This window comes from Pteropus medius, unplaced genomic scaffold (assembly GCF_902729225.1).
Source record: "Pteropus medius unplaced genomic scaffold, Ma_sr-lr_union100, whole genome shotgun sequence".
Taxonomy (NCBI): Eukaryota; Metazoa; Chordata; class Mammalia; order Chiroptera; family Pteropodidae; genus Pteropus; species Pteropus medius.
This window is the reverse complement of record NW_024344370.1, coordinates 3,055,613-3,127,701: the sequence shown is the minus strand read 5'-3', so window position 1 is coordinate 3,127,701 and position 72,089 is coordinate 3,055,613. Positions and strand designations below refer to the sequence as shown.

General features: G+C 39.9%; 1 protein-coding gene, 1 non-coding gene and 1 pseudogene across 2 annotated transcripts; 1 reads left to right on the top strand and 2 right to left on the bottom strand.

Annotated features, from left to right (window-relative positions):
- Positions 1-22,776: 22,776 nt before the first annotated feature.
- On the bottom strand, positions 22,777-22,895 carry LOC120608413 (5S ribosomal RNA). Its single transcript, XR_005654383.1, has one exon. It is a non-coding gene; the product is annotated as a 5S ribosomal RNA (ribosomal RNA).
- An 814-nt stretch (positions 22,896-23,709) lies between these two features.
- LOC120608450 (uncharacterized) lies at positions 23,710-23,828 on the top strand (annotated as a pseudogene).
- A 13,950-nt stretch (positions 23,829-37,778) lies between these two features.
- Positions 37,779-63,406, bottom strand: SNX18 (sorting nexin 18). Its single transcript, XM_039869936.1, has 2 exons — positions 61,602-63,406; positions 37,779-41,115 (listed from the first exon to the last, which is right to left on the bottom strand). Exons 1-2 carry the CDS (start codon positions 63,223-63,225, stop codon positions 40,862-40,864), a joined length of 1,878 nt encoding a protein of 625 aa, XP_039725870.1. The 5' UTR covers positions 63,226-63,406; the 3' UTR covers positions 37,779-40,861.
- Positions 63,407-72,089: the final 8,683 nt, after the last annotated feature.

The following is a 72,089-nucleotide window of genomic DNA, read 5'->3' as shown; positions in this document are numbered from 1 at the left end:
TGCAAGACTACCCACCATAACCTGCCCAGATAGGAATTTATAATCAGATCACTCTATGAGGTTGCTCTCTATAGAATCCCTTTTTTTTTCCCCATCCACATTTTGTTTTCCAGTATTTATGACAGATGTAAACCCCAGTGCTATTGCCAGTGAAGTCCAAGTTTTAAATCTCAACTCTCAAGATTAAGAATTGGAAAAGAATCCTTTCATCATGACTCTTCTGCCAAGATCATAACCTAAATGGTCCTTATTATTAATGGTTCATTACTGATAATAATATTAATAATCACAATACTAAGTAATGACTAACAGAATAAGTACAAAGCTGTCTTCTTGTTTACAGTGCTCCTAGTGATAAAGATCTCTAATAATCAAAGCTTAGATTCTACATTTCCTCATGGGCTGGTCCCAAGACTTTGCCTCATACCCAGCATCGTAATACTCTACAATCAGGCTTCTTAAATTTGGCACTTTTGCAGGGTGGGAGCAGACAGAATGGATCTGAGGTTCTTTCTGTATTTTATGAAAATTAATACTATCATAAAGATTGTGTGAAATCACCACACGCCCATCAGAATGACTAAAATAAAAAATAGTGACAACACCAAATGCTGGTAAGGATGGAGAGAAACTGGATCACTCATATATTGGAGGTAGGAATATAAAATGACAACTCTGGAAAATAATTTGACAGTTTCTTTAAAAGAAAAACATGTAAATACTATATGATGCAGCAATTACACTCTTTGGTATTTATCCCAGAGAAATAAAAACGTATGTTCACACAAAAACCTACATATAAAGTTCATAGCAGCTTTATTTTATAATAGCTAAAAACTGTAAAAAACAAAAAATATCCTTTAATGATTAAATGGTTTAATAAACTGTGGTGTACCCGTACCATAGAATATTACTCAGTCATAAAAAGCAATGAACTATTGATACATGCAACAACTTGGATCACTATCCAGAAAATTATGCTGTGGTAGCAGTCCTGTCAAAATAGGATAAACTCTCATCCAAAGGTTGTTTCAGATGTTGATAATGATGACACCACAGACATAAAGAGGGTATGTTTATTACTCACATAATGTAGAATTCAGGGGACAGCTAGGCAGGCTCCCTAAGCAGGCCCAACAATGGCTTGAGAGCCTGGCCTGGGGTTTTTATTGTGGTTAGGGTGTTGGGCTAGGATGAGGGTTCCTGCACATGGCAAGGTCTCACATAGTCTGAGTCTCTCACCCCTGCCAAAGGAAAGAGTACTTGGGCTTCCTCATTAGCTTGCCCAGATGTGAGACAGAACAGAAAGAGGAAAAAGTGAGGCTGAAAAGCTGTCAGCACACGTCAAAATATGGAGTTTGACTCTTTATTACATGTGGTGAACAAAAAAAAAGAAAAACCAATCTCAAAAGGGTGTGTACGATATGATTCCATTTATATAACATTTTTGAAATCACACAATTTTAGAAATGGGGGACACGTTTGTTAGTGATTGCCCAAAGCAGGGATGGAAGTAGGGGTGAGAAAGGCAGGGTGGTTATTAATGGGCGACACGTGGGATCCTTGTAATCTTAGAACTGTCAGTATCCTATCTGGTGGCGAATACACGAACCTACACAGATGATAAAACTGTATAGAACTTAATACACTCACACACGGATACAAATACAACTGGGGGAATCTGAGGAATGTAGATAGATTGCATCAATGTCAATATTTTGGTTGTGATATACTTTAGTTTTGCAAAATGTTACTACTAAGCGAAAGTGAGTAGTGGGTATATAGGATCTCTCTATATTAATTCTTAAAACTGCATGTGAAATCAAAATATCTCAGTAAATACTTTAATTTAAAAGGATAAAATCAGAGGTGAGGATTATAGCACACTTCAGGGTGAGAGAAAGAGCAAGAACAAGTGAATGCATCTGAATCGAGCCGACAGAGCCATTGCCACCACTGGGTCCTCTCAAAGTCACCTTCGACAGTGTAATGGCAAAGTATGGGTCGGGCATCATAATTATCTTTAGGAAAGAAAATTCCATAAAAGCAGGGATCACATTTGTCTTTTCTACCCTTGCATCTTCAGCCCCTAGAATAATATCTGGCACATAATGGACACTCATAAGCTTTTGTTAAATTAATGAATAAAACAGGTCCTCAGTAATTGTTAGTGTTCTTTCTCCTTTTAGATCCTGGGCTCCTTGAACAGATTGCAAGCTCCATGAGGGCAGGGCTAGGTCTCATTCATCTGTGTAACCCCAGCACTAAGCACATAGTAGGCACTCAATAAATTCTCATTGAGTTGAAGTAATCCCCATTCTTTTCTTGTAGTTTGGTTTTCTTGGCAGAAGTCTATAGAGTTGACCTGATGGCTATGAGTTAGTAAAAATGGAGGATTTTTCTCAGGTTTTTCAATGAACAAAGAAAAATGCCCAATGAGGCCCACAGGACAGTTGCCTTCTAGGCATCTCTGACTCTCTTTTTTTTTTCTTATCCTTTTCCCTTTGGTTTCTAGATTCTAGCATTTGCCAGAACCAGGACTGAAGGAAGAACAAACAGCTGAAAAATCTTTTAAATTAGATCATCTTCCTCTGGGAATTGAGGCATGCTGGTTAGGTTTGACTAAAAAAAAAAAAAAAAGTAGGATTTGAATCTTAGGTTCAGATAAAATACAAATTCTGATATCCCAAGACTTCTTAAAATTTCAAGTAGTATTCTTTGGATAAAAAACATAAGTGATTTTCAAATAGCTCTGAATCTGGTAATTCTGATTTTTCATGCCATTTGCAAGTAAATCATATATTTTACCACTCTGTTGTATATAATAAATTATACATACAAGTACATATTGCATTTTATGTGTAATAATGGGTTGCTAAGTGGAAATGGCAAAACCCAAGAAAATCCATGGATTTTCTCCCCAAATCCTGCCAGCCTCCTTTACTATTAGAAACCTATTTATTTCAGCCAGCAGTGTTTGAGACAAAGAAAAAAATGAGAAAAATATCCTAGAATCTCAACATTAGCAGGGTCCAAAAGCCTGCCAGACTATGACCATTTTTCCAGAGATCTCACTCATCCTCCTGCCTATCTGTTGCCTTTTGTACTGGAGCCACCTGCCATTAACCAGGTCCTGCCTCCAGAATCTGCTGCCAGCATGATTCCCAGACAGGCAGCCTCAGGTCTTTGACTTTTAATGGTGGAGTCTCAATTGCCCCTCCAATTCTAAACTTCCCTACATTTAAAAATCTCCTAAGGCTTTATCACTGCCAGGACTCTGCCCTGGGTGATGGCCATTCTAGAGGGGCCACGATTCTTGGAGAGACTTTGCTTAATTGCAGAGCAGTATATGATTCTCGGGTGGGAAGAGGGTGTGTGAGGTTATTGTCTATCAAAAGAAAATAGTGGTTTCAGAAAACTGGCAAACAGTGCAACTGAGAAAATAAAGAGTTGTGTAAAACTCTAGACACGCCTGAAAAACAAACCCCAAATCTGTCTCCAAATCATTAGTTTCCAGTGTGCGCTTTTTTCTTTAAAAGATAATTTGCAATTTTTTTCCCAATCATGTCATTTTCATTACCTCATCGACTAGAGCAGACAGATGAGAAATGAGGGAAGAGGAAAGGACCATGTTGCAACTGACAGATCAGTGAGGAAGCACTGAGCAGAGTGAGGGCAAGGTCGAGAGGAGCAGAAGGCAGAGTTGGGAACCAGGTAGGAGGATGACTCAGGTGAAACTTCATCCATCATCTCTCCCCTCTGTCAAGCCTAAATGCCTCTCCCCTTTCTGGTGCTGCTGCAGGCTACTCACTTTCCTGCAGCAAAGGCTATCTAACATGAACAAGACAGAAGGGTGGTCAGAGCTCTGCTGTCAGGCCAGGCTGCTCCCTATCCCTAGGTGTCATGTAGGTTCTGGTCTATTGATCAGGGCAGAAATACCTTTCAGGATGTCCCAAAGAAAGGGGTAAAACAAATACTATCCTCATGTTCTCCCATTGCCAGAGTCCAGTGAACACTCAGGACCACAGAAGAGGTGCAAAGGGCCTCAGCCTGGCACATCCTTGGTACTCAATTCATATGTGTCAATGAATGGATCGACAGACAGACAGACAAGACAGACAGACAGACAGATAATGGATAGAGAACAAAAAGTTTCCATAGTTCATCATCTGAATCTAAACTAAGGCCTTTTCTGGTCACTGGTCCCAGCTACTCACTCATGCCCAAGTACACACTGCCCAAGGAGCCACTGTAGGAATGAGAGGAGAAGGGGCATAGCCATTTCCTACTGCAAGCTCCACACTATGATGGCTGCAGTCTCACAAAAATCTGTGAATGTTATTTAGCCCATTGACAGATAAGAAAACTGAGACATAGGAAGTAGACTGTGACTTGGTAAGGCCACAGACCAGGAAGTTGGTGGCTCTGGAAGATCTGAGAACCCAGGTTATCTGCCCCCTGAGCTGGAATACTCTCCCACAGCTGGCTTTCACTGCAATGGGATCAGAACTAGCAACGAATATAAACTTCACTTCTTATTAATCTTCCAGGCTCCGCTGTCTCTTATTGATGAGTTGGAAAAGAGCTCTTTCCTGCTTGTTGTCCTAAAGGGAGCAAACAACATCCAAATTAGACAAACAGGCCAGCCCTGAACAAAGTCCTCACATAAGTGAGGGTTTTTTTGTTTGTTTGTTTGTTTGTTTTTTGTTTTTTGCTTTCAGCCTGTCCCAGGTCTCTTTTCTTATATTAGAAATGCTCTCTTTTTCCTGAGGAGTTTTTTTGGTAGAGATAGTGGGGGAGAAAGGAACTAAAGCACTGAGAACCTCATTCATGTTACACAATTCCTTTTTAAAGTAGGACTGCATCACAATAGAAATCTTATACGATGTAAATGATTTCATCCTCTTTTTCACAGGCATTTGCATTTTTAAAGGGGAAGACCAAGATTCTGGAATGGCCCAGTAGAATTGCTGTTGGCATTACCAGGAGAGAGAAGGGACTTTAGAGGTCAGAGATCTTTCCAGCTGGTGGTTGTCACCGACTCTGACCATATGACCAGTCTAGTAGCCAAGAAAAGATTCAAGAGGGAGGAAAGGGAAGAAGGCCTCCACTGCAGAATCATCACACCAGGGATGGTCACCTTCTCAACTTAATCTCACTGACATGGATCCTAGATGGGGAAGGAGATATGTGGAGAGGAGCAAATACACTTCAAGAGAACTCACAGGATCTATCTTGCTTTCTGAAATCAATACCAAAATTGACAACATTCAGTTAAGAGAGAGAGAAAAAAAAAAGAAAGAACATGGCCATGAATAACTGATTCCTTCTGGATGGATGCTGAGTCATAGATTCTCCCTTAGTCCTCCTTTCCTCCAGCTTTCTGGAGACTGTATGCTTGCGTCTTTTCTCTTCTTGCCATGTCCAGAGACTGTGATTGCTTTTCACAATTCTTGGCTCCTGACCAAATTGGGTGGAATGTATACTGCTTAGAAAAGTCCTCTCCTGGAGCTGAGGACAATTCCTGCTAGACAGCTGCCTGCTCCAGGGGTGGGTTCTTCTTTTTCCAGCCACTATTCACCCTCAGCTTGAGCTGACAGTGCCAGCATCTCATACCAGTGGCTAGCCTGCCAATCCCTTGCTGCCTGCTCCAAGGGCCACTTTTCTTTGCTCTTTCTTCAAACCGCCTCACCAGATTTGTTGTTACATTTTCCATGATCTTAGTACCACTTGCTGCCAACAAATATGAGACAGAAATAAATATTTCACTGGCATAAAGTTGGCCGACAGCTCAGTCTATGTCACTGAATTAGTTAGTTTAAGCTCTAACTAAAGCCATTTAATTTGTCAAGTTGAAGAACTGACCCACTGACTTTCAGAAGTTAAGAATCCCAGTGGTCGTGCTCCAGCTACGCAAAGGCCTGATTGAAACTTTGAAATCACAGCTTTTTTACCTGGGATCAGATCAATTTTTTGGTACGACATCCTCCTCTCTTAGCTCCATAAGCACACTGGGGGTAATATATGGATTTATTATTCCCCTTGATCCAGAGAGCGTAAACCCCAACGGTTAGGGGGAGTTCGACTTAAAAGCTATAACACCAGGAATTCAGAAATAGCTTCTCTCTTGCTGAGGACCCAGTGTAGGTTTGACCGTGGCTGTGAAAGATTCCATCCTGGATGGCTCAGGCTATAGTGGATCAGTCTTTGGCAGCTGCATGGGCCACAGCTGATGTCATGTGGGAAGCCAGAACACCAGCAAGCTGAGAATATCCAGGACTGACTTGAGACAAAGTAGACACTTTTGGGTTGCCAGGCTGGACAGTGGAAGTAGGTCCATAGGGAGGGAATAAAATTGCGAACTTTATTATGAACATGTCCTAATCTGGCCATGTTAAGTCCTCAAGTGGCCTATTCTGAGGCAGTGGGTAGAATTACATAACTTATATATACAACAGGCAAAATAGGACATACGGTTCTACATAACTTATTTTATTCCTCAAAAAAAAAAAAATGCTAGGAAGTGGTACTATTTTTATTCCCAATTTATACACTTTAGTAATCTGTCCAATGCCACACAGCTAACAAGCGGGAAAAATCAGATCTGAGCCCAGGTTTGCTGACTGTTATTAACCAGTATGTCCCACTGCCACTGTGGGTGTCAACAGTGAGTGACTGACTGACTTCATCATAACACGTCTCTGCATTTCTAGCCCTGGACCATACTGAGCTTGAGCTCGTCCTACAATAAAGGGAAGACCTAGAGCTAGATCTGACTCCTAAAATGAGCCCCCTGAGATGCTCAACGTTTTCATTCAATAAGTACTGATCAAACACCTACATTGTTCTCAGGAGTACGCTCGGCATTTAAGAGATAACAAGAAGCCTGACGGGATCTGTGCTTTCTAAAATATCTTGCCATCTGGTTGGGGAAACAAGAACAGCACATATAACATGAGTGATACAAGGCAGTTTACAATGAAGAACCAAATTGTATGGCACTGACTTTAATTTTTATAGCAATTCAGAGAAGAGTTGAATATGGGCTGTTTTGACTCAGGGAAGTCTTTATAAAGAAGAGACTTGAACCAAACTTTCAAAGATGAGTGGAATTAAGATAGAGAGAGACTTAGACACCCTTATCAACCCTCTCCCCAAGGCCAAGTACCACGGTTGGTTTATTTCTTTTAAAGTCAGGGATAGTAAGTTATATATTTAGCTTTTCTTGTTTTCAAACTCCAAACAGATTCTACATTTAGAACAAAATAATATAAACACAAAATTGAAAAAACATGTTACCACTGAAAGTATCTAACTTTGTGTCAAACTTTTCTAGTCAATGCTCATGGGATGTCTTGAGATTTCCTAAGAGTGACTGTTCTGACCCAGTGACAAATAATTTCAGTTTAAGATACAGGCATCTGCTGACATTTGAGAGATTTTTAGAAATATAAAAAGAACATGGGGCCAAGATGTATAGCTCCAGAGGCCTGTTTTCTTCCCCAATTTTTACCAAGATAACCAGAAGCCTTTAAAAGAAAGCAGAAGCCTTTAAAAGAAACCCATGAACAGAGTTTTACTCCAAAGCTTTCTACTTTCCATTTCTAGGGAGGCCCTGTTCCCAGGCCGTGGCAGGCACAGGGATGAATTCACACATGCAACCTGAACATGTTGTCTTCTTTGGCTCTCAGATCCCTGAACGTGATGCTCTGCAAAGGGCTGGAAGTGCCTCCACCTTGGCTATAGCTCTGAGCTCAGTCTGGTGAGTAAAGGCCAGCTGGGGAGAGTGCAGTGATTGCAGTGGTGTCTCTGGGTTTGTCCCCTAACACAGTGTGCTTTGTATCTTTAGATTTGAACAATGATAATTGGATGTTTTGCTACATGGCAACAGTAATTGAACAGAAATTGAGTTCAGTAAAACATCATGCCCATGTAGTGGCCTTTGATAAAAAGAATGATTCCATGAGGCTCCATCTGGACAAGAGATCCTCAAAATGGTCAACTACCAACGTCTTGCTAGCCTTTACCAGATTTGAGATTTCTATTGTTGTTGTTGTTGTTGATCGTTGATTGATGGTAAGCAGGAAGCTCCTGGGAGCAGGAGAGCGGGGAAACCCACAGGGCAGAGGAGAGCCCAGGAAGAAGCCAGATGAGACATTTGCTCTCATTCACGCTCTAATGAACCTGGTTTGGTCATATTCTTTAAATCTCCCTTTCAGCACCGTGCTGTTCTGGAGTCTGTAACCCCAGTGCGAAACAGTAAGCCCACCTAATTCTTCCAACACTCACCCCTTTCCCAGACAACTGCTCCGAACCGGTCCCCGTCTCCCACTTCTAATGTATTCCTCTTCTGATCTTTCCCACACAGTGGAACCAGATTAGTCTTTCCAAATATAACTTGGCACACGACTTTATGCAGGGTTTATTCATGTTATTCCCGACACAGAGAGGATATAAAAGTGAGGTGGATTCTAGGCCATGGAATTCAAAAGTTCACCGTAACCTAGCGGAACGGACCGCTCTAATCTCATCTCCCTCTTTAAAGGAAGTTCTGCTTCCTTGGGGCTAGAGGTCAGCTTTTTGATAGGCCTTACTTTACCCCTTCTCTCCTGTTCTAACTCCAACACTTCCTCAGCATCCTTTTCGAGTCCTATATCCTCCATCAAGTCCCTCCCCCCATATGGCCCTTTCCTGGGGCTCTAGCTTCACACCACCTAGAACAGTTAGTGCTCACTTTTGAGCAGATTCCTCCAAAGCAGAGGTCAAAAGTCCTAAGCTATCTCCAACTGTGTCATAGGAAACTTGTTTTTGAATTTCCCCAAGAAACATACCATGCTTCTACCCTCTAAATGCCTTTGCTTGTAAGTTCCTTGTAATCAGAGATTGTGCCTCATTCTTCCCAACCACTGTCTTAGACAGATTGGTACTTAGGATGTGATCAATTAATATTTTTGGAAAAAATTGAAAAGTGGTCATTTTTTTTTCTCTTTCTGCACTTGTAATCTGTAGACAAATCTATACTTGTAAGGAGCCTTGGAGATAATACATAAACTTGCTGGCAATCTCAGCACACTTTAAAAAATCTATTCCCAGTCTTTAGCCCAATTACAAGGTTTGTGTATTACCTAGCTATTGAATGGATAAAATAATTAATGGCTAGAACTGCTTGGCTCTTAAATCAAGAATATGAATCTTAAATCATAAAAATAAGCTCCTAATACAAAGTAAGAGAATAAAAGAGAGAGTGTAGTCTAATCAAAAAGCCAAATTAGCCCATCTCTTTCTTAATCCATAAATTCCAGATTTTTTTAAGTACCATCAAAATGAACCTTTCAAGACCTGCTGTGTGGCAATTCTTCAAAAGCATATATAAAATACAGATCTAAATTCAAGCTCAACAAGAGGAAATGACAGAGGCTAATATTTACTAAGGCTGGACTTTGAAGAGCTATTCTATAAATGTCTTTTATTTTATTGACCAGTTTTATAATTCCCCATCAGACAAATGCCTACCTGCAAATTGTGTGTGTGTGTGTGCGTGTTCCAGCCAATGTAACCTGAGCCAGATTGTATGAACTCGTTAAATGATTAAATAAGTCAACACATGGGCAAACAACTATATTACTTACAGATGACTTTAAGGTCCATATGGAAAATGCAAAAACATACCTTGTTCTTAAGGAAAATATATTTCTTTTGTTCAACTCCTATATTTAAAAACTACTGTTTTTTTTTTAAGTTCCCTGAAAGGGAGGAAGATTCACTTTTCAGTATTCCTAAGGCCAGCCACACTCTCTCCAGGACCTTGGCATGCAAGCCCTCTTGGGAAAATACTCAGATTCTTCTTCATCTTTAATTTCCCTTTCCAACTGACAGTCCTTCTACTCACTAAGTGTTGCTGATTTTACTCCTAAGAGTCTTGTAGTATACTTTCCTCTGCATTCCTACTTTTTAGACTCTTATATCACCTTACACATGAGTGGTTTCAAGAAGCTTGAACTGTTCTAGTTTCTCCCAATCTCTCCAACTTTAAGCCACTAGCCAGATGGATTTAAGTGAACCAGTGATTGATGAATGAATGAAAGAGGATGAATGAAATTTGCACTTATTAAAGTGAATAACTAGATGGGCTCCTGATTCTGTATTCACTTTCTTTGCTGTTGAATTAAAAAAAAAAAATTGTTTATTACCTAAAATATGTCTGATGCTGTCCCTGGCACTGCTGAGGAATGCAAAACATAGATACGACATGATTTTTGATATCAGGATATTTCCTGATAGAGGAGAAAGATTAACAAACTTTGAATAGTTAGCAAATAATTAACTGCTTAAATGACATGGTTAGTGAAATAGAACAGCAGATAAGTATGAATTTAAGTATGAAAAAACAAAAGACATGGGAGGATATTTTGAAAAGATCAAGTAGCCACCTTATGTTAATCATTCTTGACTCTCCTCATATCACCTGGCATTGCACACAGTAGGTATCTTAATAAAGAAGAGTGTAAGAGATAGAAACTCCTCAAGCTCAGAAATGAAGAGGAATTTATTCTCAGCGTCCAGGGACATCTTGCAGGACCACAGGAAGAAGTAAGCAGGCCTCATGCAGACAACAGGAAAGTATCTGAAACCAGGTCACCCATCCTCTCCATTACCATCTCTCTCCCTTAGGCAGTGAGGACTCTCTCTGCTACTATACATCTGACTCATTCTGGGCTCTCCAGAGATCAGGTCCAAAATGGCACTCCACAAGAGCAGCTTTGGTTCCTCGGTCTACATGGCAACTGATTGTGGCTTCTTCTTTCCAAGTACACAGCTGGAAAATTGGATAGGCTCAGCAAGGGCTGACCAGCTGCTGCATTTAGAGGTGAGGTGGCTAGGACTCTGGGGCCTCTGCTCTGGGATCTGGGGGTAGGGAGGAAATGTTTCGCATCTCCAGCACAGAAGCCAGTGAACACACACTCAGATCCTATCTCCGGTCTCTGGTCATACAAAGAGAGAGTGCCTTTGTTTAGAGAAAGGCTAAATTCTCCTTTCTTCTCTGGGTAACTCCCCTGGTATTTGGGAAGTAGATGTTTGTGATGTATCACATTGCAATTGACATATTTGTTTCAACAGTAATTAAGTCATCAGACTTGATTAATGGGCTTGAGTTGAACTGGAATAGTCATGGGGCTCACCTGACAGCCAGAAGTAGCCCATTGATTCACCCAGAATCCTCTACGGCTAGGAGCCCCTCCTGAAGAGTTATAATTACAGATAGGAAGGAGGTGGGACCTTGACAGCCTGGGAGCAAACAGGGCACTTTTGTGTAATAATGAGCAACCTAACTTGGATATCTGTGGCATTCTTCTTGCTTTGTGTCAGGTTTGGATCTGACCTAGTTTACTTCACACAGTGGGCTCTGGCAATTCTTGGGAGTTCCAACAACTACATGTGGTGTCGTAGCCACTTCCTTGGTTCCTGAACACACAACCAGAACTGGATGGAAGGAAACGAGTGTGTGCGACTCCTCCACCCTTACTCCTGGCCTTCCCAGAGCTTCGGCCACCCTTTCTCCATTTTTCATATGTCTTCGGGAAGGCCACGCTCCCAGCTCTTATTAGATCCCACTCCATCTCTACATCTCCTTTATTCTCCTGCATCCTCCTTTGTTCAGCTTGATGTAGCTGAAAGAACCACAGAGACTTAAATACTAATCCTAGCTCTGCCATCAACTAGCTATGTGACTGTGGGTAAGTTGCTTAATCTCTCTGGGCTCCAACTTTTTCTCAGTAAAAATGTTGCCCACCAAGAGCAAAAGCCCTCACCCTAGAATTCTGTGCTATCTCCTCGAACTGGCTTCAATAGGCACATTCCAGAATTCATCCCCCCTGGTATTTTCTCCTGCCAGTTGCTTAGAACATTTGGGGGTGGGGGAGGGGTGAAGGTGACATTTTCATATGCATTCATGTGTATTAATCCTACAACAAAGGTTTTCTCATTCCCTTTTTGATAGATGGGAAATGCTTTCTGAGAGGATAAATGACCTCCTGAGGCGTCATGGCTGGGAACTGATGGAGTCAAAGGACTGAGGTTTAAGCTCAAGCTCAGAATCTAAGCCTCATCTAAATCACAGCTACTTACTCCATACCAAACAAACACCAGGTCCCCAGGCTGCTGGGACCCCATTAGGAAAATGGGGAATGATCCTTGCCTCCTTCAGCTGTGATCTGAAATTCACATTACTATTTGAATGAATTGGATGGGGAGGGAAGGATCTGGAAGGAAGAAGGAGCTAAACTTCAACCTGAAGATTCAGAAGCAAACCGTTCTGTCCTTGGTCCCCACCAGTACCATTAGGACAGTCTATTAATTCCAATGGGCTGAGGTCTATTGTGATTAAAACCAACCATATGGTTCATATTGGAATTCAGAGGCTGTGAAACTCCCAAGGATTTCATTTCCACTGACCACTCCACTGAGAGGGCGTCCAAACCACTGCATCTGAAGGACTCCAAGCCTCAGTGATACCTGTAACCCAGAGTCACCTCATGTTCCTTGCCGTTCTAATCACTATGACCCCAAAACCTAGTGACACAGATTATTATGCTCATGAATTCCATGGGTCAGGCATGGGGAGATAGGTAGATTGTCTCTAATGCACCTTGTTCAGAGACTTAACTGGCACTCAAAGGTTGGGAGCTGGAATCATCTAATGATTCATCCATTCAGATTTTGGAGCACCAGGACTGGGAAAATTCAAATAGCTGGGCTCCTTGGGTATCGCTCCTTTCCCCTCCAACATGGTGGCTTAAGTGTGGCTGGACTTCTCACAGGATAGCTCTGGACTCTACAGGCACATGTCCCATTAGAGCTAGACTCAGGTGGCAGCCAGAGCATCTCTTATGACCCAGCTCCAGAAGTGACACAGTCACTTATACCACATTCTGTTCATCAAGCCATCACAAGGTTGGAAAGGGAGTAACAAGGTCCTGGAGGAACAGATAGAACTGAAAGTAATGTTTGACCAGTTTTTTTTTTTGTGGTATAATTTTTTATTTTTTAATTACAGTTGACATAAAATATTATATTAGTTTCAGGTGTACAATAGTGATTATATATTTACATAACTTATGAAGTGATCACCTTGATAAATCCAGTACCCATCTGACACCATAGTTATTACAATATTATTGACTGTATTCCCTATGTCATGCTTTACATCCCCACGACTATTTTGTAACTACTAATTTGTACTTCTTAATCTTTTCCACTCTTTCATCCATCCTCCCAAATCCCCTCCCATCTGGCAACCATCAAAGTGTTCTCTGTATCTATGAGTTTGTTTTGTTTTGTTTGTTTGTTAATTTTGTTTTATAGATTCCACATGTAAGTGAAATCATATGGTATTTGTCTTTCTCTGTCTAACTTATTTTACTCAGCATAATACCCTCTAGGTCTCTCCACATTGTTGCAGATGGCAAGATTTCGTTCTTTTTTATGGTTGAGTAATATTCCATTGCATATATACCACCTCTTCTTTATCCATTCATCTATTGATGGAAACAGGTTGCGTCCATATCTTGGCTATTGTAAATAATGCTGCAAGGAACATATGGATGTATATGTCTTTTCAAATTAGTGTTTTGGGTTTCTTTGGATAAATACCCAGAAGTAGAATTACTGGATCTATTGTGATCAGATTTTAAAACTATAATCTGTTATATTTAAGGTCAAGATTCTTTTGAGCCTGTCCCTGATCTCTGTAATAATAAGCCCTGGTCATATGGGTTTTTACCAAAGTCTAAGAAATTCAGTTGGTACGAGATTGGGCTTGGAAATGGTGTAAATACAACTTTGGAACTAGCTGGAAGTCTCTAGACAGTCTCTGTGATTCTAGTCTTCTGTGCTTGTGCGCGCACATGCGCGTGCGCACACACATACACACACACACACACACACACACACACACCACTGAGTTCAAATCATCTCAAATCTTGATTTTCATTCCCTAATATCTCTCACACCTGCCTTTCCTTTCCATTCATATACCTACCACCCTAATCCCAGTCCTCAAGTCACTTGTGATTTTCTGACAGTGGCAAAAACTGCTGAGTGTCCCAAATATACATTTTCTGTTTTTTCCTTAGCAATAAATCTCTCATTTTTAGCTGGACATAGAACCCCAAACAAAGATTACATTTCCCAGCCTCCCTTGCCAGTAGAGTGGTTCTGAGATGAGGCTGACTAATAAATGACATCTATGATGGTTTTATTTTTATTTTTATTTTTTTATTATTTATTATTATTTATGCCTACAGCACCTGGTATTCCTAGGTGGTCTCCCATCCACATACTAACCAGGCCTGATCCTGCTTAGCTTCTGAGATCAGACATTGAGCTTGTTCAGGGAGGCATGGCCATGGGCTGTAGACCATGGACCGTAGCTCTACAGGGGCGCAAACCCAGAATCTTCTGTGTGTAAAGCAGACGTGCTAACTGCTACACTATGGAACCACATCCTATGGTGGTTTTAAATCATGACCCCAGAATTCTTTGATGGTCCTCTCTTTCAGAGGTGGGGGTCTACCACCTGAAAAATTACTTGGCTAAAAAGGACACTGTGCCTGTTTCTGGATCGAAGTCTTGAGAAATGGGCAGCTTCTGTTTCCTCTCTTGAGACATTGCCCTCAGAACCCAGCCACCATGCTGTGAGGAAGCGAGGAGTCCTCATGAAGCAGTCACAGGTCGATGTTTCCAACCACAGCCTTGCGAAGTCCCAAACGACAGCCAGCATTCACCGTCAGGTGTGTTAGTGACCAAGACTGTCGACGATTCCAGACCCCAACTGTAGAGTTCCCCACAGCCTTTGGGCCTTCCAAGCTGATGCTATGGGGAGCAGAGATGACCTGTCTCATGGCATCCTGCCTACACTACAGATTCATCAGGAAAATAAATAATTGCTATTGCATTAAGCCACTCAGTTTGGTGGTTTGCTATGCAGTCGTTGATAATTGGAATAGCGTTAAGTGCATATGTGCTATTCTTTATAAAATTTGAGAAGCATGCATTTATCACTTAGAAATGCATTCAGCTATGTGGTGAGTAACAGAGTTAGGAGCAACTTACACAACAAGAAGTGAGGAGTTAGTTAACTGCCATTGATTCCAGGGGTCAACCACATTGGAGCCGATCACTGTGCGATACCTTCAGCCCCTCCTTCATGCTCGTCCACAGATCATTCCCTCAGCCTTTCTTTCCTGCTGTCACAAAATAGATGCTTTAGCTCTATACATCAAGTCATGTTCAAAGCAGTTAAAAACAGAACAAGATAATGTGTTGCTAGCTTCATACTCCATTTTTATTAGGCAAAGCAAAGGGCTTCTATACGCTTCTAGGAGATCTCTACTTAATTCTCATTGGCCAGAACAGTTACATGGTCACCTCTAGCTAAAAAGGAAGCTATACATGAGTAATCTGTCACTTAGGGCTGCAAAGTTTGTTTTCTATTCACAAAGAGGAAGAGGGACTAGATCTCAGGAAGGCACTTAGTGACTGCAACAGTCCTTTTCCCTCCAGCCAGGTTGGTTTTCTGGTTGATCTTAGAGCCTGACACATAATAGAGACCCAACAAACAACCCACTATCATCTGTGGGGAGCAGAAATAGCAAGTGTGCAGAGTCTCCTCTTCTTCAAACACACACAGTCTCACATGGAGGGACAGCCAGCCTGCTGGGACTCTGCACAATCCTGAGGCAAAGAGAAGCCCATCTAGACATGGAGCTCAGCCACTGAGGCAACAAAAATAACTCTCCATCCAAGTAGCAGACACATTTTCATTTGCCCCAAGAGAAATGGGTCTGTATGAGGGCACTTATCGAGGACATCACCTCCCAAATATTCAGAGAATGTAAAGATTTCAACCCAATCCATTTAGTCCTCAATAAGCACCTACTCATGCAGCAGTTTTCTTTGTATTTCTGTACTGAAATGAGAACTAAGGCCTCAGAGCAGTTTTCGCTGTGCTCTAAACAGTTGTCTAGACCGTTGTTCAGAGTAGCCAAAAAAACCTTTGAAAATGGCAAAAGCCCTGCCAAGCATCTTAGAATTGAAACAGCCTTTGTTGTTTTTTCTTTTTTTCCTATGAGCTTTTTGAGAAGACTCATGGTCTATAAAAGAAAAGAAATGATGAGCTGGAAGAGCCTGTAGACTCATAACTCAAAGCTAACCATGTCTCCTGTTGCTCTAACTTGGCACCAGGAGAGAAAGGGAGGGCCACGTGGTTCCTTTCCAGGTTGCTCCATGCCTACCCTTCTGTGTAGAGGAAGTCACAAATGGGGCCCAAGTAATAAAAAGAGAATTGAACTTGAGAAGGAAAGCACAGGGGACTTCATCCAACCCGGAAGTCATAAAGGAACAGCATAAAATGTCTGTTATGCATGGGGTATGTTTCCATAGTCGTCGGCCAGGATTTCATTTCTAAATCATTTCTTAACACTTGGCAAAGAAGATTGGGTGTTTAAAACTCCTTTTGTGGCTGGGGTACTGGAAATATCACATCTGTAAAGAACAATGAGTTTTAACCTTTTTATACTATACACTTTCACTTTAAAATTTGGTGTTTTACAGGAATGCTGTTAGGTTGAAGTTTTTACTTGTTCCTCAAGTCACCTAACCAAGCAGGTTTTGGGAAGTGACAGGATTTTCTTTAAATCCTTAATATCCTTGATATTTGAAATTCCTTAATACAATGCTTACAGGTGATCAGACTTTATATTTTCTGATACCCTCTTATTGGTAATGACACGTTAATCTATGTTTACCAAATGCTAACTCTGTGCTGTGTTAAGGCCCGTGGAGGAAACAAAAGAAGTCCACGAGAGAGATCATGAGTCATCCACTTAGTTGCATAGAATATACTCTCATGCTAATTATTGGCTTACATTTCTTAGACTTATTTAAGACTGATTAAATAAACATTGATTAAGCACCTGACAGTTACTGTACAACTATGAAATGATGCTGCAGATCTATATAGATATATGCACGATGTTTGTTTCCTAGGACTGCTATAATAAAGACCTGTCATAAACTTTGGTGACTTAAAACAACATTTATTCTCTTATAGTTATAGAGGCCAGAAGTCTAAAATCAAGGTGTCAGCAGGGTCATGTTCTCTCTGAAGGCTCTTTGGAACATCCTTACTTGGCTCTTCCCAGCTTCTGGTGGGTGCTAACGACCGTTGATATTTCTTGGCTTACAAGGACATCACTCCAGTTTTTCCCTCCCTCATCACATGGCATTTCTTCCTGAGTGTCTGTGAGCCTGTGTCCAAATTTTCCTCTTCTTATAAGGACACCAGTCATTAATTCAGGCCCGCTCTAATCGAATATGACTTCATCTTACTTAACTTGATTACATCTACAAAGACCCTATTTTCAAATAAGGTCACCTTCACAGGTATTGAGAGTTAGGACTAGAACATACCTTTTTGAGGGACATCATTCAAATTAGCACACTGTCCATGTTATTTAAAAAATTATAAAAGATTGTCAGAGTGTTAAAACACAACTGCAAGTTCTTCATAGAGAGTGGGGTCTTTGTCTCCTCCCCTTGAATCAGGGTGGGCTGGCTTGTGACTGCTTTGACCAATACAGCATGGCAGAAGTGACATTATACGAGTTCCAAGGCTAGATAATAAAAGGCCACACAATTCCTACCTTGTTCACTCTTAGAGCCTTGAGTCTCCTGAGGCCACCACGTTATAAAGAAGCCCAAGCCACATGGAAAAGCCACATACAGGCACTCTAGTCAACAATCCCAACTGAGCTCAGAATTCCAATGAACCCAAACCAGGTGCTACCTCTGTGAGTGAAGAAAGAAGCCTCCAGATATTTCCAGACATTCTAGTTATTCCTAACCATTTAAGTTTTCCCAGCCATGGCCCCAGACTTCATGGAGCACAGGCAAGCCATCCCTGCTGTGTCCTGCCCAAACTCTTCAATCAGAGAATACATGAGCTTTAATAAAACGGTTGCTATCTTATACTTCTAAGTTTTCAGTTGGTTTTGTGTGGCAATAAATCATATGGTTTACAAAACATCCTGTATAGTCAAGTCACATTATTTTACAAAGTATGAATATATGTGCATGTACAGGAAAAGCCTAGAAGGTTAACAGAGATTATTTGGGATAGAGTGGGGTTTACCCTCTTTTTTACACCTTTCTATGTTTCTGAATTATTTACAATGAGTTCATATTACTTAAATAATCAGGAAAAAAAAAAGAAATCAAACAATTTTCATGTACAAAAAAGGTGCTACTGAAATATGGCGGCTACATTTCCAGCCACAATTACTGAAAGACTCCTAATGATAGCTGAGGCCTCTCCTTCCTGTAACCATAATCAAGACACAAATCATTCTGCAACCAAAGTTCATTTTAACTAATTCCCCCAGGACTCTCCAGGCTGAGTCTAGTCTCTGCAAGGCTAGGTCACATGGAAGTAGCAGTGACTGAAAAGGAGGTTCAGGCACTGTCCTCCCTCAGGTGGCCAGGTCCAGAGCTCAGACAACCAACCCGTCCTTTGAGAACAGGAGAGGGCAGTGGTTGTGCATCAGCCCGGGGATTGGAGAAGGTGGGGAGGACAATGAGAGAAGTGGGAGTGCCCATTGCGGGCCTAGAAGGTGGAGGCCAGGTGCCTCGGTTTCCTTCCCCGGCTGTGCTTCTCCCCGGCTAAGCATCTCCTCAGCTTAGCACGGGGCACCCACACACACCACGGAGCTGGGCCTCTGTACTGCTGATGTTATTTCTACCATTACTAACTAAGTTCCTGACATAAAGTGTATCAGTGGAGCACATCCATTTCCTTCAGAGCCAGAGTTTTCAAAGGTTAACAACACGTCCTGCCAAGAACACAAAGAACGAATCTCGGCACAACAAAGGAGGCCTTCGCCCCCCTGAATGGTCACACGTTAGAAATCCAGGGAAAGCGAGGAGAATCAAAAGGCCACAACTGAAAAGAATAGTCCTTGTGACTTCCACAAAAAATATGTGTTAGAATGGAGCCAAGGGTGGGTTGAGTATTATATGCATAGTTTCTAAGGAAATTGTAAAAGCAAGTAGTACATTAGGGAGGAAAGTATTCTTTAATCAAAGAAGTTCTCAAACCCATGGACCAACGTTCCCTTCCAGCAGCAACTTCCCACTTCCACAGAATATTCCACACTACAATCTCAGGCACAATCGGCAAGCAGCAGCCTCCACAGAGGTGGAGGGGGTCCCAAGAGACCAGGCAAGAGGTAGATGATAAGGTGCTCTCAGCTCTGCTGGGGCACCGTGAGACACTTTCTGAGTGTCCCCAGGGTGCCATCGCTATTTACAGCCAATCACCACTTTTGCTAAATTTGTGACCTTGTCTGTTCCCATTTGCCCATCAGCAGATACTCTGGTGGTTTACAGTTAACTGCTTGTGTGGTTCTGGTCTCCATAAGGAGAGTAGAAATCAAGGCAAATCCTCTCAGCTCCTTCATTTTGTTTCTCTCATCGCATAACCCAATGTTTTTGTAAGGACAAAATACAACATTTTCAGTTTCCAGGCAAGGCAGTTTGGGTCTGGGGAAGCCCCCAAACCTAACTACTTTAAAAGTTATATGACACCCTCTGCCTGTTCTAGGTCCCCCTCTGATTGGCCCTTGCTGCATAGACAGCTCCAACTGGATCTCTCATACTCTGCCCCTCACCAACATTTCTGGGGTCAGAAAAATCTCACTTCAACTCACTTCCCAGTGACCTTTGTCCTCACACACAATTCCTGAAGACCACAACACACCATCCCTCCACTCACCCACCCCCTGGCAAACTCAAATCCATGCCTCTGCTTAAAGAATACCATTGTTCTCCAGCCAGCAAAATTTGATTGTAATAATACAAGTTTGACAAATCTAAAGAAAGAGTATGGGGTAGGGCAGACTGTGTTGTCAAATCCTAGGAAAAAAGAGAATTAGAGAAGCGAATTTTGGCCAAGCCCATGCAAGTCCTGACAGAGAAGATGAGACTTAGCCAAAGAACTTCAATGGTTTCTTGCCCTAAGGCTCAGTGGCAAGACCTTCCCTGAAGTGGAGACAAGGAGTAGCTAATGAACTTAAAATGCTTCTAGCCCTGTTGGCAATGCAGTTGTTGGGGAGATGGCCAGTCTGCCCACCAACACAGGTTCTTCTTCTCTTCCTCTACTGTAATGAATCCCTAGCCAGGGGGTGGGGGGTGGGGGCGGTCTGGAATGACACCACTGTTTCTAGGCCCCCCTGCAGCGAGGTGTGGCTATATGCCAAGTCTTCAATGGAAGAGAAGAAGTAACCCACTTCCAGCCTAGCCTTTAAAACACTGCAAAATACTCCTCCACAATTTCCCCTTCCAATGGACCTGGGCCCCTCTTCAACCTCCAAATAAAGTCAATGCCCCATGACAGAAGGAGTCTTGGATTGCCGAGTGACCACATGGAGTAGAGAAACTACCAACCTGCCCTGGACCACTACATGAAGAAGGAATAAATTTCCATATTCTTTGTGTCCCTGTATTATGAGCACTCTTTGTTAGGGTGAAAAACCAAACTTCTAGAATAAGGCTCCAAAATTTACTGCATCCAGCCTGCTGCATCCACTCAGTCCACGTAAGTCGAAGCCAAAACAAAAAGAATCAAGATGATCTCTATTAGCTATCTTAGGTTCATCACCTCATTTACTCCACACAGCATCTTACGAGATAATTTCAGTATCCTACCTTTACTGGTGAGAAAATGGAGACTCAGAAAGGTTCAACAACTTGTCCAGTCTATATCATACTGACAGAGTCGGGATTTGAACTCAGGCAGGTATTTGAATTCTTAAAGTCTGTGCTCTTATCCTCCACTTTTTGAAGATTTGCCTCCTGACAAAAAATTTGAGAATGGAGCAACCCATTCTAGCCCATGTGACCGTCATTTCTCCTTTTTCTGATCGAATCCGTTAATAAGGCTTGAGTTTGGTTAATAAGACTGTGTTTGGGCTCTCCAAGGGCTGACCAATACCAGAGTTCTGACTCACAAGGCTAGAAGTCAGGCCATGGATGTAGTGAATTCACCTGAGTGAAGAAGGCCACATGATTGAGAGACAATCTGCCAGACTTTTCCGAGGCAGCATGTATGCTTCCCTATCTCTGGGTGTGGCTGAGAGATAATCAGTGGGCTTTTTCTGTGAAATGAGAACATGTTCATTGTTTAGTTTTTATAATAAAAATATGGCTCATCTGATGAATATAATCTGAAAGAGAATTGAATTGTATAAAGATAAAAGTAGAAATCCACTCCTTACCCTACCTGACCCGCAACTTTCCCATTCCATTGCTGGCAAGCTCATGTCTCTACTGTTATCACTTTGGAACATGACCTTCCAGCCCCCTTATAAAAAGATATATAAAGTGTTACATGCACAGCATGATACAGTTTTCAAAAAGTAGGTTGTAAAATAATATTATAGACATATATGTTTATAAACATAAAAATAGTTACTTTGCCTTTTTTTAAATAATTGTTTTCTAGTATTCCAATCTTTGTATATACAATCATTTTGCTCATTAAATGCTTTAAAATGAAAAACAATGTTAAAATAAACATTACTTATAAATCTTTTTCTAGGAATTACATTTTTGTAAGTTAACCTACAGAAATACATGAGCAAATTTGTAAGTGGGTATGTAAATTTAAATATATATTAATATTTAGAAATTATCCCCCCAAAATATGCTATCAATTTATATTCCCATGAACAAGGTATTATTTTGTTTATATCTTTACACCATCACCAACACTGATTACTATCTTTTTTAATATTGACAAATCTGATGGGTAAAAAATTTATTATTTTAGTAGATATTTCTTTAATTTTCATTGAAAATAAGCAGCTTTTATCATATTTACTTATCTTTCATATTTCTTCTTCTGTAGGGTTGTCATATATATTTACCCAATTTTCCTTCTGAGTTGTCATTTTCTTATTAAAGTGTAGGAGTTATTTATTAATAAAAAAGAAATGGTTATTTTCAATACTATATTGCAAAAACCTTTTCTTCCAAATATGCCATATGTTTATGAAATTTATACTGGTCTTGCCATACATACAATTTTAATTTTTAGACATTCCAAATATTCAAATTTTTCCTTTGTGAGATCTTTTATCATTTTGTGCTTAGAAAGGCCTGTATTTCTTTCTGTAATATTAAAAAATGTTTCAGCAAATTTTCTTCTCAAATGTTTGTGGTTTTATGTTTTTCAAATAAAGCTGATATATAAGAATTTATAGTTTCGTTGTGCATAGTATATCACCATTTATTTAAAAAGGAGCAAATTGGCCCCAATTTATGTATGGATAATCATGTCTTTTCTGCAATGATCTGAAGCCCTTCTTTTGCTATGTTCCTATATAAATTAAAATCCATTTTTAGACTTAATATTCTATTTCATTGATCTCCCTCAGTATCATACTATTTTAATTATTCTAACTTTATAATATGGCTTAATATCTGGAAGACAAAAGTTAAATTCCTTTTGTACTCTAGAATAGCCCACAAATTACTAGATAGAGTTTAGCATCATTTTAATAATTTCCTTCAAAAATTTACTGGAGTTTTAAATGTGTTTGTATTAAATGTAGAGATAAGAGGAAAGTTGTATCTTTTTTTTTTTAGGCGAAGCAACCCTTGGTTGACCTCACAGATCTCAAGGACCTTGTCAGCTTACAATCCCTTGTTTATTATTTTTTACACCTACAGCACCTGGTCTTCCTAGGTGGTCTCCCATCCAAGTACTAACCAGGCCCGACCCTGCTTAGTTTCTAAGATCAGATGGGATCAGGCTTGTTCAGGGTGGCATGGCCGTAGACAAATTTGTATCATTTTTAATAGTCTACTTTTTAAGAAAATTATATCTCTTCCTTTATTCACTTTCTTTAATATTCTCAATGAAGTTTCATAGCTTATTTTATGTGTTTAATGTTAATTCCTATGTGTTCAATTTCTGCTACTATTGTGAATGATATATTTTTTTCTCTCTGTATTTTATAACTGATTATTATTTGAATATAAGGAGGCCGGGTTGAATTTCTTTGATAACAGATTTATTTATTTATTTTTTTTTGCCATCACAACTATTATTTTCCAGAACACATTTGGGGAATACAACAGAGTTTCAGAAAGTGGTTTTTAGATGTGGTGACAGTCTAATTCTTTATGAAAATATGAATTTACAGTAGTGTAATTGGCTTTAGCATAGTTTGCATTTTGATATATTACACTATAAGTTTCTCTCAGCTAGAAACAGCTACACTTTCCTTATTACAAACATAGCATCCATTTTCATAGTGTAAATACAATGTTAAGATCTAGTGATAGAGTTGCATATGTCTCTTGTGAGATTGAACTTGTTTCAATATGCCTTTGCACACTGAAACTTTGCATCTATAAAAAGTAGAATCCTAATGTACTCATGCCTTTAAGTAAAAGATGAAAAGGTCTCTATGTGACCCATTACTTACTAAGATAAAATAAACATAATTCATTGTGGATATTTTATAACATATAGAACTTCTAGATCAGAGATAGAATATCTATTTCCCCATACCCACCCATTTTTAAAAATCTATGAGATCAGAAGAATGTACATAGTATACCACCATTTTTGTTTAAAAAGGAGGGACAGTCTATGGCCATGCCATCCTGAACAAGCTTGATCCCATCTGATCTCGGAAGCTAAGCAGGGGCGGGCCTGGTTAATACTTGGATGGGAGACCATCTAGGAAGACCAGGTGCTGTAGACGTAAAAAAATTTTAAAAATTAAAAAAATAAGGGATTATAAACTGACAAGGTCCTTGCGATCTGTGAGGTCAACCAAGGATTGCCTAGCCTAAAAAATCATAATAATAATAAATGAAATAAAATAAAAAGGAGGGACATATCCATATGTGTGCTTACATATGTGCAATGATATATTAAAAAATGGCATCACTGGTAGCTTCTGGGGAGGCTGGAGGATACAGGTGATCAGATTTACTTTCCAGTGTGTATACTTTTTATACTCTGAATTTTCCATCACATGCAGATATTGTTTTTATTAATATGCTTCTATGTCAGAAAGATATTGAAAAACAGTAATACTCCATATTAGCAATGATGTGGTGAGAATAAGATGGGAATTTTTTAAATTTACAAATGGGGTGTAAATCGGTACGATTATGTTTGACATGTCAGAAGCATTTAAAATTCCTTTACCTGCATCTCTGATTCTTCACATAGGATTTACTTTTAGAATCAGAATTATTGTGTGTGGTAAGCAGAATAACGGTTCCCCAAATGGTCCCCCACGTCCTAATCCCTGCATCTGTGAATATGTTATATGGCAGGAGGGAATTAGATTGTAGATGGAACTGAGGTTGCTAACTGGGTGACTTTAAGATGGACAAATTATCTTGGATTATCTGGGTGGACCCGATGCAATCATTAGGATCCTTATAAATTAAAGAAGGGGCAAGAGAGTCAATGTCAGAGTAATGCAGTGACAGAAGGATTCAACCAGCCATTGCTGGCTTTGAAAATGGAAGGGGCCATGAGCCAAGGAATGTGGGCAGCCTCATGAAGCTGGAAGTCAAGGAAATCTTGGATCTTCCTCTATAGCCTCCAGAATGAATGCAGGCCTGCCAACAACTTAGCCCAGTGAGACTTATATTGGACTTCTGGCTTCCAAAACTGCAAGATAATAAGTTAGTGTTCTTTTAAGCCACTAAGCCTGTAGTAATCTGTTACGGCAGCAATAGAAAACCAATACACTGTGTCAAAGATGCACCCAATATAAGAGTAAAAATCTGGGCAGAATATAAATGTCCATTAATAAAGGAATAGAAAACGAATGATGGTACCTTTATAGGAAAGTATATTATACAACTAGTATACACTTAATTTTGAAATTTGTTAAATGTTTATGAGACAATAAAGGAAATTTATAAACCTGTATTTGATTCTAATTATAAAAATTATATATATATATATAATATGTATGTCACATCAGTAAGGGTCAAGCTGCAGGAAAAAGGAATTTCTCAAGCTATTTCAAACAGAAAGGGATATAAAGAATCAGATCCATACAATATCATGGGGAAACTGTAGGAGTAAGTTCTCAAAGGGTTTCATGAAAAGTCAAACTAGCTTCCAGGGTTATAGCTACCTCGACTTCGATCACAAAGGGGGATGTCAGTTGGAGTCTGCGGTCACACATCCAAAAGGCAGTGAAGAGATGGCCCCTTTTCTTACAGGTCCCTTTATTATCCCCACTACATTATATTCATGTAAAGAATATTTCAGTCTAACATCACATTTTTCTGCCTCCACATTTATAATATTTTAGAAGACAAACCAGAAACAAATATCAAGGAATCTAGTGGTAAGAACCCAGGCACTGGAGTTAGATGACCTGGATTTAGCTCCATCTATTCCTTTTGTGGCTCTCTGGCCAGATACTACACTCTTGTGCCTGAGCACCTTTGTCAGTAAAGGGAATAATATTAGTGCCTGCCCCATAGGGCTGTCTGAAGATCGAGTGGGATTGTGGGGGCCAAGCATTTAGCAGGGAGTTCTATAAAATAAAATTGCTCAGTAAATGGTAGCAATCATTCTCTCCTATACTTATCAGGTATTACTTATCATGTCTTACTTTTATCATCAGAAAAACAAAAATCTCATTTTAGAAAACTCTAAGCTGGACGTTAATCTTCCCAAAACAATCATGGTCTGATGGAAAAATATGAATTTTAAAAGTTGTTGCCCTGCCTCAGTTCTGTCTGTCGTATATCTGCTTCCTGTTGATAAAGGGAATAATAAAGACATACAAGCTCTATTTAAAAGTTGAGAATCAAAAGACCTTGAGTATTTTCATTCTCAAGGCCATTAATTCTATACGACAAAAGTTGCCCTCAATCTATTGTGTAAAAAGCACCCTATTTCAGCATTTGACAGTGAATGAATACATTTTGGGAGAGAAATGGAAAAGTTTATGATAATAAAAAGGGGTAAAGGAGACAATCGGTTTTCAGTAAAGCCTGATTTACTAGTTGGACTATTGACCATAGGGTCATCTAAATATGGACATTTATAACTGTCTAAATGTAAACTTCTCAGAGGTCACTCTTTTGGTAGTGGTTACTCAATTACCCGCCTGATCCTCTCATGAGGAACACAGATTTGGGCACCATATTTCTCCTTATGGGACAGGACCCTGAAGGAATATGCCTGATGGTTTACACTTTTACATACGTGACTTGTCACTTGGTGCCACAGCCTTCTTTCAGGATGGGCAGTTCCAGATTCTCTTGCCAAAATGAGAATATAAGTCCAATGTTCTTTTCTTTGCCCCATGCTGCACAGGAGATCCTCAAAGAACCACAGGGAGTGATTTAGTTTATAATAGCCATCCTTTTAAATTAATTTTAAAACCTCCAAGCTAGTATGAGTTAGGTTTTACTTCTTCGAAACCTTCAGCAAATCTGTGGGTTGGAAATACATTCACCAGAACATGAGCAGTAGGTAAACCATGATTCTCACTGAATTTCAGTAGGGCATATTTTATGGCTTGTTCTTTTTGTATATCAAAGAACTTCATGGTCCCCAGAGATTAAAAAAAGCATCCAAGTACATGAACTTTAAAGGACCTAAGTATAAACCCCAACAGGAAGTGATTTTACTTTTATTCCCAAATTCCATTACATACAACTAAAGGAAGTAAGGCTATCAATTTAGTCAGCCTTAGAGATAAGGACCAAGCAGGAAATGACTTTTCATGTGATGTCATCAAGAGCCTATGTCAGAGGAGGAAGGGGCAGGGCATGTCCTTTGTCCTTTACAGATTTTTCCCAGCCATCTCTGAATGAAAGGGGCAGGGGCAAATTTAATTATAAGTTACCCCAGTATGGGTTGCATGGCTCTGTGGGACCACGATGCGGACATTATTGAAAGAAAGCACGAGAAAGGAGGGAGGGAGGAAATGAATGAGTTAAACCCTAATCATTTAGCTAAATAAACCTTAGCTGTTAGAAGCCAGTGAATGCTACCGGTTTATAGTCTGGTTAACTAACTGTGACCTTGTGTCATTTTTAATATGGACATTTCTACGTTAGAGAACATTTGGGATGGTGTTCACAGTATAAATCATTTTCATTTCACTCATGCACCTTTAATCAGGCATGGGGACATGGGAGAAAGATAAACGGGGCTCAAATACCACTTTGTGTGACTCTAGGCTTAGTCTTTCACCTGCAAAACAGGTCGATTAAGACCTATCACATGGGGTTGTTGGGAAGATTAAACAAGATGGTGCATGGAAGTGCCCAATGTAGCTGGCACTCAATAAATGTTTGCAGTAACTTTATCCATGACCTCTTAGTAGGTAATCAATTATTTTTTAGATTTTTTTTTTAAATTGTGGTAAAATATACATAACAAAATTTTCCACGTCATTCATTTTTAAGTGTAGTATTAAGTACATTCTCATTGTTTTGCGATAGCCCTCCAGAACTTTTCTTCTTGCCAAACTGAAACTCTACGCCCATTAAACAACTCTCATTCTCCGCCTCCCAGCCTCTGGCAACCACCGTTCTATTTTCTGTCTCTATGAATTTGACTATTCTAAATGCCTCGTATAAGAATTTGTCATTCTGTGACTATCTTATTTCAGATAATCAATTTTTTAGGTTACTTTTTGAGACTTGACAAATTTTGACACTCGGACAAAAGTTTTGGCAACTGCATGTTATATTGCTATATTGCATGATTATCCAACTATTTAGGTAAAAACATGAAGTTTTCCAATAAAAGGTGATCAATAAAAGGTGAGTTAGATCATCTAAGTTGCAATGGATGGATTTTACACAGTAGTCAATTCTCAGATTGCCTGCCATGTATTGGCACCTATGTCTTATCTCATTTACAGCTTTGTAAATTCCTGGATGTCAAGTAGTACCTGGCATGCATTAAGAGTGTACAATAAATACTAATGGACTAATATATAAACAAATCAATGAATTCTGATTCTATTTTATGAATCGTTGGCAAGAAAATGTTCATCATAGGGTATTTCCCATTAAAATATTCAGAACTGGGCAGAATGAGAGAAATAGGGCTCACATACAGTGTCGATGGAAATCTAAACATTTAAGAGGGCAATGAAAATTTTCATGCATTCTTTCCCCTCCCCCCACCAATGCTGCAAATTCATGTCTAGTTAATTTATTCTACAAAAATAATTATACAAATATTCAAAGATATATGACTGTGGTAAGCTGATAATAGTCCCTTAAAGATATCTACATCTTATTCCCAGAAGCTGAGAACCTGTGAATATGTCATGTTCATGGCAGGGGGTAATAAAGGTGCCAGATAGAATTAAGGTTGTTAATCAGCTGACCTGAATAGAAAGTGCTTCTGGATTATACCAGGTAGAACTAGTATAATCCCAAGGGTCACTTAAATGTGGATGAGGAAGGCAGAAGAGTCAGTGTAGGAGTGACTCAGTGTTGGTATGGGAAACACTCAACCAACATCGACTGGCTATAATGATGAAAGAGAGCTAGGAGCCAAGGAATGCAGCAGTCTTTAGAAGCTGGAAAGCAAGAAAAGGATTCTTCTGCCTTAGAGTCTCTAAAGAATGCAGCCCTGCCAACACCTTGATGAAATCTATTTCGAACTTCTAACTCCCAGAACTATAAGGTAATAAACCTGTGTTGTTTTAAGCCAAGTTCATGATTATTTGTTACAGCAACAATAGAAAACAAATACAATGGCTAAAGATGCTCACTGCGGCATCATTTGTGACGAAAAAAATAAAAAGTAAGCAACATAAACATTCATCAATAAAAGCCTGTGTCATTATCATGAATGTCGAAGATTGTAGGTTTTCATCGAAGGGAGAATGCTGGAGGTAACCTTTCTTTCTGCTTTTGGCAAGAGCTCACCAATTAATTTAAAATGTAAGAGAGGGGAAATATAGCCAAGAAATCCCAGTTAATAAATTGCCCTGACTGTACACACACAGTCAATATAACGCAGCAGTGAGACGGTAGTACTTTAGAGTCACCCAGTCTTACTTCATTCTTACAATAAAGCTGTAAAGACGCCAAGCACTATGGTACACACTGGAAAATATAGAGAATAGAAGCTGACTAGAGAAGGAAGAGAAGCAGGCAAGAGAATTATACTAAGCACAAGAAATGCCGAGGCCGGGAAAGTATGGGTACCTCAGGAGCACAGAGAGGGACACCTAACCAAGTCAGGGTGGGAGGGTGGGACAGGGACAGCTGCCAGGCGAGGAAATGCCTAAACCAAGTCCCAAAGGAGGAGAGGGATTCAGCCAGACAAAGAAGACGTGGAAGGACGTACCAGGGGGGAAGAAAGAGCTTACACAAGGTTAGCTGACATGATGTCCAGTAAGGGTATGTGGGTAGGGTGGCATGAGAAGACCGGTAAGCTCTAAAACACTGCTCAAGGACTTTTACATAATTAGTTTCTTTACGTTCTCTGAACCTCAGTTTCCCCACTTTCCTAATAGAATCATAAAATCTTCCTCGCAAAAGAAGATTAAGTGATATATGCCCAGAGTTTCGGGGCCAGAAAAGGAAAAGGAAGATCCAGCTCCTGGGAGTCCCTGCCCTGCACTCCCTCTGCCGGCCGTGGCTGCTCCCCAGAGAAGCCCCTCTGCCCCAGGCAGGCTGGAGCCATTCTAGTTCTTTAAAGCCCCAATGCATTAAAGAATGAAAAACATTTCATGGCATATTTTAATCATTTATATTTAATAGATCACTGCTTTTAACGCATACAAAATACAATAAAATAAAATTGTGCTATTCAAAATGATTACAAACTAAAACTATATTAATTCATAGTTCATTCCAGGCCATGTGTTCTGGTAATGAAATAGAGATTTAAATTTATATAATGAACATTTTTTTTTTCTTTCAATTGCTTCACTGATTCTGACTCTCTATAAGACCTCATTTAGAGAAAGAGAATCTTTGAGCGCCTTGGTGAGTGAGAAGCCCATACAGCCTGCCAGTACCAGGCCCTCTTTATATTGACCTGAAGAAAGAAAGCAAACTTGTACATCAGAATCATCTGGGGAGTTTTCAAAATATTCTGAAGGCTGAGCTCCACTCTCTAGACTCTGATTCAATTGGTCTGGAGTGGGGTCCAGGCATCTTAATAGTTTTTAATATTTCCCAGGTGATGCCTATATAAAGCCAGGATTGAAAAATACCATAACTATAAGCAGGAGAGACTAAGAAAGGAATCTTTTAAAGTTTTATCAACTTATTTGCAAATATTTGTTAAAAGACAAACAATGGTAAAAAAAAAAAAAAATAGATCAAATGGGAGCAAAAGGAAGGCTTCAATAAAAAGGCTTACCTAGGAAAGACAGAAGTACAGCAGAGGGCATCCTAGCCAGCAGGCAGAGCACAGAGCACAATGGAGGCCCAACCATGAAGAGCAATGGATCAAATGTTTGCACATTAGGGAGTGGAAAGGAGCCTGAAAAGAATTGAGAACAGTCTGTTAAAGTTTGCCAATTCAGTTTGCCAATGTCACGTGGCTGCATTCTGACCAGGCAGTTATGAGGTTCACAGGGTGGATGGAGGGCCAACTGCTGGCCCCTATGTTGAAGATACCAGCACTGGTCAGAGGCAGTCAATATGGTGACCAGGCAGACATAACTGCACTGAGAGAAAGACAAGATTCTCAGGCCATAACCAGGTTGGCCAATCTACTGCTGAAAAGCGGGTGTGTGCACCCAGAACCCTGAAAATCAATTTCCTGTGTCTGATCTTTAGTCAGGCTATTATACTGGAGAAAGAGATGAGGTAGTCCCTAAAACCTGAAAGTAAGGGCATTCTCTGAAAGCTGAGTTACAAAACCAATACTTAATAGAGCAGAAGAGTTATGCTAAGAATGAACGGCTCTTGAAGCAGAGCAAGACAGATTGATAAACAAGACAGAAGTTAGCAATCAAAAAGGGTGGTCATCAGCTATGGAGGCATAGAAAAAGGACAGCGCCATTGCTGTGCTTGCTAAGCTCCACACTGGGGGCACGGTACCCTGGACAAAGGACTCAACCCTGCTGTCCTCAGCCTCCACTGCTTCCCTCTCAGTGTGGGCCCCCATCATGTCTGGATTATCACAAAGCCTCCTAACAGATCTCCCTGCTTCTGTCTTTTCTGCCCCCATACAGCAGCCAAAGTGACCCTGTTACATGACACAGATCACATACTTTTCTGCTCAAATCCTCCAGGAGCTCCCCATCTCACTCAGAATAAAAGCCCAAGTCACCACGACAGCCCACTTATGGCCTTCTATGACCTGGATCCCCCTCCACCAGGCTTTCTCTCCTCCTCCTCAGCCTTGCACCACCACTACCCTATCACACAAGCCCCACCTCCATCCTACACTACCTCCCTGCTGAGTGTCAAACATGCCAGGTGTGCTACTGCCTCAGGGCCTTTGCACTTGCTATTGATGCTCTGGAATGTTTTTCCCCTGTGTATCCACAGGGCTCACTCAAGTCCTTCAGGGCTTTACTTCAGGTTGATGGACCTGTCCAGACCACTTTATTGAAAGTCTCTCACCTCTCACTGCTCATATTCCGTCCCCTGTACCCACTTTATTTTTCTCCATATCACCATTGCCATCTAAATATCAAAATTTTCACTAACATTTGATTATTACATCTCCCTCCAACTACACTGTAAATTCATGAGGGCAGGGATTTGGGTTGGTTTTGTTCACTGCTGTATTTCTTATGCCTAGAACAATGAAATGCCTGGAAAACAGGCATTCAATAAATATTTGTTGGATGAATGAATGACTCAATTAATCCAAGTGTCCAGGATATCTCACTGTGCCAATGGCTCCATGAAGCTTTTGAAACTAAATGGCTCAAGTGTGTGTTGATATTGGGGTAACTACATTTTTCACAACAACCTTATGATGATGGTTTGGTTTCCCACAGGGTAAAGTAGGAAAGAATATGCTGGTCAGAAGATATGTAGCCTGCTCCCTTTCAAAGTTTTTGTATAAAAGGAGTAAAAAAATTAACACGGCAATTTATAACTTTTTCATCATATTTAGGGCTTCAGTCTCCAACCAGCTTTCACAATATTGAGTTCCCAGTACTGACCTATGAGACCCCTTGGCCACTCACTCGAGGGCCAGTCTTATGATTCCTGGAGCTCAGCTTTCACCTCTTTCAAACTCTGCCAGTGGTGTTTAGGGTAAACAAACAGCAGCAACCTGGCATGTGTGGGTTTATGTTCACGAGTGGCTGGGTAGGGTGTGATGTGCGGTCATGTGTCACGTTGCTCAGGCACAGATTTGAATCCAGCAGGCTGGGGCACAGAAGCAGGCCTGCAGCTCAACAAAGCCAGCACTGTGGCCCGACGCGGCCTGTTCTCTCCCCGGCGGCCGACTCCTCCGTTCTCCTGGAACTGTAACAGAGGTCTGTCTTTGTGGACAGCCACCCTCCTGAGAAGGTCGACTGCCTGTGCTGGTGGTGCGAATACAGACAGCTAGGTTTTCAACATTTCATTGCTTTCATAAAATGCAATTTAGTGTTATTCGTAAACCTGGTGAGTCACAAAGGTCTACTGTCCTCCAAACCACAGTTCTCCTATATGTGCTGCCCGGGCCTCACACGCCGCCGGGATCCCAGGAGGTACGAGACAGGGACAGGTTTGGTTCTCAAGGAAACCACTGCACCAGCTCCCTGCTGGCTAAAGCGTTTGTGCCATGTATTCTCAAGTAGGTTATAAAGTGATTACAACACAAGCTGTAGAGTCAGGTGACCCTGGAGTCAGATGACCTTGGTTCAAATCTCAGTTCTACCTCTTTCTGGCTGTGGGACCATTACTGAATGTCCCAATTTCCTTGTTTGTAAAATGGTTTTATAAGGGAGCTCAGTAGATAAAATAATGCATGTAATGGCAGGGAATAGTACCATTCCTCAAGCATAATAAACACTTGATACATAAGTGGAAGGAAAAAAGAAATAGATCTCAGTCCAGGATCTATGAGGTATTTAGCTGCTAAAAAGTCATCACAAAAAATGATAGAATTGCAGAGAAGGGACAAGACATTTTGGAAAGCTCTCCAGGACACAGAGGAAGACCAGGGTTTTGGATTTAGAAACAAAGAATAACTTGTACCACAGGAAACCACAGACTATGGTTTCATTGTATCTCTCTTTACAATACACTTTACCTAGTCTCTCAACAGTACACTTCCTGATGCTGCTGAATTTCAACAAGGAATAACACAATGAGGATTGATTTGGTCATTATTGTGAGTCCACTGCCCACATATGATTGTTCCTTCTATGCTTGCACAATTTGCTTCCAGGTCTCAGAGGGGTTGGCACAGAGCTGGAACTCTACTCTTCTTTTTAAATGCTAGGTTGGTTTTTCTTTTTGCTGGTCTCCCTGTGAATTTTAAAATTTATCTTTATTTTTATTTTTAAAATAGAAAATACATTCAATCGCCAAATTACAAAGATAAAAAGGTGCACAATGTAAACAGTCTAAGTGTCTTTTGATGGATGATTGGATAAAAAAGACGTGGTACATACATACATACAATGGAATACTACTCAGCTATAAGAAAGGATGAAGCACTGCCATTTGCAACAACATGGATGGATCTTGAGAGTATCATAAAGCGAAATAAGTCAGACAGAAAAAGACAAGAACCATATGATTTCACTCATATGTGAGATATAAAACAGAAAGCAACAAATGAACAAACAAAACAAATGAACTCATAGACACAGGCAACAGAATGGTGGTTATCAGAAGGGAAGTGGGGGGTGGGGATAGGACAAAGAAGAGAAAGTAGGTCAAATATATGATAATGGAGGGAGACTAAACTTTGGGTGGTGAGCACACAATGCAATATACAGATGGTGTATTATAGAACTGTACATTTGAAACATATGTTATTGACCAAAGTCACACCAATAAATTTAAGATTTTAAAAAAGTTACACAATAAAAATCTCCCACCCCTCAGCCATCCAGTTGCCAGCCCCCAAAGCAGTGTTACCTTGTTACCAAGTGTTTGCATATACTTCTGGAAATACTCTATGCATATATAAATAAACATATTTACTTCCTTATCTTTTACTACATACAAAATATTATTGTTCTGCCTTTTTCTTTTTCTCATGTAACTTTTCTTGGGAAAATTTATTTTGGTATATAAAGGTCTTCCTTAATTTGTTCTTTTTAAAAAATGACTGACACCTGTAGTTTTTAGCCCTTCAGATAACTGTGTACCTAAAAGGTCAAAATTTCTTTCCATGGATTCTAGAATAGGAGCCATTAAAAGGCACCATTTGTCAAAAAAGCCCCTTTTTCTCCAGGACTTCACTTTCTCTGTAAGTATTCTGGTTCAGATAAAGAACACAGGCTCATGGACCTGGTCCCACAGGGTTGCAGCCTTGTACTGAATATGCAGCTGGCACCTAGACACCCCAGTTGGCTCACAGAGGAGTTCACAGAAGCCAGGCAATAAAAAAACTGATCAAAACTACAGGCCCCAAACAGATTTGCTAAAACACTGTCAGTTTTAAGCTGAACTTAATTTGCTAAACCCTATACTGTACTCCAATTTATTTTGAAAGATTTTTCTCCCCAAGGGAACCATTTTGAATTTAAAACGTGGTATTTTCTAAAACTCTTAGGATGAAGAAAAGCAGAACCATCAAGTTATGTAACCAAATTTGCTCTATACCAGTATTTTGATTCAGGGCATGGTTGTTCCAAAAGCCAACCAGAGGCATTCAAGTTCAATTTTGCAGAGAGAACGTACTGACAGCCATTTAGAAATGCCTGTGTGGCACGATGTCAAGGCTGTGATACCAACACTGAGTGTGCTGTCCCTCCTCGTCCTAGGCCTCAAGTACACATTTTGAAGGTGTAAAAGCAGCAGACATCAATAAAATCATTAACTTGGCGAATAAAAACAGAATTCTGAGCTATCTTCCTCAGGTATTTCTGGTAAGAGCTGTAAGACAACTTCCTAAACATACTGGTATTAGTTTTTCAAGACCATGTGAGGAGCCCTTACTGAAAAGGGGTCATCTCTGGAGAGCGGAGCCCCTTCCCACCCTGGCAGGAGGGATGAATGAGAAGTGTGGAGAAATAGGCTCTAGGCAAAATATGCTCGGGTTCTAGGAGCAGGATCCTGCACAGGGGTTTGGACCTGAAGCCAAGCTGGGTCAGGGAGAGCTGACCAAGGCAGGTGGAAGGTGAAAGAGCTGCGGCTGAAAGCAGAAACTGCGGCCTGACTGGGACCCAAGTGTGGATTCCTTAATTTTCCATAGCACACTTACTTAATATAAAGTTCTTACTATGTAAATCCTTCATCTCGTCTCTTCTCACATAAGGATCACAGAGGATCTTTCTTATTCTAACTCTTGTCGTGCACTGGGCTCTGGGCTTTGTCATTCAATTCTCACAATATTTCTGTGAAGGGGATATCCATTACAGATAGAAATCTGGCTCAGAGATTGACTAAGTCAAGGCCACACAAATTTTGGAAACATTGCTATCATTTATTAAGTACCTATTTCTGGAATTTTTCTCACTTCCACTTTTGTTATTTGGGAAGGGAGTACTATAAAATGGTTAAGGACTTTACATATTGGTTAATCTAATGCTATCAATAATTCAGTAAAATCTAAGTAGGCCCATCATACAATTGAGGGAACAGGATCAGAGACAGATTGGTGAGTTGCCTGAGGTCACTAAGGGAGTGTAGAAGCTGAGATAGGACCCCTGGCCCCAATGTATTGCCTTCTTCACTAATCTGCTAGGTCAGCTTCCCAGCTTGCAGAGAAGTCCAACAACTCAGCAGTTATTAAATCCTGCAATTTCCTGGAGTGACTGAAAATTTAAACCGCTAGAAAAATATGGTCTGATGCATCTGACCACCTCAAATTTAGAAGTCATTTCCAGATAAGCTGATGAGCCCCACAGGGATGAATAACACATATCTTACGTGTTTCTAAGTCCCTTTAAAGGTAGCTTCACAGGGACAATTGGCAGACTTCTGATATAAGCTCACCCAAAGAAGTTGAACTGTCCTTCAAAACAGGCAGTCCACTATGGCAGTTTTGGAAGTTCCATCTCTGCCACAAGAATGACGGGACTGGGACATCCTGGGATCAGGGCCCAGTCAGAGGAACTCGTGATCCCTAGGAAGGCTATAGCCATGACCCAAACTCAGATGAACTGCCCCCCCAGCTCAGTGGCCTGGGATAGTTGCAGATACTCAGCTGTGTCTCTCCAGGTCCCTGCCCCCAGAGCCAGAGGCCAAGCGTCCCTTTAGACTCTGCCTACAAGTCTCCACCACCTCTCAGACTCACCAGAGCTTACCACACAGGGAATTCTCTGCTGCTTCGACCTATGACCAAGTAGAACGTGTCATGGCTATCTCTGACCATGACCGACTGGAATTAAACGCTTGACTTGACATTAGTCCTTGTGGTTCTACCAAGGTTGTTCTTATGGCAACTGAAACCTCTTTATATTTGCATGAATGTGAGGATTAGAGAAAAGGAGAAAGCGCTAGGTTTGGGTTCTTTTCCTTCTCTCCCTTCATTATCACTATTGAAACATCATACCTTACCTGCTTCTCCATTGAGACAGAGCAATACAAGTCATAAACGGCCAGGAATGTGATGACACAGATTCCCCTTTCCAAAGAGAAATAAATGCAAAGAGCACATTTTCAGAGATTCTCTTTGTACTTCCATGCCCAGTGCCCAAAGAATGACTGAATCCCTATCAATCCAGCAGTGGGATCTGGGGAAGGTGTTAGGGGTTTCTGCAAAGCAGGGAAGTGGAACCCAACGTAATCTAGTTAAAAAAAAGCACAAGCTTGAGCCAGATCTCAGTTTGAACCTTGGCTCCATCATTTAGCTCAAGTAATCTTGGGCAAAAGATACCAGACCTCTCTGATCCTTTTAACTCATCTATAAACAAGAGATGGAATCTCCAGGTTTGCTGTGAGGACTACCAGATAAAGTCCATATTATGAGGTACCAACCATTTTCTTTCTTTTCTCACATACTCTAAAGAGAAACTTTCCTTTCCATACCCTCCCCCTAACCCCATCCCATAGCTGATTTGTCCAGCTTGGGTCAGGTGTCCACCACTGGGCCAAGAACACCAGTGAACCAAAAAAGGGTCTGGCCATTTTAGACATATTGGAAGATGCTAAGAAAGCCAAGCCACTAATAAATAATTAGACCCATGAAGAAAAGAAGTTGACAAATCACAAAGGCCCACATAGAGGGCAAGGCTGGTTCCAGATGGGACCTTGGCCCCATATGGGATTCACTAGGTCCCTGTACCCATCTGTGACCCTTTATAGTTTGAATTAGGCTGGTTTGAGCTCGCCTGTCAGGTGCCGGACACACAGTAACTATTATTTCAAAACATCTTACTAACAATTTACTGCTATATGCTTAACAGTCACTGAAGTTACTAATGTAAGATATTCAGTGGGACTACCTGAATGGCTTATGATTTTAAATTAATCAAACTAGCTATAGAATTTCATGAACAATTCATATGGCAACTACAGATAGAAGCTTAAGACATGGAACACACTCAATTTTTCTGTATAAGTCTTTCACATTAAATAAATGGAGAAAAATAATTATAATATTCCACTGAAGCTGAGAAATAAAGCAACCTTTGTTTATTAAAAAAAATAAACATGGCTGATCTGCACTAATCATAACATTTTGAAGGAAATAAAACAATATTCAACATTTTTAGTCTATAAATAAATAATACCCTGTTTTACTTATTCTGTTAGCCAAAGATAAGGTTGGAAATGAGAAAATTGAATAATGCTTATGGATTTAAAGGTATCAGACACAGACGGTATTAGATTCGGAAGAAATGCAGACATAAATGGAAAAAATGGCCATAGCAATGAACTGGGTTAAAAATGACATTTAAAGGTTTATACATACACTTTACATGCTTGACTTGACAGACTAAAATATTATTCAAGTCCTCAATTATGAGAACAGCAGCAAAATTTAAGACAATTAAAAACCTGCATTTCAGAATCTAATGTATTGTTATGAATAAATGTAAGACAACTATCAATGAAGCCCAAGAAAATCCCAACTACTATACTACTCTGTTCAAGCCAATGTGCACTGACTTTATCTTTCACTTTCAAATGTGTTCCCTTATTCTGGCTTTAAACTGCACCTTCAGATACAACAGCCTAGAAGAGATGAGCTGTCTCTTCTAATGGGGTTACAACGCGGGGCTGTAGAACCAGTCTCACTGCATTATAGTTACAGCACATAAACAACTCCATCTGTAATTAAAATAGCAAAATCAGGCTCAAGTGGATGCCCTCATGTTATAAATACATCATCAGAATTATAAATTATAGAAATAAAGACAAATAATGGCATGAAGGGCATGATAGTTTATTTAAAAAAATTGTACCACACTGATCATAACGACCAGCACACAGATTATGATGGCTTTTCTCTTGGGTGCTAACATTGCAGTATTTCTGTATACTGAAATGTTTCAATAGGACCAAGAACGTTAGAGAAATAAAAATCTTAGTTGAAAATGAACACTGATAATGCTGGTGTCTTATCCCACAGAATTTAAACCCCTTATGAATCAGTGGCATTATGATGTTATATAGTTAAGAAGAACAAGAGTTCTCTTTTTAAATAGGCAGCATGAACTTATACTTCTTTGTACTTCATCTTTAGTTTTTATAATTTAAGCTATGTCCACCCTGGCTAAAGCACAATCATACAAGACACCTCAGATAATTTCCATGCTACCATTGTACAAGTTTAGTGATTTTACTTAGGAAAAAAAAAAATCAAACCACCATCAAAATAAAGAGGCAAATAAAACTGATTTTCAAATCATTTGAAAAGCATAGTGCTTATGTGTCCAATACACTCAAACTTAAATTAAATGCTATAATTATAATCTCCAAACTTCTGCAATGAAATTAACATTTATATATGTTTTGTTTATCAAATTGTATTTTGCAATCAATAAGAGAAAGTTACTTTTTAGAGAACAATATATTTGGTTACAGTTCCACATATCTGCAGTAGAGACAAAGCCACATGATGTTAAATCTGGCTCTAAGTTACCTAAGGTATAAAATTATGAACAAAATTATAATATTCTGATCTTAAAAATTCAACCCATATGAGATTACGTTTTAGAGTAAATGTGCTGTTGAGTAATTATGGCAATAATTACTCTTTCCTTTAATCAGTGTGACTCACCTGTATTTCAAACTGACCTCTTTACTTCCGTGTTACCGTTTCAATACCCAGGGATTTCTGAGGCAGCTTAAGTTTGACTTATAAAAACAGTAGATACTTTAACCTTTCAGTGACAATTTTTACATCTGTAAACGCAAGAATCACATTATTTAGCTCAGCAACTAGAAAAAAAACATGGAGATTTTGGCATTTCAAGCCAGAATCTCTTTGTGCTTTTTAAATGAAGCTGCTTTTGAATCTTTTTGGTATTTACCAGCCATTTGTACTTCCCTTATAATAATACAAGAATATATTTAAGATAATTTTTAAGGTTAAATGTCCTAGGGGCTTATCAATACTTAAAAAAAAATTACTCTTTATTTTCAGCATTTGGAATAGTAGAAATTATTTCTGGTCCCTCCTTAGATCAACACTACTTTTCATCACGTATAACACTGAATTTTATAGACATCCCTGAAAAGTATCTGATTAAGTAAACGAGTGAATCACAGTGGAGTGTCAATCAGTTAACAGTGTAGATCCATTAAAAAAATCGCACTGAATAATAAATCTTCAAGCTAAAAAAACAAAAGAAAACCTTCCTAAGAAGTAAAACTGAGTCTGTGTCCTCACTGATTCTGTGCTTGTGTCCCCGACTGATTAAACTCCTTTTCCTCCATGTTATAAGACATGTTCCTTTAAATCTCCACACCAAGTTTCCAGGACACTTGCGTGAAGAGGCTATGCTACTGTATCATCTAAAGGGAATAGAGTGGCACCATTTTCTTCCCTAATAAACTTCATATTTCAAGATGACAATTGAATCTCCCTCTGCTGCACTCACCAGCATGTGTAAGGAGACAAAATTTGCTGTGCAAACCGATGACAGCGGATCCTTCCACCCGCCCCCAGTGCCAATGTGAAGTTACCAGCAGTTTGTCATTGTATGCACTGGCCTTTCACTCTTTCAATCAGAAAAGTTGTGGTTACTTAAAAAAGGGGGAGAGGGTGGAGAAATGAAAAACCAAGAGTCTAAAGGCACAAAGTCGCATAGCTGCTCTAGTTGGAGTTTGTAAACAGAGAACAGGTTGAATTTAGGTAATCCCAATCTATGAGAGTAAAAAGGCATCCACAGCAGGCTTTTATCCAGCCAGCTTCTTTGAGACCCTTCATGGGTTTTGAGGTCTACACTAAAATACCCATACTTCAAAAAGCAATAAGGCAAATAGTATAATCATTATTCCAAAAGTTACAATGGTAGTGTAGGCATACATAGTATAATTTAGTTACAATGTGTGGTACTGTTTCTATTATGTAACCATATTAACTGTTTCTTTCCTACATAATTATATATTCAGCCGAGTTTCAGTTAACACAAAACCATCCTTGTACCACCACTGATAGTTGGCAATAGCTCTTTGATAGCAGTTTTTATTCTGCTGTAGAAATTATCCTTGAACTGAAAAAAGTCCACAATCCAATGTCCAGTCATTAAACACTATCATATTTGTGAAGAGCTTCTTCCAACTTCTGCGTCACTTTTTGGAAAAATAGTATTTGTTGTTGTAAGAAATGCTGCATCTGTGATTTAAAGTCTCTTACTCGAATTTGATGGAAGTGGTGAATTTCAGCCAAGGTGGCAAAAGAAATAGTGTTACAGCGATCCTGGATGCCGTCAGCCTTTTGGACCTCCATCTTCCCTTCTTCCACGTGTCTCCTACTCTCCTTTACTTTGGTAAGAGCTCCTGTAGTTAAAAAAAAAAAAAAAAATTAATTAAAAAAAAGATATACATATATCCTAATGGCAGAGCTACACAGTAAACAGAATCATGGGCACTATAAATACTTGCCTAATCTATTTTAAAGTCCTTTGGAATTTAAAGGGATGACTGCAATTACTTATTTAAAAAAGAAAGAATCTGGTAAAGTTACTGGAAACACCTCCATTGCTGCAATTTCACTTATTAAAACTAGCATTTGCCACTGACCAAGTATAGTATGTTTTATCTCTTTCAGTAGAGATAATATACTAACAATAAATTGCAAGGAACTATCCCTAAAAAGACAAACTGAGAAACTCTGCAGTTTTCACATTCTTAAGAAAAAATGTGTGACACTGTTACATATGCATATATTAAGAGTTATCTAGAAAAACAAAACAATGCCCCACAGAGGATGCAAATTCACTTCCTTGGAAAGTCTTACTATAGAATTATTCTATAAGACTACAGAACTAGACTTTGAAACATGTTAGCACCAACTCAGGTTGTGTTTTAGAAATCATGACATGCCGTGAAGGGAGCCTGGCAATGTTGGCAGCCTATGACTAGAGGCTGACTTCGCTGGGGCTGCCAAGCCTGAGTCCAGCTGGCAATGAAGGAATAAATAATGCATGTATGTCTGGTTCTGACTCCATATTCTATCAGGAGACCCATATCTGGAGCATAAGGGCCCCATGAAATAAGAATTTGCCATCTTTTCTTTAGGGGCTGTAAGGATTTGAGTCTGTCCTAATGAAGACCTGGGAATGAAGTCTAAGGTGCCATAGCCTCTTGTCAAGAAGGTCACCAAAGGGTATATACAAGGGAGAGGAAGGGGATGGTCACCCTGGCAGGGGCCACATGAGGGTAGACCTTCCACTAGAAGCACAGTTATGTGAAGACACAAAAGGCTGAGGATGTTTAGAGGTAGGAAATAAAGGATATCCATGGGTTCCTGGAAATGAGTGATGATAAAGTTCAAATTACTTGAACACAGCCAGCTCAAGAATTCAGATTTCCTGACTCCACCTAGCACTCATTCTGCTAAACCACAGCGAAAGAGAGAAACATTTAGGAGTCCTGGCCTGGCAGTCTGAGAACATGATACTAAGGCGGGGAAAAAGGCGGCTGTTTAGGAGGAAGTGAGGAAGCTGAGGAACTTTAAAAGGCTGTAATTTCAGAAATGTTTAGTTTTAGCCAGTGGTAAAATATGCAGGAGAAAAAGCCCCATTTCTGAATTTCTTCATATCTCCTACAAAATAATATAGAGTAAATGTAGTATTAAATAAAGCCCTTAGAAATTAGACAGTATGTGTTTCGGTTTGTTTTTGTTTTTGGTTTTTTTTTTTGGCATAGCTAGAAGACCTGAAAAATTAAAATCTACCTACAACAAACGTGATACATTCATATGTATGTATATATGTATATTTTCATTTATTTTTTCTACATGAGACCTTTAAGTGAAAAGCAGCACAGCCCTGGAACAGAGAACGCCTCACTTCCACTTCAACCCACAGCAGAGAAGTGGGTTCTGCTCCAGAGAGGTCAGCGTTACATTGACACACTTCAAGAAGACCCCTGATTCCACTCAGAAGCATGTTACTCTGCAAGTTTGGCACTTTTAACATTTCTACTATAGCTGACAGAACCAGTGAAGCAACAAAATCTCCCTGCTTGTAGTTTATAGTAAAAACAAAAAAAACTTTTCCCTTAAAAAGAGAAAAAAAAATTCTTGTAGCACTTTATCTCTGTTATATTTGTACAAGTTTCACAATTTATATACAAGAATTGAAGTTGAAAAGACCAGGGAAGCATATGAGACAGAACTAAATGAAAAATTTTTCAAAAAGATGACTAAGAATAGGAAATTTCATAATTTCTGATTCTTTGTTTACAATGGTAAGAAAAATAGAAGGGGGGAGGGAAAGAGAGGGGCAGGCAGGGAACAGGAAGAGAGAAAAGTCTCAAGTGATTTAACTATTTTTTCATCTGATTCGATCATAGGTGCCCTAGCCCACCGTATAAACACTGAAGACAAGCACACGGTGTCCTTCCCTGCTCAGATTCTGATGTATCTGTGTAGCGGCTGTTGCCTGTGTTGGTAATATTCTGCCAGTATTACCTATTCTAGTTATCAGCGCCTGGCTTTTCGAGATGGAGAGTTGGGGTCCCAAAGAGGAGCTCTGATACCTGGCCCAGAGCTGTGTGAATGCCAACTAAGTTACAGCTGTCAAACTCCAATGAGATCACTGTATTCTTGGAAACAACCTTCTATTATATAAAACTGCAGATGTGCATCTATAAAAACTAATTTTAAAATGAACAAGTATGATGTTTCCACAACTTACCACATCAGCATACATTTTCAAAACTCTTGGGCACTAGCAGCAAGTATTAAATCTCTCTGAGGTCTAAGGACCTTTAGGCATTTAACATCTTTAAGCTTTTTAAGTGGACATACCAAAGAAGTCAAGGAGAATTTAAAACTTGTTTTTCTCCTAAGAATGAATTTTTTTAGTAAATAATACAAATATTGCTCTCTTCAAAGCCCCCACGAGGTTGGGCTCTGGGGCAAGAACTTTAATTTGTTTAATATACATTTATGGAGGGCCTAACATGTACAGATCACATTGCTAGAACAGGAGAATTCAAACATTTAAACAGCCAAGTCCCCACCCCTGTAAGTTCTTGAGGAAGCCACCTCAAAAAGCACACTGAAGACAGGCATACCACCATAACATTAAGTGAAATAAGACCACAAAGTACATAATTCTGCACAACAGTTGAATATGGCTTTCTCCAAGATAATATGTGAAATGTGTCACAAGGGAAAATGCTCAGAGAACATGCTACCTGCCAGGCAGTATGCTGAGAACAAGGAAGGAGGCAGTTAGAGGTGGGGGGATGTTAGAAGTGGCAGGGAAGGGGGCAGGGACAGGCATATCTAAACAGTGAATGGTAGCTCTCAAAACTAGTAATAATGTATGCTAGACATTTACCATACACTATCTCTAACCCTACTGAGACTTTACAACAGACATTACTCCTATTTTTGCAACAAGGAAACTAAGAAAGCTACTCAACCTCTTTGAGCTCAAAGTCACCACGTAATCAAGTAAGAGGTGGAGATAGGATCTGAATGCATAACTAACTTCAAAGCACACACTACAAATATTTAGAACAGAAACTGGAGCATGATTCAGCATGAAAAAGCAAGGTAGGCCTAGGTGAGCAGATGAGAATCAGCTATTCCCTCTCCTCCTCTTGGCCTCTCCACCCCCACCCCCACCCTCACCCCCACACCTGTGCTGGGGTTCCTGTACCACCTTTCTGATGTCTCGCCTTCCTTACAAGGTCCCTGGCTTTTATTCTGGCATGCAATGCAGAAGATCTTGTGAGTATGTAAAAGAAACTACAGTTTTGAAATTTTCCCTCTAGAATCTTAGTAACCTCATTCAGTTCATTAACTGTGCCTATAAAGTCCTTTAATATTTATAAGATATCTGATTTTATTATCTTTGTAGTAACATAATTAGGGTACCACAAAGCAGTGAAAAAAGCAGCACATGTTTCACTATTTTCAGAATCTAAGCCCAAACTTACATGGAAAGAGAAGGTGTATCTGCCCCCCACCACCACTAGAAGATGATATAAATTAAGAACTACCACCAAAAATAGTAATATACAATCCCTTTAGGAATACATGGGCTTTGCTTTGGTGCAATTGGACATCTAGGCAAAAAAATTATTGTGCAAACTATAAAGGACAGAACAAACCACTGAGGAGTGTAAGTGCCCAAAAGCCAATTCCACTTGGAATTTCAGTTTTACTCACTTAATGCAATTCAAATCCATGGCAACATAATGTATTAGGAGTGTAGGAGGAGGGCAGATAGGAAGGAGATAACATGTAAGAGACATGGTTCTTGTTTTAGAGGCGCAAGTTATTTTTTGAGGTGGCAAGACTTACATGCCTGAAACAATGAAGTACCTACACAGTTGATTTGATGATTCTTAAATTGGGAAATATCTGTACGTTTATACACTTCATATATTTTCATATTTAAAATTTTAAATGTCGCAAGAAAGGCAGAGATAGCCAAATTTTCAATCAGGTCTAGCCTTTAAGGAGTGAAAGGTTGGACAAAGAAAATTATTGGGGCAAAGACAGATCACTACAGACTTCTAGGATACCTTTAAAAATTAGTCTGTAGCTGCTTAAGCAGCGACTGCAGAGGTACAAAGTAACAAAGCATTACAGTATCTTTTAAGCATTCTCTCAGCCATACTGCATTTTTTGTTTAATAAACCCAAGAGGAATGTAAATAAAAGCTAAAAACATTGCCTAGAATCCAAAGAACAAAGGGAACACATTTTCATCATGGAATCAATACAAAAATAGGCTAAGGTTTTCAAAACCTCTACTTTTTAAGCAGCTAATTTAAGGGGAATCTGCCCCCTGCCAGCCCCCTCCTCTCAAAAACAAGGCTACATTGTTTTTAAAACAGAAAAGGGAAATGAAAGAATAAGGGAGAGAAATTACACAATAAAGTCTAAGGTGAAAATTGGTCACTGTTGGATTAAACGAAAGACCCCATAATACTCATGGATAGAGCAAGTTTTAAAAGAAAACTCAAAACAGGACTGATCACAGGGAAAAACATTTTAGAATGGGAATGTAAGCACATTACCATGAAACTGTTTTATTTCTTGGGCTAACAGAAAGATATTAGGTGGTTGCATCTAGAATAATATAAGGGTATAGTAAGATTTTATTATGAAAACAAAATGTAGGCAAGTATTAAATTCTAAGATTAAATAAGAGGCTAACAATACACAGCAGTGTGAGTATATTCTCCATTAAAAAAAAAAAAGTAACATTTCTAGTTCAGAAGAAAATACAACTTAACAAGAAGGTAAATGAAACAGTACAGCCTCCCCAAATTTCACAGCTGAAAATAAATCCTTAAAATTTGTTTAAAGTACAGGAAAAAGTTGTATTGAAAGTGAGGCGATATATTTCAACCACACCCCATTTCACTGCTCCCAAAGAAGCAAAAGTAGCTCAGCTGCCCTCCAGGACACCAGGCTAACAGACTTCATTCAGTCCTTCCTTCCACACAGATCTCTGTGGAAGGAGGCAGGAAGAACAGAGAGGCCCTTCCTAAAAAGGCTTACAGGTTGACAAGGAGCTTACAGTTGAGGACTCAATTTAATTACTAAATTACTTGAGAGAATTATTAGAATTTTCCCACAGGATAGAAAGTTCACTCAGAAACTAATAACGCTAAGACTTTATTCCAAGAGGCAGAGCAGAAACCCTGAGGACTTCCTTCTCGTGGGTGCCGAGATACCCACTGGAAAAGTGAGTAGGGCTGATTTGGAGCAGCTGGTTTCCAGATATTTTTAAAAGGAGCTGAAAGGGCCTTAGAAGAGAGGCTAAGTGACTTGTCCAAAGTCTCATAGCTAATTCACGGCAAAGAACTCACCAGCATTCCATGTGGGGCTTCTGCTACACTCTGTTGAAAAGGGTCTTCCCTTTCCACATCTGGAGCCATAAGATGAAATCAGTAATTTGATTTTGCTTTAGGAATGTTATTAACAAAATATCCTGGACTCTCTGTGTATTTTTAGCTGAGTCTATCCATGTAAAATTCCTAATAGGGTTCATTTTTATACTTATTCCAATTGCCCAGGCTCAAAGAAAAAGCTCTTTGCCACTCTTTATCAGACCCAGCTACACAGAACTCCCATCCCTCTCCTAATATTTTCTTTACATCTTACCAATGGAAGCCATCTTGCCTGGTTTCAGAGCATGAAATAACGACGACCTGGTTCATAATCCTTACGTACTCCGTTTTATAGGGATTACATTACATAAGTGTAATAAACACAAAATAATTAGAGCTAAAGAATTTAATCCTATGACAAGTTTCATTAATATTATCACCTTAAATGGCTCAAACTCAAACTCACTTTATAGATTAATTATGGTCTAGGAAATCAGCAACATTTTCAAAAGCATTACATTATTTACAGAGCAAGCCACTAAATTATTTCCATCAGTAAAAACTGTTTAGGGAGCATATCAATGTCATTTTTGGTTTTTCGAAAATGAAGAGTAGTAAAGCTCTGGTGTCATCTAGTCAATTAGCACCTGAGAACCCACTACAAGCCAAACTAAGCATGCTAGCAAATGCCGTTCGCACTACACTAAATTGAAATATATCATTTCCAATTTGTTGAGAGAAATCACTTTCCTGGGAACTTCTGACCCAGCAAAATGAAACGGTGGGAATAAAAAAAACTCTCCAACACTGTACTGCCTCAGGCATTTTAAACTCAGTTGAAGAAGCTGTCTGGCCTCCTTTCAATTTTCCCTCTTTATGGGCCTGTCTTCCACCTCCCCAGGCCGCCCCCCGCCTCCCACTCCCCCAGGCTCGCTGGATGCTCCAGACACTCCCAGTGCAACTGGGTCATTTCTGTACCTGAACTTTGCCTTCCTTTCCTCAACCAAATCTCTTATTCTCAGTATGTTTTGTCCCTCCCTAGATCAATTATACAAAAGGCCCAGTCACCAAGCAACAGGGATCCAAAGGCTACATTTTTTTTCTTTTTTTTTTAAAAAGGCAAGCACTTTAATTTTGAAATCGTAAATGTGCCAAAAACATGAACTAGATTTTGTCTTCCCAGGGCCTTGCCCCAGAAAACCAAAGCCACAGCGTGATTGAGGGGGACATGAGAAAGGCTGAAGGGTATCAGAGACAACTGAGATGATGCCCAAGACTGGGCTAGGCCCGTTTGTTTTTCTTCATTCGCTGGGACATGCAAAATGTTGAAAGAAAATGCTAATCTGGTCAAGTGGCCTATTTTGCTCTTATTCTCACATCACTGGTACCCACACCCTCCTGGTCCCTGCTAACTTCCCATTAACTTCTTCCCCTCCCCTTTCCTTCCTCCCTTTCGGTCTCCACCCACACTCTTGTTATTACTCTTTCCCCATTCTGCTCCAATATTTACTTTTCTTTTTTTTTATTTATTTATTTATTTATTTATTTATTTATTTATTTATTTATTTATTTATTTATTTTTGAGAAAAAGTCTCAAAAAACACAAAGGCCAACATCCACCTAACAGAGAGGCAAAATGGCCATCCATCCTGGCAAAACAGTCACATGTGAGCACCTGCTCCACACACGCCTGTGCTCTGCACTTGCATGTCTCATTTTATTCTCTTTAACCCCCAAAGAAAAGGAATTATTGCTCCCATTTTCAGAGGTGGAAAGTAAAGCTTAGAGGAACATAAATAACTTTACTAAAAGTGTCCAGCTGCATGTGAACCTGCATCTGCCCAGCTTTGCAATTCGGGTAGTTCCCTGTACCTGGTCCAACTGGAACCGCCACATCCATGGAGATCTCAAAGCTTCATGGATCAGCCCCAGTGCATAGCTCAAGCACAGTGCCAGGGCTCTTCAGAAACCTCAGCTCAGGGATAAGCTTCCCACAAACAGCCTCTAGGCCGTCAAAATTATATTCCCGGATGTCATACTGAGGGGACTCCAGGTGTGGAGCATTTAATAAACTCTGGAGGGTGCAAATAGTAATTGTGAACTGAAATCAGTGAGCAAATTTTTGAAGGGACTAATGATCTCTACGACCAAGAACTACCAAAATTCAAGGATAAAATTAATTTAAAATTCACTTTCAATTCACAAATATAATAAATGAGAAAGAGAACTTCTGAGAAGGGGAAAGGTTGGAATAAAGAAGATAAATTAAAAAACAAAACAAAAAACTGGTTGATGAAAAAAAAATTAATCATTTAAAGAATCCAGGCCTCTAAATTTGGTTTGGTCTTGAAGATACAATAAGAAGTAGTTTGTTCTAGGTAAAAGCCTTATTATATCCTAATTAAGCAGCCCTTACAGCTTCATTCAGTAATCACCAAATATGTACAGGCATAATGAAATTTAGTATGGATGTCAGCATTCACTTGAGAGTATCACATCTTAAAACATCTGATTACTTTTACTATACACACAGATTCACACAGCTCACTTTATTCTACAAATGAAGAGTAAAGTCTCATGGTTATTATATTTCTGGTGACTTATTTGGTAAATAGGCTGTTCATTGCCAGGACATTATATATAGAGAGCAAGCTTCTTGTGTTTCAGCTTATATTGAATATTAAATATGTGACACAGTTACTAGGATGATAAATTAAGACAATTCTGTAAACACATTTTTATTTCAGAAGAGTCTGGATACGATGGTGAAAATGTTGATATGACTTTGGCCAAGCAAATATTAATAAAGACTTTAAAATTTGAAAGTAGGAAAAACACATATCGATAATTTTCTTAAAAGATTTTATACCCATAATCTTAATACAAAGAGTAGAAAGAATATTCTTGACAATCATGAACATACAATAAAACAAAAAAAAACCAACTAATTTTATAAAATAAAATCTACATAATGCTATAAATCCAGAAAATACAATTGATGCCTGAGGTCTGTAGTTCATAATTTCCTACTTCTTTTGTTACCTGATATATATGTACAGATACCTGTACAAATAAAGCAGCTATGTCTGTTAAAGTAGATATGTTTGCAAGCTGCCAGTATTTGGAGTTTAGATGATTTTTTGATATACAACAAACATTTGTACCAAAGAAAAGAATGAACTTTGGAAACTACTCTTAATCAAAGGTAAAACCTTAGTTTCTTTTTTTCTAGGAAGATAAAGGGAGATCCAAGCTAAAATAAATCTAACAGAAGCTACTAAACAGACAGGCACCTCCATAAGAGGCAGAAGAGAGTGAAGTGACACCAGCTCCTTAGAAGCCAGGGAGATGTGAATGATACACCCACCCAAAGCCAAGATCCTGGACCATATGAGTACTTCTGAGAGTGCTATTATAGTTAGAATATTTGCAAAGAACATTATTTCTTGCTTTCAAGTATTTTTCCTAAATGATGTCTAGTTTTTAACTTCTGAATTGTGATTGTAAGCTGTGGTACTAACTAGCGAGCAGCACAGCTGTAATCATTTCCTTAGTGCCGCCCACTGTGGCCATTATGACTGGCATATTACTTCACATTATGATCACTAAGCTTTGGGGACAATTCCTAAATCAGCTGTTTTAAACTTAAGAATACCCTTGACCCTGGAGTTTTCCTGCTTCTTCAAGCTGGCAGGTTTCCAGTGGCTATGAATCTTTACTCTGGCCACATCTGGACTTCCGTGAACTAGATCATAAATAACCGACTGAAGACAAAACAAAGAACCTAGAAATACATCGTTTTAAAACAGACATAAAATACAGGCCATAAAACATGAAAACTTACAGATTATCCATGTTACCATCTATTAGAATTTAGTTAAGGATGTCTTGCTGCAAACAATAGGTGGCTTTTATGAAAATCACAAATGTCAATACAACTAAATATAATAAAAGTCTTGGAAATAGGATTTCTAAGACTCCATTCCTTGGCTTTCAGCCCCTTTCCTTGTCTTTTCCTCCAATCCTGCTCCTCTTCTTAACCTGCCTATTTCCATTCCCAGCATCGCCACTTTCTGCCACACAAACTTAAAACCTCAAAGGTAACTCTAGACTCCTCAAGACAGCCTCCTCCTCGAGTCCTGCCACAATACCTGACAGGTGTCTCAAGTTTATCTGCCCTTTCCAAAGCCACCCTCGGGCCTACACTACTCTAACAGCCCCTTTGTGTCTGTGCTCAGCCAACAGGAAGACGCTCCCTGAAGCCCTCCTGCCCAGCGGCCAGGCTGCACATTGACTGGTGAGAGATGCCTCCAAGGGCTCACAGTTAAATTTCTGTGGTTTACCTCCTGTCCGCGAACTGGGGACAATGAGAGTATTTACCTCAAAATCTTCTATGATGTTTAAATGAATATACTGAATATAAAACGTACAGCATCATGCCTCACACAAAGTAAGCCCTCAAAATATGTTAGCTCTTCTAATCATTATTCAGGTGTCATGCTTCAGTTTCAAACCTTTAAGTGGCTGTTGGCTACCTACAGAATACAAATATTCTATCACTCAAACTATTTATTGTAGGGTCTCAGGTCAAGGCAAAAAATGAACTCAAATGCTGGCTCTCCTTATTAGCTATGTGATCCCGGAAATTCAGGCCTCAGTTTTCACAGGTACCAAATGGGGATACTACCTCTCTGGGGGAGTTAATAGCTATACTGGATTGAATAGTATCCCCCCAAATTCATGTCCATCTGGAACCTGTGACTGTGACCTTACTGTCATATGCTGTATAACAACATTTCAGTCAACAATGGACCACATATACAATTGTGGTCCCATAAGATTATAATGGAGTTGAAAACTCCTATCCCATTGTGACATCGTGGCCACCATAACATCACAGTGCAACGCATTACTCACGTTTGTGGTGATGCTGGTGCAAACAGACCTACTGAGGCTGCCAGTCACATAAAAGTACAGGATATACAATTATGTACTGTACATAATACTTGATAATGACAATATATTACCATTGTTAATTTATGCATTTATTAACCATACTTTTTGTTGTTCTTTTAGAGTGTACTTTCTACTTATAAAGAAGTCTGCTATAAAACAGTATGCCATGTTACGTCGGCAGCAGCCTCAAACATCTGGTTTACCTCATCTGATTGCATCATTTAATCTAATCTCATATTGTTTTGTCCAGTACCATGCTATGCAGGTTTGTAGCTGAGGAGCAACAGGCTATATATACCATATAGCCTAGGTGTATAGTATGCTATACCGTCTGATTTGTAAAAGTGCATTATGATGTTTGCACAACGACAAAAATCACCTAATGACGGATTTCTCAGAACATATCCCTGTTGTTAAGCAGTGCATGAGTATTTGGAAATAAGGTCATTTAAAAATGTAAAAATCATTCTTAGTTCAAGTGCTGTGAATAAAAAGGAGCCTGGGTATATTTGGACCGCAGGCTGTAGTTTGCAGACCTGTTCCATCTCCAAGCATCTCCACTGGGGGCTCCATACTCTTACTCTGCAGGTCATTTTATACTCTTCCGTAGGCACACAGCCCCTCCTTCTGTAGGCACACAGCCCCTCCTTCTGTCTCCTCCTCCCCACCCTCATGGACAACTCTTTAATTTAGGATTTCAACATGTCTTGCCTGAATCATTACAAGAGCTTCTTGTCTCACCCCACCCCAAACCATCCTTTACTGCTGTCACCAGGGCCTGTCCATCTAAAGTCAATACACTGATCTTCCACGATGTTCGCTCCATCACCTCCAGCAGCAATTGTAAGCCCAGAAGCACGTCAAAATCATGTGTGGGACGTTTTTAAGAACACTAAAAGTCCAGGCTGCATGTCCCTGATATTTTCATTCAATAGAGCCAGGGTTACATTTGTAACCATTCCAAGGCTGAGCCCTGGGCATGAAGTGCATCAGCTATTATATGCTTATCAAATCTAGGATAAAGCATTTCTAAGATCAAGGATGCACTTTCCATCTATATTCCTCCAAAAGTCAAAATGACTACCTTTTAAAGGGGAAAACCAAATGCTACCCACCCAAGCCTCTTGACAATGACTCTCCATCCATGTCTGGACGTCCATGCACTCTTACTACAGGCATTAATTTAAATCTATTCCTATTTCAATGGTCTGCACACACATCCTCCCTCCCTATGGAACAGCACCTTCCATGAGGGCAGGTACCTACTGCTCAACACCTAAGCTTAGTGCTTTGTGTACCCAAGTCATTCAACCAGATGAATGCATTGTCTCTGGATCTTATGCTTTGAATTAAGTAAAAGGGACCCCAGTAAATGTTGTATAATGAAAGCTTAGCAAAGAGGAAAGAAGTGTATATATACAAGTTTAAACTTCAAGAATCAATATAAAGTAAAATTATGAAGTACAAAATATTAATTTTTCTGGCACATAAAGCATTTTCTATATTAAAATAAAACTTCCTCTCCTCTCCCCAATGAATTTTAGAATGTCATTTTATAGGTATATAAGTCCAAGACTTTTAAATCACTCACATGTTAATGGCCTCACCTATAAAATATATCCAGATCATCTTTTTATTTCCCATACACATTTAAACTCTGTTACCCAGCATCATATAAACAGAAAAACAAAAACATTCAATAAATCACAGAAGACATTTCAAAATCAACCAGGAAGTACTTACTGAGTGCCTACTTCATTAATTCAACAAGCATTCATTAAGCACTTACTATGCATATACAAAAGAGCTGAGCTATATACTAAAGGAACATAAAAACTTGACCTCCACCCACTACCCAATAATCGAACAGTGTATAATCTCTAGCACACCAGTTAGCATTCTATCAGTAATGATTATCTGGAAAAGAACCAGGCTCCAAGTGGGGTACTCTAAGGAAGGGAACTAGATCTGAGGCTTCACTATCTGTGCCTGTGTTGGGGTGAGGGAGATATGGAAGAGAATGCAGGAGCCTGTTAATCTAAAAGGATTAACCTCAAGTCCTGACTGCCCATCCCCACCTTTGTTCCACTCACGGCCTTCATCTCAGCTGATGGAAACTCCATTCTTGTTGGTCAAAAACCAGTCACTCTTGATGACTCCTCTTCCTCTCACATGCCACATCTGATTCCTTAGGAAATCCTATTTATTCTGCCTTTAAAATATATCCAGAATGGGACCCCTCCTTGCTGTCTCCATTGTCTCTACCCTGGTCCAGGCCTCCATTGTCTCTCACCTGGAATACTAGAGTAGTTTCCGACTGGGTCCCAGCTCCTGCCTTTGACACCCTACCTGCTCTCCATTCTATTCTCAACACAGCAACTGGAGTAAGTCTGTTTAAGGTCCAGTTGTACATCATTCCTTGGCTCAAAACCCTGCTATGGTTCCCACCTCAGGCTTTTATTCCAAGTCCTGACAATGACCCACAAAGCCCTACAAACAAGAGCTTCCGTGACTTCATCTCCTACTTGGAGCCTCTTAGGTCCAATCACCTGGCCTCTTCACTGTTCCTCAGCCTGCCTGGCACATGCCCACCGCAGTGCCTTTGCTCTAGCTATATCTTTTACCTGAAAAGCTCTCGCTCTAGACCTGTTTGGTGAACTCCCTCACCTTCTCCAGGCCTCCGCTTAAATCTCACCCTCTCAATGGAGGCCTACTTTGACTATTCTTTTTAATACTTCATTCTGCCTCTCCATGCCCACCTGCCCTGCTTCACTTACTTTTTTTCCCCTGACAATATACCACACTCCTACATTATTTATTATGATGTTTGTTTTTCACTATGTCTCCACCTAGCTAGAATATAAGCTCCACTAGGGTAGTTCTGTTTTGGCCACTGATGCAACCCTAGCATCCTTAACAGTGCCTAATCTATGATGGGGACTTAAATATTTGTCGAATAAAATCGGGTTTATTTTTCAGAGGATCCTATGAATAAATCTAATGATTTTAGCTCCCCTCCTTCACCACTATCTTCCTACCTGCTAAATAATACATAAAAAGTTCTTTATCCGAAGAGGAAAATCAAATCACAATGAGAGGTAAAAAGCTAAGAAAAGGAGTAGAAGTGACATGTGGACAAAAACTCATTCACACTAAGGTTTAATCAAGACACAGATACAAGATCGACAACACAAGCGTGTTCCTACTTTTGGAAAGAAGATAGTATTTAGAACTCAAAGTGAAGTATACCCTTTATAGGAGGGAAAACCCAATTTCTCATTTCAGTGGCTCTATTAATCACATCTCTCATTTGGGTCAGAGAGAACTTGTCTAGCCATCCACCACGCCTCAGCTTCAGAATACTTGGGTGCTCTTGCCAACAGGCAGATGGCCAGGTATTAATCATTTTCACATTTGCAGCACCTGGTGAGGTAATCCCTTGATGCATGTTTGCTGAACTAAATATGCACGAATGTTCTTTCACATAAACTGATAGATGATTTTCATGCTCCCAGATTAAAAAGTTACATAAGATAGAACACTATTGAGACTACCCTGAAACAATGTTTACATGTTCAGCATACACTCAGGAGTATTTTATTTTCAATGTAGGAATGATGCTATTTAAAAAAAAAAAAGTCAACAACAAAAAAGACCCAGGAAATCATGAAACTCATATCTATCGACGAGGGAACTGAAGCTCAGAAATGTCACAGTGATTTGTGGAAGGACAGAAGTAACCTGGAGGAGGGAGCAGCTGACAGGAGACAATTTACAAAAATTCTTTAATATGAACAACAAAATAGTGGCTCCAGGTAACGCAGACATTCAGGACAGCTGTATTTAAAATACAATATTGAACTGCTAAACCAATTATTCTTTAGGTTTTTTAACTTTTGCCTACAATTCTGGTGATAATAGGCTACCTGGAGAATAATAAGATTACTGGAATCGTCTTTTAAAGGACAGTGCCTCCCATGGTAAAAGCACCTTCTACTTTTCAAAATTAAGCATTTAGCGAGTAGCTACTAAGAACCATAACATTTAATCTTCATGATGACCTTATGAGGCGTTCCCACTTTGCCAGCAAGAAAACTGAGGCTTACAAGTTAAAATAACTTGGCCAAAGCTCCCCTCACACCTACACACTGGTCCCCTAGATTCCATGCTGGCCCACTGTGATGAGACTGCATATGTGGCTCTTGGCGTGGCACATCCCCCCTTCACTGGTAGGACTGACTCAGCTTCCTCATCAGACTCAGGTCAGCCCCATTTCTTCTGCGTAGCCCTGCGGGGCTCTCAGCAACCTGGCACATGGCTTCTATCACTAGTTAAAACCCAGTGAGGATCAAACAGAGTCCTGTCCGTCCCTGCTGCAGACATGCACGTAGTCTGTGCTCTACACACACGGTATGACATGTGGTACAGGTCTTCTGGGTACAGTCTCTCCAAACAGAGCTAAGCATTACCATGCCATTTTATTTGTGATAATCATTTAGTTCATGATATCACAGAGCTTCATAAATAAATGTCAAATTAAATCTAACCTGATATTAAACTTTGATTTTAAAATACTCTGAGACGATACAGAAGATTTTCAACTGGCCTGAAGAAAAGGAATGTAGGTTAAGGGAAGTGTGTTTGTAAGGGAACTGACACCTCCTTCTCCTCACAGAACTTTTTGGTTGTTTGAGCTCCACCATCATCTCTAGAAATCCTAAGATGACCAGGCAGGAACCTGTGCGGATGACATTTCTGAATAAAGAGGAAAATCCAAATGAATCCAAGAATTACCTGAAGAACACGAGTGCGAATGCAGGTCCCTAGCTCCTTCTGGTCCATGGTGATCAGCCTAACAGGCTTCCTGGTGTGATTCTGAGGAAGTCTGATAAACCAGGGACAGGATGGTGGTAGCAGTATCCCCACCTAGCTTCTTGGCCAAGCCTGTCCGTGACCAGTCACACTGATGTTTTAGCCAAGAAACTCAGTCATCCATTTCAGAAGACCCAAAGGTGATCTTATTTTCGCTAAGAAAATACAGACTGGGCCAAAGGTGAAGACTACAACTGAAGTCTTCTTTAAAAATAGCTGGGGGTAGAAGTAGGGAAGAGGAGAAGTAGGTTCAATTAAGATAGGCCTAAAAAAAAAAAAAAAAGTGAATGACCTCAGTTTCTAGACCAGAGGTTTCAAAATAAGGATGAGTTTGTAAACAGCCCGCTTATTAGACCTTTTCTCTGTATTCCTGGCACTACCCTCTCAGGGCTATTTTTAGCCACAGGAGAATGGGGAGCAGACAGGGAAGGGCTCGCTGTGGCCCAGCCTTACCTTGGGTGCCCTGCTGGGACTCCGGCTATCTCTAATTAATGTCAGAGAGAAATGAGAGTGACCCTACACGTGGTGAAAGGAAGTACAATGGTGAAATTCTACCCCGTAAGACTGATCGGCCCAGTGCTGGCCTACCATTCCTGAGGTCCCAGAGCAGTTTTTTGTTGAAAAGCAAGCTCCCTCTGGAACATTCAGAGGGCAATGAAATAGCCGCTGAATATTTAAGAGTACAGAAAACAGGACTGCCTGCCTGTTTCACACTCTCAGACTACATTTTACCAATAAATCACTTTTATATGATTTTATATCTTTTCTCTAGAATAAAGAAATTTCCCTTAAAGTGATTCCCTCTAGTCCATATTCATAAACAGAGAAGAAACCAACATTTCTCATCATCTAACATTTATGGTTTTTTCCTCCTGTAATATTTCTCAAGAGATAAGCCTAAAGCTTTTAAACCATGACTCGCTGTCATCCAGATTAAGCTTTACTACAAATTAGAGGTTACTCATACCTTTGGAAACAGAACTGAATAAGCTAAGAAACTGATAATGAAATATATTCTATGTACTACCCCAAACTCATCAACATCAGTATTATTAAGGCAGACTGCAGGCACGGTTGATAGAGAAAAGATAAAAGGCTACCATTTCAAGAAAAAACTGAGACCACAGGGTTATACAGCTATGATAGATATGGGCATACTGCCTAGTCAGGGGTCAATAAGCAAAGAATTTAAGGGATTCCTATTAAAGCAAATATGAATAAAATTCAAACAGTCTGAATTTCAATCTACCATACTACAGACTAGAGCAAGCTGCGTTCTTAGTACTCGACTCTATTAACTGAAATAGGTCTGTTTATCTAAGACTCCATTAGTTGATGAAATAATTTAAATTTCTAAAATGCTCTTTTAGCTAAAAGAACCATATAGCTGTCTTCACTTTTGCAGAAAGTACTTACACTAAAACCATTATTAATATTAAGCAATGTTTTCAGTACTAAGTATAGTCAGGAAAACGCCAGTCCACTGCATTTGAGTACTAGCTTTCTACCCTCATTCTGAAGCTGGTTCCTCACCAGTCCCAGATGTCCATCCTGAGACCAGTTGTTTTCTGAATGAGACATGAAGGCAGGCTGTAAAACAGATGGACATCTTCGCACTGCAGAACTATTACTCAGTTGCTAAGTGCCAGTTAAGTTCTATAAAGAAGGGTCCAGCAGAGCCTACCCTCCCCTCCCTTTTTTATTACTTAAGCGTATATGGAAAGGAAGGTGGTGTCATGAGATGACCAAGTGAAAAAAAAATTATCTGAAAAGTATGTAAAAAGAAAATTAATTTGCTGGAGAAAGTTATGACAGAATTGAAAGTTAAACTATAGTCAATTGTCCAGTACAGCACTGTCCAGTAGAATCTTCACTGGTGATGGAAATGTTCTACATCAGGGGTCCCCAAACCCCAGGCCAAGGACTGGCACCAATCTGTGGCCTGTTAGGAACCAGGCCACACTGCGGAGTGGTGGGGGAGCCAGTGAAGCTTCATCTGGATTCACAGCCACTCCCCAGCACTAGCATCACCGCCTCAGCTCCACCTCAGATCATCAAGCATTAGATTCTCATGGGAGAAAAGGTTGGGGAGCACTGTTCTACATCTGTTGTCCAATATGGTAGACATCAACTAGAAAGCATTGAAATATAGCTAGTGTTGACTGAGGAACTAAATTTTTAAATTTTTGTTTAATTTTAATTAAATTTAAATAGTCACATGTGGCTCACAGACCCAGCATTGAACAGTACACAGGTTGAGAACATGGAAAAGCAGGCTCCTAGATAAAAGAATAACTCAGAGGAACCAAATGTTCCTGTACTTTCTTCCAGGAATTAAGAGGGGGGGAAAAAAACTAATTAACTCCCCTTCTTAACTGCTATAGTAATTAAAAAGCACTTTCTAATCATTTTGTTTCATCTGCATGTGGACTTTCTAATATATGATTAGAAAGTCTAAAATGCAGAAGTAGTGAAACTGCCTTTCTTTTACTGTAAATGAGAATTTAAGAGTTGAAATAATCGTTTTGAATTTTCTAATTTCTCCCTAAGTTGAAATATAAATTTGGACCAAATGTTTACAACAAAAGATTGTTTAAATTGCTGAAAGGTTTTTATTCATCTTTTTTGTTATTGTTCTTTTCTCAGTAGTCACAGTAAGACCTTTGATGTGATTATGCTTTGAGACCTTGGAGGAAAAAACAACCTGTAAACAAAATCCCAAGTGCACAGACTCAAAAGATTCATTCCAACAGCAACAGTTTAATTAAGGTTGGGGATGGAGGGTGAGGTGAGCTGCTCTTTACAACAAGTTCTGAACATCTAAAACCTGTTCAAAAAACTTTAGGCTGGTTTATGATATTCATTTGTATTCCTAAAAATCACCAACGCTAGCATCCTTGATAATTACTGGTTGTAAGAAAATGCTTGTAGCCTTATGTACTGCACACTATAGCTTTAAATGGCAGTGCATTCTAAAGACATGTCATCTAGGGACACAGACTCCCTGTACGGTATACACCAAGGCTACAGCAAAAACAAACTACATTGACTAACGACTGATGTTCTTTCCAAAGTGCCTAAAGATTATGTTTAGTGCCCTTGAACCTGTTTAAACAACATAAAATGGTACTGATTTAAATGAAGAAAGTTTATCAAATCCCAAGCAATTGGAGACAATTTTAGTTTTAGGATTAAAAAAGTAGTAATAAACCACATGGTGTAATAGACTACATAGACGACTGCTATAAACTCAAAATGGATCTCAGAACAAACACCATACCTTTTCTAATAATTTCAACAGCAGGGCATTTGACAAGACTGTGTGGTCTGAATGTCAGTAAAACTAATGAATGAACTGATGCGACCAGCACTACCATGTCTCCGGAGTCAAGGCTGCAGGAATCTGTACTTGGCTCCGCCTTTCAACTATTTACCAACAATGTGCATAAGTTCACTTAAATATGTAAAAAGGCCACCAGCCTGGGTCCAAATTGATGTAAAACAATGGAATATTTAAATGTAAGGTCCTGCATTAAAGCTGAAACAGTCAATCCCAATCAGCACCAACCAAAAAGTCAAGGATTCTTAACAATTCATGCAAAAAAAAAAAAAAAGGCAGAGAATGTAGAAGCAGGTTCAACATAGGCTGACAATGACATGGTTGCTCAAATAGCTTATTCAATCTTAGACGGCCTTTACGAAAACGTAAATTGCCAAGAAAGTTACTATTTTCTGCTAAAATAGGTACTGCAGATGTTGCAAGATACTACTTACTGCATTTTAGCAGGGACAATGACACATTCAAGGTGTCTGAAGAACTCCCACTTGGTGAGTCAGAAGGAGTCACACACTTGGAAGGGAAGGACAGCAGCAGAGGGGAAGAAAGCGAGACTACTGTCTCCAAAGGCCTAAAGGGCTAACATGTTGATGAGGAATAGATTTATTCTGTGTGGTTCCAGGGAACAGAAACAGAATCAAGAGAGGCAAATTTTAGTTTATAAAAGGAATATGTCAAAATCAGGGATATGTCACAATCAGGGTTGTTCATAATTGGTCTGGCAGATCTGGAAAGGCAGTAAGCACCTCATTACTAAACACCAGACCTGATAACCCTAGAAGATGTCTACCGTCACAGTAAGTTAGATTAGGTGACTCCACTCTTTCCCCTACCCCCACCGAATAGATGACATTCACAGGCAAGACTACCTCCCTAACCCCAACACCTCCCATTCTCTCACTCAAGGCATTCTATCAATGCAAATTATTGAGGAATGTTAGGAAAGGCATCACAGCTCGGATTTATTTTATAAAATAATAATCTGTGATTTTTAGTGATTTAACAAAAGTCAGAATCACTAACAATTACCAATAAAACAAGCTCTGATAGCTGGACAGCTAAATCACTTAAATCACTGAGATTTCATAAATGCTGCTCTCATACATAATATTCAGATTCTATACATTCTATGTAGTTTCCCTATGTCATTTTCTAAATAATATTAATTTCAGTCTTAATAGACTCCAAACTCAAAATGACTGACCTCAAACAGATTTTATTAAAACTTCCTAAAATAAAATTGTACAAGGTTGCAAAACAAGAAGCCTGTGCAGGAAGTTCTTAAGCTGCCCAAGCTGGTACCTCAGAGAATTGACCCTAATTCCTCTACCCAAGCAGAGACTGAGAGGTGTGGAGAGTGAAAGCTGACTTACCTTTATTTGCAGATATCCGTTCTTCCCCATTATCGCCACGTTTCCTGAAACCCATCGGATAAGTAACCCTGTAGTGTTCAAATGGATGCCTAACGTGGTTTGGGTCCCCTTCTAATTCTACACTACACACAAGATTACAGATCCTAGAAACTCATTATCCAATATTCAAACTTCAAAATGATAGCACTGTCATAAAAAGTACTCTCAGAACCTTCTCTGAAGAGTACCCACTCCCTGTCTGGAAATATTTTGAGGAAGCTACCTGACCACCGTACACTCGGGGAAAAGGCCTAGCTGTCCACATTCCTGCTCGATTCCAGACCCGTAGGGGATTAGTCTGAAAGAGACTACAGTATTTCTGTCAAAGTCATCCCTTTCATCCTGAACAATACATCCCATACCATCTAAAAGGCCAGGCTTTACCTTTCTGAACGTGGATGATGTCGGGGAAGTTGGCCAGGTGCCCCTGATACAGCGCTAACAGGTCCATGACAGGGTCCAGGTCCTGCCTGGGCTGCTCCGCGAAGAGCTCGCCAATGGCGTCGTAGGCATCTCCGGTGAAAGCGATAGCCTGGTTCAGGCCAGCCGAGAAGGCCTGCTGGTCCAGCTCAAAGGCCTGGCTGAGGCCACGGAAGGACTGGCCAACCTTCTGATACTCCTTCTTGAAGCCCGTTACCTGCTTGCGTGCAAACTCGTTGGCCGTGTGGTTGAGCTGCAGCGCACTGTCGTCCATCTTCTTGGTGAAGGACTTGAAGCCATCGATCTTGCTCTCCACCTCTTGCAGGTCGAGGGCAGCGGCAGGGGGTGTGCTCAGGGTCAAGAAGAAGTTGGCACCCACCATCTCATCCTTCTCTGCCTTCCTCTTGCCCTGTTTCCAGGCCTTCTCATCGGTGCTGCTGGGACAAGTCAGAAAGTGCTGAAAGACATCGCACTGCGCCAGCACCGGGTGGCTGGCCATGTGGTTCATCCACCAGATCAGGCCCTTCCTGCGCTTGGAGATGAAGTCCTCCTCAAAGCGGCCAGTGGCCTGCTTCTCGGGCAGATGGGGCACCGAGATAACCGGGAACTTCTCTGCCAGGCGTGCATACAGCCAGTCGAAGTGCTTGTAGCGCCGGTGTACCGGCACCTGCGTGTGCGTGGGAACCAGTTTGTAGGAGATGTAGCTCTTCATGCCCTTGAACTTGGTCTGCTTGGTGGGGTCATCGATGGTGCACTGGAAGGGGTAAGGGTTTTCCTGCCATTCGGGGCCATAGGGCCCCAGCACCACGCACAGCTTGTCTCCGTCCTTCACGAAGCCTGATGCCTCGCCAAGCACGAAGGCCTCTCCGCCCGACTTGACAAAGGTGGAGAAGCGATTGAGGTTGCGGCTCACGGTGGCTGAGCTCTTGGCTCCCGATGGATGGTGCTGCGGGGGCGCCGAGCCACCGCGGGGGCCCAGTGACAAGTCGGAGCGCGTGGACAGGCGGTAGCGGCCGGCCGCGCCGCCACCCCCAGACGACGAGCCATCGAGGTCCGGGTACGCGCTACTGCCCAGCGCGCCTGGCTCATCCGCCACCGTGGAGCTGTCGTCCCACTCGTCGTCCCAGTCATCGTCGCTGCCCTGGCTGGCCTGGTAGCCGCCGCCGTAGAGCTGCTGAGGCGACGGCTGTAGGACGCCCCCGCCGTACGGGAAGCCCCCGCCCGGCGGCTGGAAAGTGCTCGGCGGCGGCGCCTGCTGCGCGTGCAGCAGCGGCTGGAAGGCGTCGGGCGGGGGCTTGAAGGAGGCGGGCGGCACCGCGGGCAGCGGCTCGAAGCCGCCGGGCGGCACGTTGGCGTAGCGGGCCGGGGCGCCCGGGCCGCCGTCGCCCGCCGGGCCAGGTTCTGGGGCGCGGATCACCTGCACGTAGGAGGCGGGGAAGAGGCCGCGGTCGCCGCGGCTGTTGACCCCCTCGAGCCAGCCCTCGATGTCCTGCTCGCTGCACAAGCTCAGCACCTCGTGCTCCCGCAGCGAGATCTCACCCGGGTTCTCCGACCTGAAGTCGTACAGCGCCCGGGCGCGCAGCGCCATGGTCTCGGCGCCGCGGCGGGCTGCCCCCGACTCCCGGGGCCCCGAGCCTGGGGCCCGCCCGAGGGGCCCACGCGGGTGCCCACGCCCTAGCGCGGCGAGAGGAGCCCCGGAGGCAGCGCGCACCCCTGTGCCCCCGAGCGCCAGTCGCGCCCTCCTAGCCGCTCCGCTCGCAGCGCCGACTGCCGAGCTGAGCTGAGCCGCCGCCGCCGCGGCCGGGGGCGGGGCCCGCGGCCTCCCACGTCCCCAGCTGCGCTAATCTACGGCCGAGAGCCGCGCACCAGGCGAGAGCAAACGATGGCCGAGCGGCCGTGCCCGCCGCGGGTTCGACTCCGCAGCCGCCATTGCCCCCTCGTGGATAGTGCTGTGCAGAGAGGCGCTGGAGTGGCAGCCGCTCGTGAAGGTTTCCATTCAGAAGTGACTTGTCTGAGAATTTTTTAGGCTTTTAAGTAAATTTTTTAGGCTATAAAGTAAATTAATATATTACTTGCATTCCTGCTAAACGTTCCCACTCTGAGCGCTCAGTGACTGTTCCTTGAATGACTTAATCCACACGTCTAATAAAGGATTTTCAATGAATATGAGCGATTTCACGAAGAAGAAAGGATGTCTGTGTCTGGGACTGTACGTGGACTGAGCAGCTCCCTTTCATCTTCTACCCACTGGAGCCTGCCAGCAAGAAGGGAAAGAGAATGAAAAGAGCAAAGTAAGGAAGATGCTGTGTTTGACAAATTAAGAGGCTAAGTTAAGGGTGGTGTACAAAGGGAGGCACTGGAGAGTTTACAACAAAATAAGTGTCCGCAGAAAGCTAGCATTTTGCATGTGTCTCTTCCCCTCCCTAAAATGTATGTAGTGCAGTTAATGAGAGTTCAGACTTCTGAACTAGGATGCTGAGTTTGAATCTACCTTCTGACAATGCCTAGCTGTATGGCCTTGAGCAAGTCACTTATTGTACGTACCTCCTAGGGTTGTTGTGGAGATGCGGTAAAATGTAATGTAATCTCTATTTTACAGACGAGGAAAATGAAACAGAGAGATTAATATATGGCCAACACTCTACATGACAATGTAAGTGTTTGCTGCCACTGTTGCTGCTGCTGATATTATTTTGGAAAGCAAAAACCCTGTCCTCCTTCATAAAAATATAGAGGTCCCAAAATCACAAACCCACGGTGTATGCACCAGGATGAGTTCCAGTGTTCAGACCCCTACTCCTTGTCCGAGAGCAGTGATCATTTCTCTCCATTTATCTGTTTCACTATATTTGTATCATTTTAAAGATAAATAGAATGATAATCACTTCCTGAAATATTAATCAGCTCCAATCTCATGTAGTTGCCTTGTGTCATGTCTTCTTTTCCTTCTGTGTATAATTTGCCCAAAGCTTTTTCCTCTCATGATTCCCTTAAGTCTGCCTAATTATTCCTTCGAAGACATCTCTAATTGGCATTCAGCATTCATTTATCATTAATTGCAACCTGTCCTCTGACCCTTTTCAAGGAAATCTGGGAAACAGATCAGAAGAGTATACAGTTATTGTAAGGCCCATGGTATTCAAGCTTCCTGCACAAAACCACCAACACAACATACCAGAATTACTCCCACAGTGTTTATTTCTAATGCAAAACCTTAATTCAATTCAGTAAGCAAATTCTGAATTATAAAATTTTTAGCTGAAAATTCTGTTAGGACTCTTATTACAGTAAGCAACAGAGGCCATTGAATTTCAATGTCAACAATTTATGTGGTCAGAAACATTAAGTCAACATTTACTGAAGATCTAGAATACAATTTATTTTACTTATTGACTCATGAGAAGCTAACCCAGGATACTTCAGATAAATACATTTAGTCACACTCTTACTATTCATCTGGTAGTTACTTTTCAGGTTAAAGAGTTAAAGTAACATGGAACTTGCAATGCTTCAGGCTTTGAAACAGGGAGACTAAAAATCTATTTCAGGTGTGAAAATTCCAGGAGTTTAAGGTGATGGCATTTACAGATGGGTTGGGCTGCTCCATAGAAACAATGATTGAGAAAGTATTGGGTGTCAGGTTGTTTGCAGCACCAGAGCACAAGCAAGTGTTCAGCTGGTAGGAATCTGGTGGAAAGCCAGGCATCAGGCTTCTTGAAGGACAAGGACAGGCTATTCATGGTGCCTGGCCCTATGGCACCCAAGTGGCTGGAAAGACCTTACCCGATATGGTCTTGGATAGCTATAAAAATGTGCTCAAGTATTAGAAACATAACTGTTCACTCAGGAAGTAGTATTATAGGTACAGTATTATATTTTTAAAAATTAGTAGGTACAGTATTATATTTTTAAAAAATTTCTCTAGAAAATGGCACATATAATTTATAATTTATAGTTTCACAGTTATCATTATAACTATTGGCTATTTCTATTTTTATGCTTTTGTAAGAACAAGTCATTAAGGGACACTTCATGGCTCCAAACAACTATCTTCACACTTCTTCCCTTGGCCTGACAGGCGTTTGGTGGCCTGGCCTCTGCCTCTTTCCATTACTTTCTTCTACTAGAGAGAAACCACAATGGTTTCTTTGCTATTTCTGGAACTAGCCAAGCATATTTGTGCCTTAGATGTCTTTTAATAGACTATTTTTTGGGAGAAATTTTAGGTTCATAGCAAAATTGAGCAGAAGGTACAAAGATTTCCCATATAAATCTGCCCCTACACATGTAAAGCTTCCCCTACTATCGACATCCCCTACCAGAGTGGGGGATATTTTTTAATAACTGACAAACCTACAGTAACACATCATTATTACCCAAAGTCAATAGTTTGTTAGGATTTATTCTTGGTGTTGTGCATTCTTTGGGTATGGACAAACATATAATGACATATATCTACCATTATAGTATATCGTAGAGAGTGGTTTCTCTGCCCTAAAACTTGGTACTCTGCCTATTTATCTCTCCCTTCCCCAACCCTTGGCAAACACTGGTCTTTTTACTGTCTCCATAGTTTTGCCTTTTCCAGAGTATCATATGGTTGGATTCACAAAGTATGGAGTCTTTTCTGACTGGCTTCTTTCACTTGGTAATATGCATTTAAGTTTCCTCCACGTATTTTCATAGCCTTTTAGCTCATTACTTTTTGGCACTGGATAATATACCATTTCCTGGATGTACCACAGTTTATTTATCCTCTTACCTACTAAAGGACATCTTGGTTGCCTCCAGGTTTTGGCAATTATTAATAAAGCTTCTGTAACATCCCTGTGCAGGTTTTTGTGTGGATGTGTTTTCAATTCGTTTAGTAAATGCCAAGGAGTGCAATTACTGGATTGTATAGTAAGAGTATGTTTAGTTTTGTAAGAAACTGTCAACTGTCTGCCAAAGTGGTTGTACTACTCTACATTCCCACCAGCAATGAATGAGAGTTTCTGTTGCTCCACATGCTCACCGGCATTTGGTGTTATCAGTGTTCTGGCTTTAGGCCATTCTAATAAGTGCATAGTGGTACCTCACTGCTGTTTTAATTTGCATTTCCCTGATGACATATGATGTAGAGCATCATTTCATGTGCTTATTTGCCCTCTATATATCTTGGTGAGATGTCTGTTAAGGTCTTTAGCCCATTTTAAAGTCAGGTTGTTTGGTTTCTTATTAAGTTTTAAGATTTTTTTTTTTTTGGTATATTTTGGACAACAGTCCTTCATCAGATGTCATTTGCAAATATTACTCCCAGTCTGTGGCTTGTATTCTCATTTTCTTGACATTATCTTTTACAGAGCAGAAGTTTTTAATTTTAATGAAGTCCAGCTCATTAATTAGTTCTTTCTTTTGAGCTATATAAAAAAAGTAATTGCTATACCCAAGGTCATTAGGTTTTCTCCCATGTCTTCTAGGAGTTAAATAGCTTTGCATTTTACATTTAGGTCTCATCCATTTTGAGTTAATTTTTGTGGGGACCTTTGTTGATGCTTCTGCATTTTCTACATAGATGATCATGTAGAAACAGTTTTATATTTTTTTCTTTCCAATCTATGTGCCTTTTATTTCCTGTTTTCTTTATTGCATTAGCTGACTGATTTTGCTATTAGGATAATGACGGCCTCACAGGATGAGTTAGGAATTATTTCTTTTGCTTCTATCTTCTGAATAAGATTGTAGGGAATTTATATGATTTTTTTTCTTAAATATTTGGTAGAATTCACCAGTGAACATACCTGAATCTAGTGCTTTTTGTTTTATAAGGTTATTCATTGTCAATATAATTTCTTTAATAGATGTAAGCCTATTCAGATTATCTATTTCTTCTTGTGTGAGTGTTGGCATATCATCTTTCAAGGAATAGGTCTGTTTCACCTGGGTTATCACATTTATAATCATAGAGTTGCTCATAGTAGTCCTTTATTATTCTTTTAATGTCCATGGGATCTGTAATTGTATTCCCTCTTTCATTTCTGCTATTAGCAATTTGTGTCCTCTCTCTTTTTCTTAGCCTGGCTAGAGATGTATGGATTTTATTGATCTTTTCAAAGAGCCAGCTTTTAATTTTATTGATTTTTCTTTATCAAATTTTCTGTTATCAATTTCATTGATTTCTGCTCTAATTTTTATTATTTCGTTTCTTCAGCTTACTTTGTATGTAATTTGCTCTTCTGTTTCTAGTTTCCCAAGGTAGAAGCTTAGACAGCTGAGTTAAAATCTTTCTTCTTTTTTAATATTTACATTCACTGCTATAAATTTTCCTTAACTGCCTTCACTTCATCCCACATCTCACATTTTTATAAGTTGTCTTTTTATTTTCATTTAGTCCAAAATATTTTTTTAATTTCTCTTGAGATTTCTTCTTTGACTTATGTGTTATTTGGAAGTGTGTTGTTTAATGTTCATATATTTGGGGATTTTTCTGGCTATTTTTCTATTATTGATTTCTAGTATAGTTCCATTGTGGTCTAAGAACAGACATTGTATTATTTTTTTTTCTTTTAAATGTTTTAAAGTGTGTTTTATGGTAGATTTTGGTGGATGTTACATGTGAGCTTCAGAAAAATGTGTAGTCTATGCACATCCATTATATACAGTAAACCGACAGTGTTGTTGAGTTTAACTATGTCCCTACGAATTTTCTTCCTGCTAGATCTGTCCATTTCTGAAAGAGAAGTGTTGAAGTCTCAACTATAATAGTGGATTCATCTATCTGTTTCTCCCTGCAGTTCTATTAGTTTTTGTGTCAAGTATTTTGACACAGTGGTTTTTAAGCATACATGTTATGGCTTCTTGGAGAATTATCCTTTTATCATTATGTAATGCCTTTCTTTATCCCCGATAACTTTCCTTACTCTGAAATCAGTTCTTTATGAAATTAATATAGTTATTTCTTTTGATTAGTGTTAGCATAGTACATCTTTCTCAATTCATTCACTTTTAATCTATATGTGTCTTCATATTTCAAATGGATTTCTTGTAGGCAACATGTAATCGGGTCTTATTTTTTTAATCCCTTTTGATGATTTCTTTTTTTAATTGGTGCATTTAGACCATTGACATTCAAAATAATTATTGATAGAGTTGGGTTGATGTCTACCATATTCATTACTGCTTTCGATTTCTTGCCCTTGTTCTTTATTTCCATTTTTGTCTTCCACTCTTTTTCTGCCTTTTTGAGTTTTAATTGAGCATTTTATGATTCCATTTTTTCTCCCTTCTTAGCACATCAGTTATATTTCTTTTTTGGTGGTTGCAATAGAGTTTGCAATATACATTTACAACTAATCTAAGTTTACTTTCAAATAACACTATATTGCTTCACAGGTAGTGTCATTACCTTATAACAAAATAATACTAATTCTTCCTGTTCCTTGTATCATTGCTGTCATCTATTTCACTTCTATATAAGCAAATATAAGCATATATATATGCATACATAAGCATAGATGTGTATGTGTATATATATATATATATATACACACACACACATACATACATAGCATATATAGTCAAATAAAGTATTACTATTATTATTTTGAACAAACTGATACATGTTAGATCAATAAGAAAACTGAAAGTTTTTATTTTATATTCTCCAATATCTTCTTTATCTAGATATGAGTTTCTGACCTATATCATTTTTTCTCTGTAAATAACTTCTTAACATTTCTTACAAGTCCTCTATTGTCAACAAATTCTCACAATTTTTACTTTTTAAGAGACTTTATTTCTCAGGGTACAGAATTCTAGATTGGTGTTTTTTCTTCCCAACACTTTAAATATTTCACTCCACTGTCTTCTTATTTATATGATTTCTGAGAAGTGAGATGTAATTCTTATTTTTGCTCCTCTATACATAAGATATATTTTTCCTCTGGCTTCTTTCAGGTTTTTTTCTTTATCTTTCATTTTCTGAAATTTAAAATGATATGCCTCAGCATAGTTTTTGTTTTTGTTTCTTTTTTTCTGGCATTTATCCTGTTTGATATTCTCTGAACTTCCTGGATCTTTGGTTTGGTATCCAACATTAATCTGAGAAATTTCTCGATCACTGTTTCAAATATTTCTTCTGTTCCTTTCTTTCCTCTCCTCTGGTATTCCCATTACGTTTATGTTATATTTTTTGTGGTTGTCCCACAGTTCTTTGTTATTCTGTTCCAGGTTTTTTGTTTATTTGTTTGTTTTCTGTTTGCTCAATCAGTTTTGGAGGTTTCTATTGAGATATCTTCAAGTTCAGAGATTCTTTCCTTGGTCATGTCCAGTCTACCATAAGCCCATAAAAGACATGTATTTTTTATCTATAACATTTTTTTTTTTCGTTCTTAAAATTTCCACACCTTTGCTTACATTTCCCATCTGTTCTTGACTGATGTCTGTTTATCCACTAGAGCCCTTGGCATATTAATTATAGTTGTTTTAAATTCCCAATCTGATAATTCCATACATGAATCTGGTCCTGATACTTGCTCTTTCTCCCTCTTCCAACTGTGTTTTTAGCCTTTAATGTGACTTGGAATATTTTCTTGAGATTGATAAAACTTTCACCATTGACTAATTTTTATTTGTATTTGCCTATTTGTATAATATTATAAATAACACTATATCTATGTTTTACTTAGAAGCTCTTTGTATAATGTATCAAGCATTACACAAATATATATACAGGATTTTATAAACACTTTCACCTTTTAAATCTTATTTCCAGCTGTATTTTCACAGCAGCTCTTCCATGGGCAGAGCAGATAAATATTGTTTCCACTGTCACAGAGCAGGAATTCCAGCTGCAGAGAGGGGGATCTCTGCTGAGGTCATGTGGCCCAGGGTTGGCCTAACAGCTGTCCTGAGAAATTTCTTATCTGAATCACAAGTCTGCCCCCTGCTGGCTCTTCAAAACTGTTACTGTTAAAGTGTACTGACCACTTGCTAGAAGCTTTGTAGCTGAGGATTGGTAGAAGGCCTGGATTCAAGGACAGTCCTGTGTTTGAAAAGAAGGCTACTTACTGTGTCTCTGTGTCTATTTGGTTTCAACAGGGCCATAAGCTCCATGAAAGCCAGGGTTTTTATCTGCTTCATTTGCTATGGTATGCCCAGAATATTAAATCAAATAAATTTATGTCAAATGAATGAATGAGAACATGAAACTTTCCAAACCTTAGTTTCTTACTCTGAAAAATAGGGATAAAAATAGGGATTCATGGGGTTGTAACAGGATTTAATTAAGTAACAAGTTCAAATGGTGTTTTACAATGCTCATAGTATAAAAATATTTTAATACAATTCAAAATATAATCCAATTCTTAATTAAAAGCAATTCCCCAAATTGTGCGATTCATTCTTGGAGTAGAGAGCTCGTTGACTTAGACACATTTTCACATTTGGATTCCATAGTGTTCACTTCTTCCACAGTGGTATTTATAGTGGAGAACGCACCACAAGTACCTAGAGAAATATCCACCGCTGTTGGACAAATCTCTCATTTTTTCAGTACTGGGACTCCTTCACACACAGCTCATTCCTACTCCAAAATCAGACCAAGGACCTTGATCAGTATTCATTATCTGACAGCTCCCTTTATAAATTTTCCTCTCTCCTCAAATGTTTCCTAAATTAACTCAGCTGTTGACTAATGAGTGTGTTCTTGTAGATACAATTCCCCTGTTTCCTATTTACTGTACCTTTTTGCATTGTAGCCTCTTTCTTCCCATTGTCGATATATATGCACAATCCCATAGTTTATAACTCAATATTCCTCAGCGTTTTGTACCAGAAGTCATAATTTTTCAAGCCAAGGCCCAAATCCGGCCTAATGTTTAGTTTGACCACCATTTAAGTTGTATGCAATTTCTCATTCATTCAAAAACATGGGTTTCTGACTTCTTTGGTAAAAAACTCAGAAGTTCTAGCTATACTGGGCCAGTATTTAGCTTGCTCCCTGGCATGTGTTTGCAAGTTCATCACAGTCCTCACTACTCTTTGTTGTCTTATACCCAAGACTTAAATCACCCCTCATCTCAGCCTCTGTAGACATAAGACAGTTTGTGCCTTAAAGATTTTCCAGGGCAAAAGCAATCACCCTAGTAAGGTCACCATGAATAATTCAAATCTCTCTCTGCCACAGCCCTCTTCTAAGCACCACACCCATTTCCAAATATGTTCTGAGTCTCTCCCACAGAATATCTGCCAGTCTGTCCTTTCTTTCTTCCTTCTTTGCTTGTTTCCTTCCTTTTTTTTTTTTTTCTTTTTTAAGACACAGAGACTAGGGAGCTGGAGGGTGAAATTGATTTGGAAATGTATGATATGTGCAATGGTTAGGGTGTAGACAGGAAATTATGGAACTTAGCAAACCAGGGAGGCGGTTAAGGTGGTAGTCAGGAAAGGTTTTTTGAAGCAAACAGTGCCTAATTA

What these genes read in the sequence shown, in the direction of transcription:
- SNX18 (XM_039869936.1), bottom strand. Translation starts at nt 63,225, where the DNA reads ATGGCGCTGCGCGCCCGGGCGCTGTACGACTTCAGGTCGGAGAACCCG. An exon ending in CATCATCCACGTTCAGAAAG is followed by an intron (nt 41,116 to 61,601) that starts GTAAAGCCTGGC and finishes TTTTAACTACAG; the next exon opens with GAGCTCTTACCAAAGTAAAG.